Genomic DNA, 60,948 nt, shown 5'->3' on the forward strand with positions numbered 1-60,948 from the left:
GCTTATCGCAATTTACTAAAAGAAAAGGTAAAAACTGAGACATTTGAATAAATGATAGGTTATATTTGCTGATATATTGTCATTGAATCAACAATAGGAATTGACAAAAGATGACTTCAAAGAAGACTGTTGATATCCTTGATGCATCAACTTCTTTGTCGATAGCTTACCTAGTTCGACTGTAGAGAATACTCTTGTGTATCGAATCATGTAGGATACGTTAACGCCATATGTGGGTGGTGAGGAGGGTGTACTGTTTCAGGAATCCTAAGGAAGTTAACGATTGTAAATTTGAAGTCTACACGTTCATCATAGAGGTTTAGTTGTTTGGATATCATCCACGTCTTTTAGCGCACTAGCAATAAATACAAAAGTGAGCTCTTCTGATAATATTTTGTCAGGCGTCTCCGTCTCTCTGTCCGCGTGTTTGTGAACTCAAGATATTTTTGCCTTCTTCTTAAGAACCACTACGCAGTTGCGTTAAGGTTTCCCAGAGAATATTGCCTAAACATTACTGCGTAGGTAATTTTAAATTAGAGCAAATCATTAATTTTCGCGTCGCCTTATTTCCGCGAGAAGGACATTTTCTCTTCATTGGCGAAACAAAATTTTCACGAATTGCAGTTCCGTTCTCTATATTCTTTAAGACAGGTTTGGGGTAAGCGTAAAGGAGTAATCTTAATCGATTGTAATGATTTTTTTTTCAAGTAATCGACAGTAATCTGTATTCAAAGAGAATTTCGATCACTTAAAGCTTGTAATCGTTATTTAATCGATTACATCTAAAATTTTCAATGTTATTAAACACTGTAATTTCCTCTTCGTATACTTTCAATTACTTTATTCATATACATACGCATGTACTTTATATATGAATGTTACTTTGTAGACTCATTTTCAGTCAGTCACAAATGAATATAAGATACAAACCTCCCCCTGATATATGTTGATTTCCTAACTTTTATAGTCTTTACTTGAATAATGATCACAATAAAAATTTGCATTAGAGCCATACCAGTCTAGTCTTTTTCATATTTTAAATATTGATAAACTTTGTCTTCTAACAGAAAATAATATAAAGCAAAAAATGAACATTTGAGTGCTTTTATATAAATATATATTATCTGAAATATAAACCCACATCATATTATACTTGCCAGCACGTACCGGTAATAGTAAAATAAGTGGAAAATACTGAGCATATCTGTTTTCATGTTTTCATTCAAAATTTCCTTGTTTGTCAATGAGTGTCTGTATTTGAAAAAAAACGCCATTAAGTGTCACTGTGTTTATCTTGGCTATTTGGCATGGATCATTGATTGCAGATAATTAGGCGTGAACATATATCTTATAATTAATACATGTAGATCTACTGTAGATAAACTTTATAGAACAATTGATTTACGTTCAAAACAGTTATTTCAACACGTTTTGTACTTAAAGATACATTGAGTTTACATGTTTATGGCTAAGAGCTCTAATTCATTGATTTTTTCGAAATAAATTAAACACAGGGATTGTGTATATGTATACTGCCAACATGCAGAATGTCCAAATACTTGTAAATCACAGTAAAATATTAAATAAGTTCTGCAACAATCAAAATTCATTAAATATAGATGTTCAAATCCAAACTGTGTGAATTCAATCAAATTTCATGGGATAGCATAAACATTAAGTACTACATAATATTCATAGGCGTTGGAACTGGGGTGCTGGGGGAGGGGGTAGCCCCCTTTATTAGCCCCAAGATAGACATTATATAGGAATTGAAATTGGGGTTTACCTTTTTTGGTTGCTTAGCCCCCCCTAAAAACACTTAATTACCCCCCCCCCCCACACACACACACATACACTCTTTCAATTTGCTTCCGAAGCTTAAATTATATTTGAATATTTTCTTCTTTTTTTTATTTTCGGGTGGAAGAAAATTGAAAGTAATCAATTGATCGATTATATTGTCTAAAGTAATCGATTACGGTACAAACCTGACTGTAATCATGAGCACTCTATCTTGCATAATTACTCGAAAATAAAGTTATCGCTAATAAAAAGTGATTATGACAAAACTATTATTGGTCATGTTCAGTTAAATCAAGTTTATTCAATTCATGACCTCTGGGAGTCTGGTGGTGCCACAATATATAGGTGATCAAAGTTTTACATTGGAATATATAATAAAAATCTTAAAGCATTCTTCGCAAGAATAGCAGATTTATGATCAATTATATTTATATGGATGCATTCTATGGTAGTGTAAAATGAAGTTTATTCGATTCCTGACCCCTGGGTAAAGGGTCGGGTCAGTATGGGCGATCAAAATATTACAAAGGAATTATAAAAGGGTTAAACATTTTTCAACATTCTTCACAAGAACAGCAAAGCCATAATTGGGCATATTATACTGAATCATCTTATGGTAGGGTGGAATAAGTTTGTTTGAATAAAGAATGTTGGTAAGGTGGGACCGCAAAGTGGGACCAAAGTTTTACATAAGTTATAAAAGGAAATTTTATCTTTTGAGAATATTCTTCTCTAGAACATCTACGTAATATGTATCCTCAAGTAATGTAGAATCAAGTTTGTTCAAATCATGATCCCCAGGGGTAGAGAGGGTCCATATTGGGGATCGAAGTTTTATTAAAACAATAGGAACTAGTGCTAATTGTAACGGGGATCGTTACAGATGTTCCCCAAACGCTCCCTAACTCCCTTTTGGTGCCATATTCCCTGTAAGCTTGATCAAATAGGACAAAATCTATGCATTTGAGACTTTAACAACGCCAAGCTCATTCAATTTTTAGCATCGCACGCGTGCGCATGTGAATGCATGTGCGTAAAGACCATATCATCTTGTCTACACAATCTATATATTTTAATATACTAAATATTGAAGTATTTAATCCAAAAGTATTTAGAAAATACGCTCATTCAAGTTATTTTTTATTAACTCATTTCACGTGCACGCACGTGCATACATGAGCATGGTGACCATATCTTCTTGTAGAAGTCCATTACATATATTTATGTTCTAAATCACACCCCGTTTGGTTGAAAACCAAGGGATTTATAGCTGTTTAAAGTTTCAGCCAATCAGATTACAGCTTACGTACATGCATGTGTATGCATGTGCATGTTGACCATACCTTCTTGTAGAAGTTCATTACATCTATCTATATATATGTTCCAAATCCCATCCTGTTTTGTTGAAGCAAGAGAGTTATAGCTATTTAAAGTTTAAGACAATCAGATTGCAACGCACGTGCATGCACGTCTTTTCATGATAATTACTAGATATCATGTTGTAGGATGTATTAATGCATGTCTATGTTCAAAATTTCATAGGATTTCGTCGAAAAACAAGAAAGATACTGAGACTTTAGTTTCAGCCAATCAGAGCGAAGCGCATGTGCATGCGCGTGAGATCTTGCTATTTTGACAATGTCATATTGTCTATGCCTCTAATATATCCTTATATTATGAGTTTCAAAGCAATCCATAAAAAAAGTAAAAATGTATCAATTAAATCGGTCATTCCACGTGTTGCACGTGCGCGCAAAATGACGTTTGTTCGGCAAATCTACATAACATGTCTACTGACGCTAAAATCATTTTACCTTAGTCGGATGTGTAGTTTACAAGATCACTCGAGTACAAACTTTTTCCAGGAAGAAGAAAAAATGATAATAATAATTATAAAAATAAGAAACAGAGTAAAATCAATATGTTCCCCAACTTCGTTTGGGGAACATAAGAATCTGTTCAATATATTCTTATCAAGAAAAGCAAAGATATTACTGGTCATTTTTATTTCAACTTTGTTCAAATCACCCATCACCACTTTCGTATTTGAGTAAAGTTGTTCATGGACCTCTTGTTCCAGTAATACATCTCTATTTGGAGATGTGTCCGACAAAAGTAGATGGCAAATATTCCTTCGAAAAGCATGCATGCACTCGGCACTTGAAGTGAGTTGTAGATCCTTCACATAAAACCTTAAAAATAAAAACCCGCATGTAACGCCAGACTTTCACACTACAGTATATAAAGATCCCTCACTGCTCGATGGTCCTAAGTGTCGAATAAAGGTCGTCTTAGTTTGAAGATATTCTAGATCTCCCGCTACACTTAAAAATTAAAAAATAGATTTATATCGAAATTGAAACAAACACTATTGAAAAAAGTATGATTTTGCGATAAAAAGTAAACCATGCAGTTTGAAGTTTTTCACCCACAACATTTCATTTGATATTACAGACCCCTTTTCCGGAATTCCAAAAACAAAATGAAGATATATTCAAGGCAAAGGTTTGTATGATAGAAAACTTTTTTGTCTCGCGTTTCTTCTCGTCTTAATGCATATAAAGTCAACGTTTATTTTAAATATCCTATAAATCAAACAAACAATATGGATGTTATTTTGTTTGTCTTATAAAGCGCTTACCACACCCCTACTAATGTTATTGTGATTTAAATTCAAGACACGTGGTTTAGGCTGATCTATTCAAAGGTTATAGGGTAGAACCGGTTTTATAGATAAAATTGGCAGTAAACGTGATATTGCTATAGGCTGTTTCCTTTGAAAACATGTCCTATAATAAATGTTTCCAGACCTTTCTGAAAAACGTTCATAATTTTCAACAGAAAAAGGGTGGCTAAAGGAGGGGTGTTGAAATAGCAATATATCTTATACTTTTCGGCGAAAATTAGAGCTCACTAGTGACCGATTCGCTGGTAAAAAAAAATGTGCATTATCATCTACACTGACAAACATTTGTTTGCCTTATATGGCTATTGTTATAAATGCGCACAGAGGATCTTGCCACGAGCAACTGACCAATCGTTGAATGAATAGCAACGTTTACGCCAAATACATGTTTACATTTTACTTCGAACGCGTAGTTCAGTTCAATCTACGATCATGTTAAAGGACTGCAAAATAAAAAAAAGTGTTCTTGCGAACAAAATACAAAGATAAGAAACTTTGAAAGATGTTACGGGTGTTTTTAATTTGTTGTTAAATGGAAAAAATGTTTAATAAAATGTAGTTTGCGTCTAGTTCAGAACACCAGCGCTTCAAAGGTAAGGAAAACGAGCAGCATCTCTTATGCATTTAAATTGACAAAACTTTGTTTACGTTTGTGATCACGTGTTCGGCCAGGGAATTCACGTGGCAATTGTATTCACCGATAGTACAACAAAGCAATAGATACAGACGAAATCACTTTTGCAGTACGAATTTCAGAAACCTAGACTTCCCCCGTTTATTTAATAAATGAATTGTTTGTCATTATGAGCAAGAAAATAATACTTTTAAAATGCTTTTCATTTATCATAAGATTTTCCTTTTTTCAAGCGTAAAATTCCAGTAGTATTCGTAGTAACCCATAATGCAATACTCATTCAGCCGATTGGTCAGTTAAAATCATGCTGGTGCCTCATTTGCTAATCTGACGCCCCAAAATATAGTCCCGGTTCCCATGCAAAAATATTTGTCCAAAAAGAAATTTTAATTCATTACAGCAGAAAATTGTATCATATAGAGAATACTTATTTAAGTTTGAATGAATGTAATAGAGATCGACTGATTGAAGTACATTTCTACAGACATTATCAGCTTATTCTAGGGTGATGAAAACTGAAACGCACTATAACTTTTCTGTTTTCCATGCCTCCACGTGCTAGTCACTTCCTAGCCACATTTCCGTGAATAATTTACCCTATCTCGCTGAAGTCTCGCTAACTCTCGCCAAACCACTGCTAGAGCTACTCTGAACTCATCGGGTTTTATAATTTGCAGAACACCGAAAAATAAAAGGTTCCGAACACATTAGTAGGGGTGACCACAGCACAATCAACAATCAATACAACAAACGTGACGACCCAAATCGAGCCGATCATGCACTGGGTAGGTCACAAGTGCACGAACGCCACCGATTCAATAAATCGAATTCAATCAATCAATCAATTATTAATCAATCAGTCAATCAATCCATTCAAATATCAGTCAGTCAAGTTAATTACTTGTAAATCAATCAATCAATTACTAATCAATCAATTCAAATATCAATCAAGTCAATAAACAATGGAATGAGCGTAAGAATATGTGTTGCACTCCTCAAATTGCGTTGAGGTGCGACGGAATACGCTAACCCTAAAAATTCAAACCATGATAAGGCTGAAGTGGACGCTCTTCCAAACACTTACAGGCAGTCATCACGGGATAGGTAAAATAGAGACTTCATCACCGCGACATTGGTTGATGTCGACGCTGTACCCAACAGGCAGTCTTTGCAAAATACGCAGTTATACAGAATTCACTAATGCAACTCATGTTGATGAAGACGCTAGACCAAGCAGGACACTATTAAGGAATATCAAAGCACACAATCACTGCGACAAAGGCTGTTATGATTGCAGGACCAAGGTGGCAGTCTTAAGCTACAATGACATGACAAGAATAGCAGTATTTGTTCTAAAAACAAGAGGAGGGTTGGTGGGAAAAATTAAAACATTGTTACAATTCAATTTCATAAAATTTTCCCGATCGCATCATCTCGGGTCTTTCCGTCAGAGGTCGGAAAAACCTCGAATGTTTTAACATCACCGGATGTTAAAAATTTATACATTTCCTGTTTAGTCAAATATAGAATAGACGGAGTTAGAAGTCCCTTCTATAGAATATTTTAGGTAATATCATTACTTTGAATTAAGTTTAACTCCATATACTAGTACCACATATAAAAGGTCGCCATGCATTTATTTCAAAGATCGTGAAAAGGGAGGGTTGTCATGGCGGCTACCATATACATTCGAGGTCGTTTTTCCGCTATAGTCGGAAAGTCCCTGAGAAGATGTGATTGAAAATTTTCCATGACCTTGCCGTTTTATCGATTCAAGACTACATGAAAATGGACGTAAATTATTCGGAATGATAGGTTGTGACTAAGGGTGAGTATAATTAATACATGAAAGGACTTAAGATATGAGGGGGCATAGAGTTACTGAAATAAACTCCCTTATCCAAGACCATGCTCGTATACAGGATGTCCCAAAACATATGTTACACTTTTAATCACCTATAACTTTATCAAATTAATAGCATTCACAAAGATATTTTGTCTAATTCTAATGTATCAGCATACATTTTATCTGACAAGCTTTCTATATCTTTCAATTCATGTGTTAGGTAATTATCATGTCCTAATGACGTCATCATATTTTGATATGGAACCTTCATGTGAAGAGCTGGTAGAAATTGTAAAATTTTACTATTGGTCTTAAATTGCTACTTTCGTCATTAGTACCATAAGAAAACAACATCTTGTTTGGAAAGTCCTAAACAGAATACTAATTTACATGTTTGTGAAGGTATTTGAAGTTAAACTGTTAGAATATATGATATATTTACAGCTTGCTAAATAAAAGCTTCAGGAATTGGGTTCACACAATTTCAATTCAATGGACGTCATTTGGAACATGTTGTAAAATGACATATGTTATTTTAAAGAAAAAATATTGTTAATTAATAAGGAAATTGTGGCAACTGTATGCTTCACAAAAAAATTTATCACAATGTTAATTATTATATATTTTAAATTTCATTATTGTAACTAGAGGCATGAAATTTTTATGACGGTTTAAAAGTGTAACATATGTTTTGGGACACCCTGTACATGTAAGTGGTGATGTTTGTTGGTTGTTCTGAGGAAAACTATAGTTGTATATTAAAGAAATAATGCCACAATGAAAGAAGAAGAGCAGACAAACGTTTGCTCACACTGAATTTAACAAAAACACGTTCAAAACAAACGCCCTGATTCCATTGTTATGACTGCGTTAACCTTGATTTTCCTTCGATTTACCTGTAAAATTAATATTACGATTCATCCCATGATGCCCACCTGCAACAATTGTATTCATGAAAACAGTAAAACTGTTTTCTTCAATCTGACTTTGATCAAAATCATGTCTTTGATAAAAATTCATTACCGCTTGGAAACTTAATAACTGCATTTTATATGTAACTGAAAATAACTTATGTAATCAACCATGGAAATAAATGATCAGTAATTTATATAAGCTCAAAAGTGTAATAAACAATACAAAATAGGAGCAGAAAAAACACAGACCTCCGAAATATTAAAGCTGGGATCTGCTGCTATGGAGGAGTGAACATCCCTTGCCGATCGGTCACATCCGCCTGGTGCTCTTTCTTATGTTCGGGAAATAACAGAAAATTCAGTGTGTAAGCAATGGACTAACAAAAAGTATGAAAAACGCCAGTCAGAAATTGTACATACGTAGAGCATGCTCTTGCGAATCGAATCAACCGAGAGATCTATATAAACTCCGTAAGCAGGCGATGAAGGTAAATTGCTGCTTAAAGCAAGTTGACGATTTAAAAGTAAAGTCATCACATTTATCATAGAGTATGGTTGTTAAATAACGATTTACGTCTTTTTCCTGTAAAATATTCGAATATGACAAAAAGGTAAAAGATAAATATTTCCCGATTATGATAAGTAGCACACGCCAGTTGTGACCAGTTGAAAGGGAAAGCTCTCTTCTCCATGACACCTGATCCCATCTCTGATCTTTTGGAGGTCCAAGTTTGCACTGCTCCTATTTTAATTTGTTTTGTGGACTTTTCGTCTTAAATGATGCGTGTTCCTCATCTCAATTTGTTTCAGTCATATCAATTATATTATATTAATCTTTATTTGTATGAAGAAAAGTTTGGTTATCACATTTTTTTTTCACAGAGAGGATGTTCTTTTAAGAACATTTGTATATACTTTACGATGATAATGACTTGCCTTGGAACGGCCTTACTTATTTCACTAGCAGTGTTATATAATAAGGAAACAAAGGAATTATCATCTCTTTCTGAAAAAGTTCCAGAGGTGTCCTACTTAAAGAAACAGAAAGATGGTGTGCAAAATGAATTTCTCAGTTTTTCTAATTTTTGTTTTCTAATTGATTGAAAGTAAACAAAAAATAAAAATAATGCCACAAGTTTAGACATTCATTGAAAAAAAGCAAGTTTTAAAATCAATAATATATTTTCCATCCACATTTCAGATATTAATGGTATCAAAAGCTCAATTGACGTTATAAAAGGGGAGTTACTGAATAATAAAACTTCTAGAGGAGGTACGTATACCTTCCAAGATACATTATACGAGGGCTGTTCGAAAATTATTGAGACATTGTGTATATTTTCCTTTCTAATGAACGTCTTTCGGTGAAAATTTGCATATACTTTTAACTTACACTTATAATTAATAAAAGCAAGTAATATTTTACAAATATAAAATACGTTTTCTACAATGGTATATAAATGCGTCGATAGTGGGGGTACCCGGAGCAGTCACGAAATGAGATATTGAAAATATGTAACACCAACGTTCAATCTCTTCTAGGACCTATAATAAGACCGAAAATATTTCAGTTTATGTCTATCATTTTTCAGTTTTATTTCAAATCCATCCTCTGCAATTTTGTTAGAATTTTGATCAGAAATACGAAGATCATCAAAAAAATTAAGCGCGGAAGAGAAATCAGCTATCAAGGACAAATTGAATTTTGACGTCAAGCGCAATGTAGATATCTTTTCCAGACTGATGAACGAATTGCTAAAACATCAAGCTAATTCAGAGAATTCGTGTCCCCCGCTTAGGGAAAAAGTCGGATCCCCCTGATTGAATTTGTAGAATTATTAAATGTATACATGTATACTGATGCAAATAGAATACATTAATGTCAATATGCGTATAAAGATTTGATTGCTTATTCTTTATTATGTGTATAGAAGATTCTTTTTATATGGAATATTTATCACACTGTAATAATGATTTTATAACCTCATAAATTTTTCTTTTCACGTGCTGAATACTATCATTTAAAAAAAAAGAAAATAAAAAAAAAGGATCGTCCGAGATTTGATCCCGGAACCTCTCACTTTTGAAGCGGGAGACATACCACTAGACCACGGAGGCGCTTTAAATGTCGTTGCGTATATGCAGAAGTGAAGTCACATACATGTATATATTCATGCTCGATATTGTCAAAATTTTACACAATCTATAGTGTTTGATTTATTTAGCCTTTATTAAACAGTTCTAATAGATGTAATAAGAACATAAAGTCCGCCGAGAACCTGTTTTATACGCAATAACTCTCCGCATGCCCCTGTGCTAAAAATAGCGACATGTAATACTATAAATACTAATAAAACAAACGGGGCGGGGCACTTTAAGAGGGGTGAGAGAGGTCCTAGGGAGTTTTTGTATAAAATTACATTGCATAAGCTCAAAATTTTCTTGAAATATCGACCGGAAATGATAGTGTTACACACAGACACAATGTATAAATTTACGACCTTGAACTTTGACCTTTTGACCTCAAAATCAATAGGAAACTTCCCTAGGCCACAGGGAGTTGTTATGTAAAATTTCATTGCAATAGCTCAAATGGTTCTAGAGATATCGTGTGGAAACGAAAGTGTTATAACAGACAGAATTTGCTTATTAATGACCTTGACCTTTGACCTTTTGACCTCAAAATCAATAGGGTTCTACTTTAGTCCATAGGGAGTTGCTATGCTAAATTTCATTGCAAAAGCTCAAAGGGTTCTCGAGATATCGTGTGGAAACGAAAGCGTTACAGACAGACAGACAGAAAGACGGACGGACGGACGGACAAACCCAAATTAATATCCCCCACTTTTCAAGCGGGGGACAATAACAAAGAAGGAAGAGTATTTAACACTTCCCGATCGTTTCACATGCTAAAACATCTCCAGCTGACGTGACGTTAAAAGACGTAGCGGTGCAGCTGTTCTGGGTCAATAGACATATGCATGTTTATTATTACATCGAAACTTATCTAATTATCGTAGTGATTAGAAAATTTGCATATGTGTTTTATTCGTTCTTTATAAAATGTTGATGAATTTTTATGAAATTATCTCCGTCCTTTATGCAGTAACTGTAATTGTTCCAATAATTTTCGAACAGCCCTCGTACATGTAGATTAAACGTTGGTGAAAGAAAATAATTTTTGTTATTTTCTATAAACTTTTTAACAATACATGTGCATGTATCAATTACAGTACCTCACATTGACTTGTTATATTTTGTAGATGCCTCAAATTTTTGTGTTGATGATTGTCCAGTGAGACTTAACGGCAACTTTCAAAGTTGCCAGACATGCTTTGAATACATAACTTGTTCAAATGGAATATTATATAACAGAACCTGTCCTCAAGGATTGAATAGTCAGCTTGTTTGGGATGACAGACTGAAAATATGCACGTACAAAAGTGGTACCTGTAACATTCAAAGTGTTACAAATTTCATCTGACAAGTCAATACATTAATAGATTTATCAAGATCCTTACAGACCGATATAATAAGCACCGCCCTCAGATTTATCAGGTCTTTATTCCTCCATCAGTCAAGTGAATTAAGGTCTATCATTGCGTTGTTGAAATTGAATGACATTAAGCTACTCGTCAATGTGTATTACTCTTTCATCTTGTTTGACACTCGTGGCCAACATCTTAAGATCTTTCGTTCTTCTGATGTTTAACCGCATATATTACACATGTATTACCAGCGTAATAAGAAAGCCATTTCGATGCACTAAATTTGATTATAAACTTGATTATAATTGATTATATTTATCTGTCTTACAAACATGTCATTAAAAAAAATAATTATCTCAAAATGATTCAGTAAAATGAATCAAGTTTGTGATTTATTCTCTTTAATGAAAAAAGAATTTGTGACTTGTTTTCACTCGTAAAAGATTCTTGCTTCCTAGACGCAGCAAAAATATGTTGGTAACACTTTTTGCATGTAATGGATAGTAAGAGTTAAAGCAATTTGTTAATTCTGATTAGTAACAACTCCGCCCTGACATGTATGAAAGATTTCTTTCTTTCTTTTTAACATTTTGTACTCAGCATGTCTTACTACGTTGGTTGTTACATGCACCTCTTTTCCAGGTGTTAGAATAGTTTTGAAAGAAATACATGTGTTAGCAATAAACTTATACATGTATGTCGTATAAAGTTGTTTTATTTATAATCTAATGTACTTCACATACATAACTTTACAACTGGTGTCACAATAGGAGACATCTGCAAAAAATACGAGCAGGTCACTTTTCATATAAACGGGAAGTATAACTGTTACTATTGGTCGTGATGGAAGTTCTAATTGCTCCTATACTTACGATAAATATACTTTTAAAAAATTGAAATAGATATACAAGGATTAATTTTATACTTTTCAATATATGCTTGATAATTTGTTTTACATTGAACTCGAGTCATCGCTAATGTGACGTACAATATAATGTAAATAACGTAGATATTTCTCTCTTCTTTTTTTTTAATCAAAAACTTTTTACCATGGGACAAATGTAAACAACATCCTATTTATCATGATCTATATTTTTTGAGTTTGGTTTGCTGTTTACGAAATACAATATACTGTAAACGTATCAAATTTAGCTGTGTATTCTTTTTAGCGTTTTTGGCGGAAAACAATATCTACTGAATCAAGTATTATACGCTAAATGTCTGGCAAATATACCTATAAAGAAGAATATCAAGATATGCGCTAAATCAAATCCAAGCTAACTTGTTCAAAATCCTCTTTCCGCCATATATCGTACACGCTTAATATAATACATTTACACTAAGACATTTTTTTAGCTTTTGAGCAAATGATTTTATAAATACTTTTGGCTTTATTTTAAAGATTAAGAACTTGGTCAGCAGAAACCATTTTTGCATATTTCGAACTTAAAAATTTTGGACAATTTAATCTATAGATTGACGTTTTTGAATTAAATACAACTTTGGAATGGCAAAAGAAGGGTGAAGAGAGAACAGCATCTAAAACAAGTTTAATTTACTTTTTTAATGATGACATTCTATAGTAATTTATTGTCTGTTATTTAATTTAACATGCGATAGATCCACCTTCAATGTTATAATATAACATAAATTTATTAAATACCCACGCACAAGGTCCGTCCAACTATCGTGTATGAGACCAATGTTGGAAATTGTGATTATACATTCAATACAACATATCTATATTATACATTTACTTAATACGAATAAAAAGATAATTATATATGATTATTGGAGTTTTACGAGGAGCGCTGACTTTTACCGTTTACGGCTTACTTTTACACTAGGAAAGTGTACGGAAGCTCATTTACGATATGAATATTAGCTCAACATGTAATTAAACGAAAATAACGGGTAATTTTAATGCATTTATAAGTTGTCCTTGAAGAAAACGACAACCAACTTACCTTTAACTCTCGACCTAAACTTGCAAATCCCCCCCCCCCCAAAAAAAAAAATTATGAGCATTAGAAAAGTTTTCTTATGTATTATCAATTCTGTACCTCCGTACATGATACAAGTTTAAATGTCCAACTAAACGTCAACCGTAGAAGTCAGAGCTTCTCGTAAAAGACCATTATTATATACGTTGTAACACTACATTGTGCTTTGCAATAATCTTTAAGTTTTTTCCCTAATCCTGCATGATTTATTGTGGTGTGTCTTCTTTGGTAAATGCTTTTTTTGCCCGCTTGAAAAGTGGGGGATACTGTAGATCACTTAATTTTCGCGATACCTTATTTTCGCGAGATAGCCATTGACTCTTTATAAGCGAGACAAAATTTTCACGAATTGTGGTCATTGCTCTATATAATCTTAAGGAATTCTTTTATACGCGAGAATAAAATTTTCGCGAGCATACCGTCTCGCGTAATTACGCGAAAAATAAAGTTCTCGCGAATAAAATGTGATTTACAGCATTACTGTCCCTCGCTTGAAAAGTGGGGGATATTAATTTGGGTTTGTCCGTCCGTCCGTCCGTCTTTCTGTCTGTCTGTAACGGTTTCGTTTCCACACTATATTTCGAGAACCCTTTGAGCTTTTGCAAAGAAATCTAGCATAGCAACTCCTTATGGACTAAAGTAGAACCCTATTGATTTTGAGGTCAAAAGGTCACAGGTCAAGGTCAGAAATAAGCAAATTCTGTCTGTTATAACACTTTCGTTTCCTAACGATATCTCGAGAACCATTTGAGCTTTTACAATGATATTTTACACAACAACTCCTTGTGGTCTAAGGAAGACCCCTATTGATTTTGAGGTCAAAAGGTCAAAGTTCAATGTCGTAAATTTATATATTGTGTCTGTGTGTATCACTATCATTTCCGGTCGATATTTCAAACATTTTTGAGCTTATGCAATGTAATTTTATACCAAACCTCCCTAGGACCTCTCTCACCCCTCTCAAAGTGCCCCACCCCGTTTGTTTTATCAGTATTTGTAGTATTACATGTCGCTACTTTTAGCACAGGGGCATGCGGAGAGTTATTGCGTATAAAACAGGTTCTCGGCGGACTTTATGTTCTTATTACATCTATTAGAACTGTTTGATAAAGGCTAAATAAATTAAACACCATGGATTGTGTAAAATTTTGACAATACCGAACATGAATATAAACATGTATGTGAATTCACTTCTGCATATACTTAAAGTCATTTAGAGCGACTCCGTGGTCTAGTGGTATGTCTCCCGCTTCATGTGTGAGAGGTCCCGGGATCGAATCTCGAACGATCCTTTTTTTTCTTTTTTTTTTCTTTTTTTTAAATTTTTATTTCTTCTTTTAAATGATAATATTCAGTATATGAAAAGAAAAATTTATGAGGTTATAAAATCATCATTACAGTGTGATAAATATTCCATATAAAAAGAATCTTCTATACACATAATAACGAATAAGCAATCAAATCTTTATACGCATATTGACAATCATGCATTTTATTTGCTTGAGTATAATGTATTCATTTAAGGTAGGTCGCGGGTTTACAGCATAAAAATTCTTACGAGAAGACCTACCCTCAAAATTTGATATAATGTTCCTTAGAATTTGAAGCATATTATCTGTAATTTTTATCAAATTTGCCTAAATGGTTTTAATGGTATATAACGGTAGGCACACTATTGTTTTTTGGTAATATTTTTACGCTTTACCATTGAAATATATAGCAAAATGACGTTTTTGCACCAAATTTATGGAGGGAGCTTATTTTAAAAATGTCGTATAACTTCTAAAATACGTAGACGAATTAGTCAAGAATTTTACAATATCAAGAAGAGCTGATACTAAAACTATTGAGATGAAAAAATTGATATGTGTTCTCGATAGTTTTTTTGCTATTTAATTTCAAAGTTTGGTTTTATATTGCCAAAATGTACTTGCGTTAATGGCGTTATTTATGACTACAACGTCATGTTGAACGTAATCACGTTAGAATAGAAATCTTTATATTTGGATGACATAGATGTACACTTTAATTTTATAAATCATTTCTATTATTCGTGAAACTTGTTAGAAAGACCACATCTTATTTTAACTTGTCTAGTATTATGAAATTATTCATAATACTGCCTACGAAGTCCGAATGAACGGTATTTAAGATATAAAACATCCTTCGTGCATTAGAATTAAGATGCAGTGACAACACCGCGACTGATTATATATTAATTCATTTATTTTTTAGGATGTCCACGTTCATTATGATTTCAGCTACTACACATGAATTTTAACACTTCATTCGAAGATGGTGAAAAAATCTCGGCTACTAAGAGGAGGGGTGGGGATGGGGGGTTACCGGCAATGTTCTAGACTTTCAATATTAGTCGCAAGCCAGCAAATCGTCCTATACTAGTAACTCCCAAACATCTTTTTATTTTTCGTCATCAAATTTTCAATGGTAAAATGTTAATAAATAATTCAGGTATGAAATTTAAAAAAAAAAGAAGAAATAAAAACAACAACAATAGGTAAATTAACCATGTTTTTACTGTCGAGGACTGAATAGGTATGGTTTTATCCTGAAAATATACAAATATGTTTTTTCGGACTTTGATTGGAAATAAGATGTAAATTGAACGCTTACATTGTACCACAAATTACGTGCACATGCAACCTAAGCTTTTTGGCTAGAAATACGGTTACTTATACTTTTTACATATATTGATACTTTTTACACTGATTTATTTTGACAAAACTTTATTAAATAATAAACGATCTTTGTTCATACATGCGAGAGATAATATAGTATAAATTCACTTTTTAAGTTTCCCTAGTTCGCACGGGATTTTCAGATAATTAAACGGGAAACATTGTAACGTCGCCTTTGTGACGTAACTGACGTCTAAATCAAATGTGCACAAAACAACCGCTCAAATCGTCGACTTTGTGTACCAAAATTGATGACAAAAGCAAACCCGCGACCTACCTTAATAATTCTACAAATTCAATCAGGGGGATCCGACTTTTTCCCTAAGCGGGGGACACGAATTCTCTGAATTAGCTTGTATTATATTAATTTGGGTTTGTCCGTCCGTCCGTCTTTCTGTCTGTCTGTAACGCTTTCGTTTCCACACGATATCTCGAGAACCCTTTGAGCTTTTGCAATGAAATTTAGCATACCAACTCCCTATGGACTAAAGAAGACCCTATTGATTGTTTGAGGTCAAAAGGTCAAAGGTCAAGGTCATAAATAAGCGAATTCTGTCTGTTATAATACTTTCGTTTCCACACGATATCTCAAGATCCATTTGAGCTATTGCAATGAAATTTAGCATAACAACTCCCTGTAGCCTAATGAAGATCCCTATTGATTTTGAGGTCAAAAGGTCAAAGTTCAAGGTCGTAAATTTATACATTCTGTCTGTGTGTAACACTATCATTTCCGGACGATATTTCAAGAAGATTTTGAGCTTATGCAATGTAATTTTATACCAAAGCTCCCTAGAACCTCTCTCACCCCTCTCAAAGAGTCCCGCCCCGTTTGTTTTATCAGTATTTATAGTATTACAAATTTACATGTCGCTATTTTAGCACAGGGGCATGAGGAGAGTTATTGCATATAAAACAGGTTCTCGGCGGACGTTACGTTCTTATTACATCTATTAGAACTGTTCAATAAAGGCTAAATAAAACAAACACCGTGGATTGTGTAAAATTTTGACAATACCGAACATGAATATAATCAATACATTGTATATACATGTATGTGACTTCATGATTGCATATAATTTGCCTCTTTGTAGAGCGACCCCGTGGTCTAGTGGTACATGTATGTCTCTCGCTTCACATGAGAGAGGTTTCATTATCTTTTTTTTCCCGAAATACTTTTGTTATTAATTAAATAATAGTATTCAGCATGTGAAATGAAAAATTTATGAGGTGTGGCTTGTACTAACTCATAAGATAATCATTACAGTATGTTAAATATTCCATATAAAAAGAATCTTCTATACACATAATAAAGAATAAGCAATCAAATCTTTATATCCATATTGCCATATTTTATTTGCTTCAGTATACATGTATACATTTAATAATTCTACAAATTCATTCCCCCTTTCCACGAACTCTGTATTGTTTACTTTTTCCCTAAGCGGGGGACACAAATTCTCTGAATTAGCTTGTTTTTTTTTTTTTTTTTTTTTTTTTTTTTTGCTTTATATTAATTTTTTCATAGTTGAGTTAATTAGGAGAAAACAATTTTGTGTAAATTCCAATAGATAACACAATTATTTATGAATATCAATTGTGATACATGTAGGAATAAAGTTAATGAATAAGGTATGCTAATTCTACAATTCTTTTCGTATACACTAAAAGCAGACAGTGTTTTTACTTGCCAATCAGCCTTTCCTCTGTCGTTCGTAATAAAAAAGATACAAAAGTTTAACACTAATACAAAAGTTCAACACTACGCTGCATACTTTGAAACTTAATTTTTGTTTCTATCTATAAAGTTCTTTTTCTGTTGTTACTGGAAAGTGCTTCAAGAATCGTAAGATTAACGGGGATTGATGCAATGTTTTGATCTAATGCAAAAAATGTGAAAATTTTGGGAAGTCTTAGTCCGAGATTGTTGAATAATTATTTCTGTGATAGGACAGTAGGATTCTAACAGCACTTTTCATGGTACAGAGTTATTTTTCCATTACTATTATTACAAATTATAATTAACTATCCCCGGGGTAGTGATGAACATTTTATTTTTTCATTATGGTATATTTCCTACTTATAGACGTCACGTGGTGACGTCATGGTGTAGTACTTCCTGTAGTATAAATCCCATTGAAGTCTATAGAATGCATAATGATAGCAAAGGTTTTATCCAAAACTTCTCCGATTTATAAGTGTTACATATTATAAAAAAGTGTTAATTCGCCAAATTCTGATCAGTGTTCTGCCTTAACAAACTTGCATACACTGTAAAAACAGTGTTTAGAATCTAAACACAACACAAAACTAAACACATTTTTTGTATCACTTTTTTTTACACGTTTAGCTCTAAATATGTCTCATATCTAAACACGTTAGACTTCATGTGTTTAGTTGCTAAACATGTTAACCCCTAAACACTTATTTCTAAACATATTTTTTGTTCCCTCCCCCTTTTTTTTTTACACAATTAGCCCTAAACACGTCTCATTTCTAAATACATAAAGTGTTAAGTTGCTAAACATGTTTAGTTCCACAACATAAGATCCAACACAATACATGTAGTTTAAATTCTAAACTATCGCAGGAAAACATATTTTTGGAAGAAAAAAAATTATTAAATAAGTTTCCTAGAAATACCATAACATTATTGATGATCTCAGATGTTATTATATAAAATAATGCTTAATTATTTGATAGGATTTATTTGAAGTTTGGTGTATCTGGTCGCGGTGACATATGACAAATTTGGGAGCGGCAGCCGGGTCGTCTCCCCAACAATCAACAACAAATGTGGCGACCCCAAATGGGCTAAATATTGTGCACTGGGTAAATGTCGCGAATGCACAACGCCACGCAAAATGGATACAATGGGTCAATATCCCATTTAAATAGTATCCATGTCAAATGAATGGGCCAATGTCCCATCAAAAATGTAAAATCAATACAATATGATACAATGGGCCAATATCCCATTAACAATGTAAGCAATGTGAAATACAATATTGTGCAATGGGCCAATATCCCATTAACAATGCCATCAATGTTAAATCAATACAATATTGTTCAATGGGCCAATATCCCATTAACATATCCAGGTAATAAGAATGTTGAAATTGGATTTACCAATGTTTAAAATCAAATTGGATTTATCGATGTTTGAAATCAAAGTAAATGCGCAAATAGCGCCACTAGAGGTCATATATACGAGTTAACAACAGCACTTCTTCATGTGAGGTGGGGTTGACGATAACGCCACATGTTCGCAAGAGCTTCCGCCACCAATGACTGTCACAAATTGGTGTTCGGTCGTCAATTCCCCACCTCTGTCACCACTAACCAGCGCCATTTAAAGTAAAGCTTATTTTTGCCCTAATCATTTAAGTAGCTATGGTCATGATAAAGGTACCCCTTTTTACTTACCTTATTAATACTTTCCTTATTTATGGAAAAGCATAGCAATTATTCTAACTTAAAGACAGCCAAATGATTTTGACCAAAAACATTGTGTGTTGCCTGCTTTTAAATCGAGGCATGATTTCGGGATTAGATGGTTGAATTTACTTACGCGGCAGACTTGGTAGTGTGACAGCATATTATATATTTTCAAGGATAGACAGTTGGACGTGAAATCTACAATTTTTTCTACCTAATATATTTTTGTAAGATCTGTGAATTATTCTATTGCGGTACTTGTGCACGCTATTAATTCTTGTTCAAGAATGCTGAAAAGGACATAGAGGGGGGGGGGAGGTTAAAGATGTACAAATGATACGTATCACACCTTTTCAAATATAAAAAATGTGGAATTATTTCTAAATGTACGACTTGCACAGCCCTTAACAACCAAGTACAATGAGTTAAAACACTTATGATTACAGGACATACATAACAATGGACAGTAAAGGGAATATATATAGTATGATTGTTTTGATCGTTTTCTCGACTTTTACAGGGCAACAGATGGAAGGTTATACTGCAGTGGTAATAAATTCAATCCAGGCATGTTATTACATTAATTGTCATACTCATTTAACAGGTCTTGTTTGTACCTTCAAATAAATTTGTCGCAGTCTAACATCTAGGTTTGTATGCATGCTTGAATACAACCGAGAAAAGTGGGGTAGGGAGAGAACTTGTATTAAGAAATTACAATTTAAGTAGATAAACAGTTCTCAGCTTGTGAGCTCCACAGGCCATGGGCTTGTGTGGTATATCTTCTCCCGGGAACATTTGATATGTATGGAAAACTAAATTAATGCCTTATTTTCAACGACGAAAAAAATCATGCTTATTGATTAAACATGAGAAATCAAATGATTCGTATGCTAAAGGGGGATTGATATTTAGTATTTGACCGATTATTACAGGCTTATTAAGCCTGAGTGATGATATTATATACCTATTTAAGATCATGGAAATAGGTGTTTCCCTTCCTGTTAGATTTTCCATTCCTTTCAAGACACTTAGACTTAAGGAAGGGTACCGGGTATTAAAATGAATCTATATTAGAATGTGCTTAACTTGACCGATGTTTAAGTTACCCTTAAAGCTGACATGAATTCTTAAAAACGCAACATTTTCATCTATATACGACTTGTTTCATACCAACTATACCGTATTCCGCCATATTTCTTTCAGATACATTGTCTCATTGTAACGATATATACCCCAATGCGCTCGTTACACTTGAATGATTTTTCAGTCTGGGCACATCTCCGATGGTAAAGCATATGAGAACACATGAGGTGATCAAGACATTTCAAAACTACAATAAACAACATAAAAATAATATTTCTGAATAATTATTGATTTGAATCAAAAGAAAAAAATGCAAATTTGGAAGAGAAATTTAGATGCATGAGTACGTTTTTTACAGAACTCCAATTTATGCAGAATAAAGTTGAAATATAAAATTCAAAATGGTGGATATTCATTATTTTTTCAAATTATTTCTTTATGTCGTTTACATAGGAGAAAGAATTTGTGAATATCGAAATGAGTGTAGTACAACTATGTAATATGACAATAGAACAATAAACATGATCAATTGGGGGATTTTTGTCACATTTTTTGAATAATGTCTCTAATCCTTTTATTAAATAAAAAGTGCATAAAAAATACTATGTGATGTGTTTAATCTTTATCAAACAAATCTCGCTGGTTGAAAAATTCGGACTTCCATTGCTGCAGACAAGAGTAAGATGAGATTTAATAATTTTCCATGTTGATAAATGGTAGCAAAAGTATGGAATCTAATAAGGTCATTCATTTCAGGACCATTTTAAAAGAATGTCATTTAAAAGTTAATATTTAAAATAATTATTTTCATCTGTAAAACAAGCAATGATATTTAAAATTATTATTGCGATTTCATTTTGAGAAATAGTATAAAATTAGACTAGAATGAATAATCTCATGAACGAGTTAGCAAGTGCTGAACGTATCCATTATCACAATTTTAACACAGGTAAGCTACCGTAAGAAATCTATACCTTAGAAATATTTCATCACACTTTTTCAGCTTTTTGCAGCAATAGATATTCCAGTTTTGAGCACATATTTACTTAATAGACAATAAATATTTAGAGAATGTGAAAATATTCTTGCACTTTATCTTTTATTCAAAACAAACACAAGAATGGAGGGTAAATGAGTGAAAATGCAAGTTTGGAAGAGAAATTTAGATGCATGAGTACGTTTTTTACAGAACTCCAATTTATGCAGAATAAACTTGAAATAAATAGCAGTAAAATCTGCAAACACATTTTGAAATTATATCATTTAAATGGTACAAAACAACCAACGCAAATTTAACTTACAGCTGCACTATCATTCAATTGTAGAATAGTGAGATGCAGAGGAAAAAATACAAATCTGCAGTGTATGGATATTAATAATATTTTGCAAATGTAAAATCCTTACCAAAGCAGTGTATAGAAACAATGGACAAATAAATCAGAGAAAATTCGAATAAAGTGTAGAAATGACTAAATTTTCTGAGTTAAACTAATAATGTTAGAATTCTTTTATCATTTTAAAAATTATTACACTCAATGAGATATCCACACATTATTTCTTCATTTTGAAAAATATAAAGAGAAAAATTGGATGTCCGCCATTTTGAATCGCCATTTTGACCTCTTTAACGCCATTTTCATGAAGGCTAGCATATTTTAAGGATTCAGCATACTCGAAATAGGTTAAAAAACTATGGTGGACCAAATAATACATGTAATTATTTGCCGTAAGAAGTTATTTCTAGTCTTCTTTTGAAATATCAGGACCAGACTATGAAGGTGTATTGCTTCATAAGGAAGCCTAGGGAAGTTAACGATTGAAAATTTGAAGTCAACGCGTTCATCATAAAGCTTTGTTGTTTGGATATCATCGTCTTTTAGCGCACTTGCAGTAAATACCCAAGTGAGCTCTTCTGATAACATTTTGTGCGGCGTCCGTCTGTCTGTCCGCGTGTTTGTAAACTCGTCATATTTTTGCCTTCTTTTTAAGAACCACTACAAAGTTGCGTTAAGGTTTCCCAAAGAATACTGCATAAACATTACTGCGTAGGCAATTTTCAATTACAGCAAATCATTAATTTTCGCGTCACCTTATTTGTGCGAGAAAGACATTTACTCTTCATTGGCGAAACAAGATTTTCACGAATTGCAGTTCTGTTCTCTATAAATAGACAGGTTTGGGTAAGCGTAATGGAGTAAATCGTAATCAATCGTAATGATTTTTTTTTCAATTTATCGACAGTAATCTGTATTTGAAGAGAATTTCGATTACTTGTTATCTTTATTTGATCGATAACAGCTAAAATTTCCATTTTAATGTGATTATACACTGTAAGTCCCTTTTTGATTGCTTTCAATTAATTTATTCATATACATGTACATACACACCTACTATATATGAATGTTATTTTGTAGATTCATACACATCTACTTTATATATGAATGTTATTTTGTAGACTCATTTTCAGTCAGTTTCACATGAATATTAGATACAAAACCTCCCAGTGATATGTGTTGATTTTCTAACTGTTATAATCTTTACTTGAATAATGAATTAATGATCATAATAAAATGTGCATTAGAGCCATACTAGTCTAGTCTTTTCATATTTTAAATGTTGATAAACTTTGTCTTCTAACAGAAAATAATATAAAGCAAAGATGAACATTTGATTGCTTTTATATAAATATATATTATCTGAATTATATATAAACCCACATTATACTATAGGAATTGAAATTGGGATTTACCTTTTTTGTGGCTTAGCCCCCCCCCCCCAAAAAAAAAAAACTTTCAATTAGCCACCCCATCCCCCCGCTCACACACTTTCAATTTGCTTCCGACGCTTTTATGATATTCAATAATATTTTCTTCTGCTTTGATATTTGCGGGTAGAATAAAATTGAAAGTAATCGATTATTGATCGATTACATTGTTTAAAGTAATCGATTACAGTACAAAACTGACTGTAATCATGAGCACTCTATCTTGCACAATTACTAGAAAATAAAGTTATCGCTAATAAAAAGTGATAATGACAAAGCCTTCATTGCATAAGTTAAATCAAATTTATTCAGTTCATGACCCCTGGTGGCCTTGTGTTGCCACAATAAGTGATCAAAGTTTTACATTGGAATATATAATGAAAAGCTTAAAGCGTTCTTCTCAAGAATAACAGATTTATGATCAATTATATTTATATGGAGGCATCCTATGGTAGTGTAAAATGAAGTTTATTCGATTCATGACCCCTGGGTGTAGGACCGGCTCAGTATGGGCGATCAAAGTATTACGGCGGAATAAAGGGAAAACATTTTTAAAATGTTCTTCTCTTCTTCTCAAGAACAGCAAAGCCATAATTGGGCATATTATTCTGAATCATCTTATGGTAGGGTGGAATAAGTTTGTTTGAATAAAGAATGTTGATAAGGTGGGACCGCAAAGTGGGACCAAAGTTTTTCATAGGTAATCAAAGGCAATATCTTTTGAAAATATTCTTTTCTAGAACAGCTACGCAATGATTGATAATGTTTGTACGGAAGCATCCTCAAGTACTGTAGAATAACATTTGTCCAAATCATGATCCCCGGTGGTAGGGAGGGTCCACAATGGGGATCAAAGTTTTTCTAAAACAAAAGGAAAAATCTTTTCAAATATATTCTCATCAAGAAAAGCGAAGATATAATTCGGCATTTTTATTTCAACTTTGTTCAAATCACCCATCACTACCCAAACTTTCTCAGTTGATTAAATGATTCATGGACCACTTGTTCTTGTAATATATCTCTATTTGAAACAGTTGTTCTCGATAAAAGTAGGTGGCAAATATTCATTCGCAAAGCATGCATGCACTCGGCACTTGAATTGAAACATGTAGATCCTTCAAATAAGACCTAAAAACAGAAACCCCTATGTAACACCAGACTTTCACACTACAGTGTATAAAGATCCCTTATTGCTCAATGGTCCTGAGTGTCGAGTAAAGGTCGTCTGAGTTTGAAGCTATTCTCCCGATATACGTGTTAAAAATTCTCAAATTGCACGTAAAGAAACAACCAACAATCAAGCAATGTATTCGATACTACAATTTAAATATCATTGCTTATACATGTAAATAACTATAATTTAAGTTTCATTAAATGTTAATTTTTTCCATCATATAAACCGTGTATTTATGGTTCAGATGTGAATTTTAAACGTTATTTTTTAGAGGTAAACTAAATGAATATCGAAGGCATGGTGCCTGAAGATTTCTTGAATATCAATTATAGATAATCAGGGTCACGCGTTTTTCATAGTCTCAATACATATAAAGTCAACGCTTATTTCAGATTTCCTATAAATCAAACAAACAATATGGATGTTATTTTGCTTGTTTAATTTGGCGCTTACCACAGCACAATCAAAAATCAATACAACAAAAACGTGACGATCCAAATCGGGCGGATCATGCACTGGGTAGGTCACAAGTGATGAACGTCACCAATTCAATTATCAATCAAATTCAATCAATCAATCAATTATTAATCAATCAGTCAATCAATCCATTCAAATATCAATCAAGCCAATAAACGATGGAATGATCGTAAGAATTTGTGTTGCAATCGTTAAATTGCCTAGAGGTGCGACGGAATAAGCAAACGCTTAAGAATTCCAACCACAATAAGGCTGAATTGGACGCTCTCCCCAATTGGTTGATGTCGACGCTGTACCCAACAGGCAGTCTTTGCAGAATACGCAATCATACAGAATTCACTAATGCAACACCAGTTAATGAAGAAGCTAGACCAAGCAGGACACCATTAAGGAATTTTAGAAATGGCGATTGCCATCTACCCAGATAACCCTGGAGGCTTTGTTGAGAGGAAATCCAAATAAAACTTGAAGCATGATAATAAATTATAAGTCAGTATAAATTTGTAAGTTTTCACACCATGACACAAGCAATATTTGAGGCTTATTGTTTTGAAATGATTTAATGCAATAACAAATAAATGAAACATGTAACATATTAGATCTATATGTAGTATTCATGAATAAGGTGTTGTTAAAGTACCTCATCATCAAAATTTGCAGGGTCTATGGGTCTGTCATTTTGTCGGATTCGATTCCCTGTCCTGATAAGATTGGTTCTAGTGCTGCTGGATCAGCATGATTCCAAAGAGCTGTCTTTACTATGGCTGATGTTGGTCTGCCATACTCAACATCTTGTGTTTCCTTTTTTAATCAGAAATAGCAACTTATTTCTTTATGATTGATTTCTATATACATATAACTGCACTTACTCTTTTCTATTTCCATTCACGCATTCTATATGAGTTTACCAACACTAATGTGATAAATCAAATTTAAAATTAATTAGTGTTCACGCTCATGAAAAGATTGAATTTCTTCACACAAAAATCTAGTTATTCTGTCTGTTTAAAGGGGAAGTTAACTCCTCTGATAAGTATGTGTACACGTTTGAAAAGATTCTATAATCGGGAAAAGATGTGGTAACCTTAGAAACTATTTAATTTTTCGTAAAATAATAAAGTAGGTGGAAATTAGCATGAGATATAATTTCAAAGTTTCTACCTGGAAAACATGGGGGAAACTACAGATTAATGACTCCCATGTCGGAAATCTACACGGAAACCACTGAGGCATGTTTCGACGGTTTCCTATCTTGGGAAACTAACGGGAAACCACAGGTAAATTGTTTTCGTGTCGGGAATCTATGTTGAAACCACTATGTGGTTTCCATAAAATTGAAACTATATGGAAACTACTGATGTCACGATTCCCATATGTTTCCATCGGGTTTCCAAATTTGGGAAACCTGCTGGCTTTTCATCCTGTGAAAGAAAAGGCCGAGGCACATTCTTTCAAGTTGGATTGTCGAGTGCATGTAATTGGTGACGATGAGCAATTGATTATGAGCAGGCTCCATTGAAAATTGTCGCGAACATTTCTTTTGAAAACATCTAGTTGGTTCAACCATATTGTACACGAAGAACATTCTGATTTAATTTGTTTTATTTAATTCTCACATCAACCTCCCATACCAAAAATGGATATGAACGAGCTATAATATCTATGTAAACTGACACCGGGGTTAAATATTGAGAATTTGGTAAACTCCTTATGAGGACCCTGATTTTATCTAATATATATATAATTTATTTCCTGTGATACCATTTTATATAAAACATAGACACTCATTTATGTGTTTTCCTTGCAGAATTTTTTATAACAATTATTCAGTTCGCATTAGGTTCATTAGTTATATGTTCTTTCATATAAAATTTGGCATTTTTGTATTTATTTTATAAAATAATAAGTATATAGGAGAGATGAACAATTTCAGATTAACTCGGGTTGAAAAATTTGAGAGATGCCGTCCTTTAATTAACCTTTTATTAAGGAAACTGTATAGTTCTTTATCCAAATAAACAACATTACCCTTATTAGAGCGTTGGTCAATTGTTAATGCGGTATTCAAGTCTCACCAGTGACTTTCTGGAATAAAAATCCATGGTATTGGAAGAATACAAAGGAGTAAAAATATATACTGGTATAAGTACATTTCATGTGGGCTAACTAATAATACGGGTAAAATATTAATAAATATCATAGATGTAGTGTTGTTTGTTGGATGTTTTCAGCGCGGGAGAAAACATCTGAAATAGAAATTAAGTATCCTTGATATAGTAAATTAATATTTTCATGGGCAATGCAAACAAATCAACATTTCCTTTCAACCAAAATTAGCAAGCTTAAGTATAATTTTTTTTGATGCGCCCGAATTCATTCGAAGCGGATATTGTTTTTGTCATGTCTGTCTGTTTGTTTGTTTAGCTGTCTGGTTGTCTGTTTATCTGCTTGTCTGTCTGTTGCCAACTTTAACCTTCACCATAACTTTTGAACTGTGACCTTGTCTGTGACCTTTATGCTAAAAATGGCTTTTTCAAACTTTCGCCATAACTTTTGAACCGTGAGAGATAGAGACTTCATATTTGGTATGCGTACTCCACTAATTAAGCACTTTTAATTGACACAATTGTCAATGACCTTGTGACGTTGACTGTGACATATATGCTAAAAGTAGCTTTTTTCGAATTTTCGCCATAACTTTTGAACCATAGGAGATAGAGACTTGATATTCGGTATGCATACTCCACTAAATAAGTGCTTTCAAATGACACCAAGGACAGTGATCGTGTGAAATTGACTGAGACCCATTTGCTAAAATTGCTTTTAGAACTTTGTTGCCGCCGGGTGCATAGTGTTTCACAAATACATCTTGTTTTTTTTTTTTAATTTTAAGATAAAGAAGAACAATGGATGTTGGGAGAAATTAAAATGTTTATAAATTTTGCGATACCATTTAGCTTTCTTGTAGCAATAACCAGTATCATAGCAACACTTTTATACACGAATACGGATTTATCAAACACTATAACACCAAGGATCGAAGCTTTAAAAGATAGTCAAAACAAAGGTTTGTCAAAAAATATTTGAACTGTGGACTTACACATTGTTCTGTCTATAATGCTGCTACAATTTTAAAGAAAGAAATATGCACCCTTTCCTAAAGCAAAAATGACAATTAATAACTGAGTGGAATGGAAACAGCTATAGTTAAAGTCAACATTTCGTCAATTCTGTTATTGATGAAATGACATTGTCAACAAATACAGTTCAATACCGATTATCAGTTTTCATACGATTTATTTGACAAATATTTACCCATTGAATTATCTATGAATGTTTTATTTTTACCGATCTTGAGAAGGTCTAGGAAATAAATGTAACAATGGGCATGACGAATCAACAGGAGATGGTTACTGCACCATGACTTATGATCCAGTCCTTTATATTTCTATGACAGAGGAAGTTCAGGTCACTCCAAATCCCCTGTGGTGCCAAAAAATGAACTCCTTCTGGGTCTGAACATCCTGCCTTAAGAAGATTGTTTGAAACAACGATTTTCACATTTAAAGTCACTGGAGGACGCCCAAGGCTGACCACGCAAAAATTGTCCAAAAATCACAACCGGGATATCCATCCCTTCGTGTAATTACCTTGCTATTGAAAGGATAACCGTTGATAATTTTTCCATATCATAGCGCAAAATGTCGTTTTCGCCAATATGAATAAAACACATATGTGGTCTTTTTTTAAGTTTGATAAAGTCCATTAACTGAGACACGCGTAATCCTCCTCGGGAACATTCCTACACATTAAAATTGTCTGAATCCAAATCTAAATTCATAAGACTTGGGTTTGAGCCAAGACAGAGTTGAATGTCCTACTGTAGAAGTACTTTTTTCCGCGTGGTATTAATTTACGCTATGTACGCGGTCACCAATTTTCCGCGGAAATTTGTCCAATCGTACTTAATATATTTACATTTCCAATGTCTTTGTCCGAGATAAAATTACCTTTTTGTAACCGGTTATAACCGGATCTCACACTGCGCAGGCGGTCAAAGCAAAAATAACAATTAGGCTGGTGCAAAAGCATACATTTACACTCACCGTTCTCTGCCAAACAAAGATACATGATCGATATAATGTCACTAAATGTTCCTTGCAGACGAAGGACATAGGTACATCAATAAACTTCGCAATATCTTACAAATTTAACTGCACCAAAATTGTGTGGCTTCTATCAAAATTCAATGAATGCAGCATGGCAAATTGCTAAATTATGATTGTCTAAAAAGCAAGAGTTACGGGTTAGGTTAAAACTAGGCCACAATATGTTTAAAAACGTCAGACCGATTAGGGCAAAGTAAGTGAAAACTAAATAATCACTGCACATGTCACATAAAAGTTATCATTTACAATAATCACTAACTTTTTTTTCTTTATATTGTAGAAAAAACGACTCACTTGCAATTGGAATACTTCTTGAGAATCAACAACAAGAAGTATAAAAAAAAAAAAAAAAAAAAAACAAGTGAAGTTATAAATATCACCGAGTTGAGTCTAGTGTCAAATTCAAATTTGACAGCCAGTTTACTTTTATTATCAAACAAAACAAAAAGATCTTTCAAAGAAATGATACAATCAATGTCGATTAGAACAAATACCCCAGTCTGTGAAATGGGAAACACGGTTGAAGCATCATTTAAACAATTACAATCATCTTTGGAGGATATAGCAAATACAATGCAAGTAAAGTCGAATTCAGATGTGAAGGGCTTAATAAAAGAAGAATCCAATAAAACCAAAACATACCTAGAAGACATGATGGAATACTTATTTAAAAATCTCGAAGATAAATTGATAGCAGTCATCGAAAGGAGAAATGGGGGTATGTTTCTTTCTTTGATTCAAGGTTTCTTTAAATGTCTAATATATAAACAATTTAAAGTACATACTAAGTATACGCATTATATTTTTAGTATTGATTCAAGAACCTATTTCATTTTATAACACACTATCCTCCCCTACACAAAAGATATCATACTTTGAAAACATTCAAAAGGTTTAAAAATTAAGATACACTGTATAGGTATTATTGTTTTTTTTATTTCCATTTCAGGTGGCTGTGTAAATAACAGTTTGAACGTCACTACCGGGGAATGCGTAGACAGCTGTTTGAGAGTCACTGACGAAGATTACCAGTCATGTGACACTTGTCATGGTTACGTGACGTGTTCACATAATTATATATACCATAGAAATTGTTCCCAGCCTCATCATGTTTGGGGTGATAGTAAAAAACAGTGTTTAGAGCATAGTACAACGTGCAACCCATCTGACTTTTTGTAATAAATACAAATAAATTCTTATTTTACCAAATTGTATGAAATAGCCATTTCATACGTAAATCAACAGGCAGTGTTAAGAGGTTTATGTCTATTCATGATGTACATGTATACTGATATTTGTCTGAACTATATGGTCAAAGTTTATTGGAAACAAAGATTAACATAATAATTATTGTATTTAATAAAAAAATCTAAAATAATGAATTGTATGAGATTGAATGTATAATTTCACATTTATTAAAATTCCATTCATTGAAGTGAATCTGCAGACTATACAAACATATTTACTTTATTTACAGAAAAAATGCAGTATATGTATATAGTTCTAAGGCAAGGTTACCCATCAAGCTATACTTTCATTATCTTCTAACCCTGTATTGAATTTGAACATTTTCGTTTCATCATACACACACGTAATTTGTGGGGAACAAGGTGAGCTTCCCTAAAAATAATGTAAGGGGTTTTGTTCAGGTGCGTTTTAATCAAAGGTTGATTGATTGTATACTGTTTAACGTCCCTCTTCAGAATAATTCACTGATATGGAGAGGTCACCATTGCCGGTGAAAGGGCTGCATATTTAGGCCTGTGCTCGGCACTTAATGCCTTTGAGCAGGGAGTTATCGTGCCATACCTGCTGTAACACGGGGCCTCGGTTTATACGGTCTCATCCGAAGGACCGCCCAATTTAGTCGCCTTCTACGACAAGCAAGGGGGTACTGAGGACCTATTCTAACCCGGATCCCCACGGGGCTTTTTAATAAAAGAGTTCTGAAACAGAGTTTGAAACAATGTGACCAATAATACAAAAAACCCTTTTACGTTAGCTTAAAAGGAAAAGCAAAAATTTATGTTGCAAATTTCGTGAATCTATTTACGTAAGGAACAATCCATTGAAATCTTTTTGTTAATTTGTCTGTTTGTTATTTGTTAAAATATGAAGTTCATTATAAAACAAATTACTTTTATTTGGTATAATTTAATTAATTCACTGTTTAAGTTATAAGTAAATATCTATGGTCGAGTAAATCCATAAACAATATTACAAAATCTTAGAAACTCAAGGAATTCAAAAAATGGTCTGAAAATCCCAAGGAAAATTAATAGTAGCCATTCATTATTTTAAGAGAGAGAGAGAGAGAGAGAGAGAGAGAGAGAGAGAGAGAGAGAGAGAGTATGTAGGCAAAATCGTGAATAGTGTAAAGCACGAATGCAAAGCGTTTTGCATTACACCCACTTGTCCCAAACGTTAACCATTTTAACCATAAATTTCTCATCAAAGATTACAAAAACTTACCTTATATATTGCATACTGTGAAATCACAAATTTTCGTGGGGGGTTAATTTTCGTTGTTTTCGTGGTGTGAAGAGACCCACGAATTCATGTTCACCACGAAATGTAAAATGTGCCATAAATAACTACTCAATAATTCTACATCCTCGAAATTAAATCCCCACGAACCAAGAGTTTTTCCTCAAACCACTAAAATTTGACCCCACGAAAATATGTGATTTAATAGTATTCTTTGACCATATTTTTCAAAACCAGGTACGATCTTATGACAGTAGGTTTTCATAACATTATACAAAAAATTCATCAATAATTATACTTATACATGTCACAATGGTATGGCGACCGGTATAAATTTCTTTAATCAAATAAGTGAACAATGAAACCTGCATTTAATTGTACTTTTCATTAATTAGAATAGTCCATCTGTACCATTTTAGAGATGAAGTCCTAAAATGTTACATCTTATATTGTATAATAATACAAATACATTACATCAGTCACTTAATGTCACATCGTGAAATGACGAAAAAAATCTGTTGTCAATTCACTGTTTGAATATTGCACTTACAATAAGTATGAAAAACGCCAGTCAGCATTTGACTCAATGATAAATTGTATTTGCTGCATGTATCAATCATATAGAACTTATATGCGAAATGACTTTAAACAATACTGCTGATATTCTTGTTTTATCATATAAAATCTGTGAAGGATAAGTATGCATGTATTGCCTCAGATTTTTAGGTGTTTCCCCTGCTGTTTTATCCCTTTTTCCATTTACCTATGCACATTTTTTAAATAATAACGAATGATAATCTTTAAAATGCAAAATTGATTCAATGTTATCTTTTCTGCACTTAAAAATACGTTCAAGGCCTTACACGTCAGAAAAATAAATAGCGAGAAGAAGGAAGAAAAGCATTAATTTTTGCCTTTCACACTGATTATTATTGATGGCTTTCGATAGTAGATTCTGTAGTACCAATAATAATAATACTATTATCTAATTATAGTAACAACAATTAAAGAGTTTTTATGACAGTGTAAATAATATCTTTAATGGCTATTGTTAAAAATAATTATAACTACTTAAAGAAAACCGATTTTCTGAAAGGTTTTCAAAATGGGTAAAAATTACTAACAAGTGTTTTAATTTATAAAATGGCAAAAATGATGAAATCCCCCACTTTCCCCCCAATATTTCTTTTACTATTGGGAATGTTCAATGAAAGGCTGGTTGCCCCCCCCCCCCCCCCTAAAAGAATTTGACATAAGGGAAATGAAGTGTTGAATACAAAATCAAACTGGTACTGAAAAAAGTTGGCAATAAAAAAAAGTCGGTTTCTGCTTGCATTGGATAAGAAGTAAATATCTTCTGATTAAATATTGTACTTTGTACCTGCTGCACAATTCGATGTACACATTGCTGTTATCTCCTTCTTATTTATTTTAAGGTGTTTTTTTCGGTTAATTTAAGGTAGTCTGTTCCTTTGGTTCTAGAAACTGAAAAATGAATTTTAAAACCCACAAAAATCTTATTTCAAAATTCAATGTGTATTTAACAATGTTATATTTCGTTTAAGCGCACGTACTACTGAGTTTATACATAAAATTATATGTATCAAGACATTTCGTTGAATTGCTAGTTTTAAAACTTTATGGTATCTTAAAATTTTTATGGGGTACAAATGTCAGCCGTTTACTATATATTTTTTTTTAACTAAAAAAATTCATTGTAAGGGAAATAAAGAAAAAGCTCACGAACAACTCTACTGATTTTCAAGCTTAATTTTAATATTTTTAATTTTATAAATATTTGTCGAATTATCCTTCCTTGCTGAGGAGCAATTATTCCGTCAATCATTGTCAGCCTAAGAAATTGAACTCACGTGAAGATTCCAAAAATTCAATGACAATGGTATTCTTCTTTATCTCAAAGAAAAGCATACATTTATAAACATAGATTTTAGTTAACGATATGTTAAAGTCCTGCCTGTTGGGGTCTACATGTATATGCTAGCACTAAGAAAACACATCTCTAAATATAAACTGAGATAAGAAATTGACTGCGTTAGTTTTGCTCTCTCATGTTTCTATACCCAAATTTTCTTTACGCATGTGTTAATTGTTATATAAATAATAAATAATTAAACACACCAAAGCTTTTTTAGCAATTAAATCTAGCAAGTAAAATAGAAATGATGGACATGTCAATCGAACATGAAGAAAATTGATAACTTAAAGTTTAAAAATAGTTTGTTAAATTCTGTTATGAAATATATCGCTATTAAGCCATCTCAAAGGTCACGATTTCTTATATTTTAATTTATATATGCTTAAAAAGTGTGTTTCTGTATTTTTAGATCGATTACATGTATTTTCCAGTAAAAAAAATAATAAATTTCATAGAATACATATTTATTTTTAAAATTGATCATATGCCCAAAAAAAAATCTAGTAAGGAAAAATTCTAAAAATATGTGTACATAGTTTACACTGTATGTGCAGGTACTTTTTACCTTTACCCTAATTCCTTTGCAGAAAGATAAGATAATTTTTTTCATGTCGTGCATTTATTTTTGTCGAGAAATCAATCAATAGATATCTATATAAGCGATCGAAGATCAGATAAAACTTTTAAATTTCTAAGAAGCATGGCAACCCAAGAGGTGGTAAGTTACAAATTTCTCTGTTTATACTAGGACAGCAGTTTTTTTTATCCATAAACTAAATTTTACGAGTATTCCTAAACTCAAAATATTACATATGCAATTGAGAATTTCGTAGCGATGATTTTGAACTATTAAAATCTTATTTTAAACCCCCAGCTGCTCTTGTATAATTTTCAAAAATACACGAAACTATTTTTATGCTTTACATCAATTTTTGTAGAATTTGTTCTAAAGGGTTAAAATTTTAGGACGTTAATAAATAGTATCAATAAAACATAGCATATCAACTGCTAAACGATGTTTATCTATGTTTTGTACATTTGGCGTGCCAGAGTTGGTACTTTAAATCCATCCATTTAGTTTTAATACAGAGAGAGAGAGAGAGAGAGAGAGAGAGAGAGAGAGAGAGAGAAAGAGTGAGAGAGAGAGAGTAATAGATTCTTTTAAATTCAGAATAAAAAAATGTTAACTAATTTTTGTTGTAGTATTTTGATGCTTTCAGTATATTACCAGCATTTTTAATATGTATTTATTTGCACAATTTTAGGCATATTCGATATCAAGGATGTCCTCAATTAGACAGACAGGCTCTTTTGAAGGTAGGTTCAGCGTCGATTACGAGTATGTTGTTCTCAGTCATTATTTTTAGGTCACCTGAATAAACTCAGGTGCCCTGTTCTATCCGTTTTTGTTCGTCGTTGTGTGTCGTTCGTTAACATTTGAACATTTTCAGCTTCTTTTCTAAAATTCAACCAAATTTGGCACAAAGAATCTATGGGTAGGGGAAACAAAATTTGTGTATTCCACGGTCTCTGCCTCCCTGGAGCCTGGGAGAGGGGCCAAAACTAATACAATAAGTACAATCTTTAAAAGTCTTTTTACTCCTGGACATCAAGCAGTCAAACTATTTTTTGTTTAAAAAAGATGATCCTTCAGTACTACTAATTATAGACTGGTATCATTGTTGAGCTGTGTTAGCAAAATTATGGAACGAATTGTTTTTAAACATGAGTACAATTACTTTCATCAGAATAATTTATTCTATAATTTTCATTTACAATTTCAATTGTACAAATGTCACTAAACCGTTTACCAACTACTTGAAACCTATCACACTATAATTAAGAATATAGACGAAGGAAAATGTTGTTGCATGGTATTTTGTGATCTGTCTAAAGCTTTCGACAGAGTTTGGCATAATGGTTTACTTTTCAAATTAAAAACTTATGGATTATGTGGAAATATTCTTACCTGGATAGAGAGTTACCTATGTAATAGAAGACAGAAAGTTATGTACAAAGATATTTTTTCGTCTAACAGAAACATTAACTCTGGTGTACCACAAGGATCTGTTCTTGGTCCTTTACTTTTTTTTTGATTTATGTGAATGATGTATCAGAAAACATGATTTCATTGTGTAGATTGTTTGCAGATGACAACTCATTGCAAAGTTCCTCTTATAATGTTGCAACTATTGAATATACTTTAAATCATGATTTAGATATTCTGGACAAGTGGTCTTCCAAATGGCTTATGAAATTTAACCCATCTAAAACGAAAGCGTTATTTTTTACATTAAAATCCAATTATTATCTCCCAAAATTACAATTTCAACTATGTAATCTAGAATACATAACCTCTCATAAGCATTTTGGTTTACTTTTGAGCAAAAATCTTAATTGGTCTGATCATATAGACAATTAATATAGTTAAACAGGCTTACCAAAGATTAGGTCTTTTAAAAAAGCTGAATATCGGTAGAAAAACTTTATCTAAAATGTACATTGCATTTTTAGACCGCTACTTGAATATTGTTCTATAGTTTGGGACGGGTGTTCTTTACAAGATGTTGAACGATTAGAAATGGTGCAGCTTTATGCTGCAAGAATTATTACAGGGTTACCGATTATCGCTTCAAGAGATGCATTATATTTAGAAACAGGATGGGAACCTCTTGCAGATAGGCGAAAAGTAGCAAAGCTAGATACTATGTACAAAGTACATCACAACTTAGTACCCGATTATTTAAAAAGTATTTTTCCAGCAACAAGACGTAATGAATCAAAGTACGATACACGCAATAGAGAGGACTACACTATTCCTAGATGTAGACTTAAAATATTCAAGAAATCTTTTGTTCCTGATACAATAAACCAATGGAACAGTCTGAGTATCACCACTAGAAACAGCATATCTTTTAGCAGTTTTAAAAATAACATACATAAAAAAACCAGCAGACCCCCTTCTTATTTCTCCCATGGTAATAGACGACTAAATATCATACATACTAAACTACGACACAATTGCATTTTAAATTATGATCTTTATAGAAGAAACATTATCGAGAGTCCTAACTGTTCATGTGGTACCCTAGAAGACCCATATCATTTTTTCTTTGTCTGCAATAAGTACCAATATGCTAGAGAAAGCTACTCAGAGATTTACTGTGTCTTACGAAACCAAATATCAAATTGAACATTATTGATTGTCATTTACTTCTGCGGGGAGATGAGTCACAAAATGTAGAAATCAATAAATATATTTTTCAGTCAGTTCATAAATTTATAAGAGATTCTGGTAGATTTAATTAATTATTACTGCCTAACACTTACACTCTACATAGTTATATATTTATCAAATGTAACAAATGTATGTTTCAATTTAACAAACATGTTTGTACATCGATATTCCTTTTCACTTATTTTCCCTATGTATATATATTGACAGTTGTATGGTGAGAACCTAGTAAGTTGTTAGAACTTGTGTTCAAACCATTTGTATAGTATTTATGCAATAAAATATGTTCAAACCAGTCAAACTATTGATATGATTATAATAAGCATTGAAACCTCTACAAAATTTGCGAATTTCAAGGCTCCAGGCTCAGGAGTTCTATTGCTAAGGAAGGCAAAATAAATTATATAGTGAAAATGTATTATTTCATTGAAAATATTTTCCTATACTTCTGGGTATCATATAAACTAATCAGATAAATAGTTAAGTTGAATAAGGCCTTTTCCAAAATTGTGAATTTCATGGCCCAAGGGTCAGGGATTTTGCTCTATAGCTTATATAGTGAAAATGTATAAATTCTTTGAAATTCTTCTTCTTCGCTAATGTTATTAAATAAAGTAACTAAGTGCATAGTTATATTGAAAAAGGCTGCTTCTTCAAAAATTGTGAATTTCATGGCCCCAGGGTCAAGGGTTCTTATGCTAGGACGGGGCTATGTAGATTATAAAGTGAAAATGAATTATTTCTTTGAAATTCTTCTTCTCTGCTCCTGGGTATTATATAAACAAGCCAAGTACATAGTTTAGTTAGATAAGGCTGCCTCTTCCAAAATTGACAATTTCGCAGTCCCGGGGATAGGGGTTCTCAGACTGGTGTTTTGGTGGGGCTCCATTGATTATAGACTGAAAATGCATGAATTCTTTTAAAATCTTCTTTTCAGCGGCTGAGTATTAACCCAATGAACTTTATGTATGTACATAGTCATGATGAAGAAGGATGCCTCTTCGAGATTTGTGAATTTCAGGTTCCCTTGGTCGGGGCTTATTGTGTTTAAGTGGGATTCTAATGTTTTTTAATAGTGAAAATGCATTAATTCTTTGAAAATCTCTTCTACTCCTTGGTATTATGCCAATGATCTGAATACATATGTATGATGAAGAAAGCTGCCTTTTCCAAAATGGTTAATTTCTGGGCCCTTGGGTCAGGAGTACTTGGAGGGAGGATACATAGTCTGAAAATAAATTGATGCTTTGAAATCTGCACTTTGGTATTAATCAAGAATTTATGATGAAATAAGATTTATGATAAAATTTCCAAAAATTTTATATTGCACCAGGGTCAGTGGTTCCTGTGGGAATTGGTGCACAACTAGTAATAGGAAATGCATTTTCTCCTATTTACTCTGATCTACGTTTGGGTATTAAGTAACCAAAGTAAGCATGTATCTGTATAGTTATTATGAACAATGAAATCTCTTTCAAAATTGTGTATTTCATGGCTTCTGATTTAAAACATGAATCATAATTATCCAATTTTCGGAAAGTTGTTACGTGATACTCAGGTGACCTATAAGGCTCATGGGCTTCGTTATATAAGCAAGAGAAAACACTGTTCCTCTGTACAGTTTGTAGGTAATTGAAATCATCTCGAAAAATATAATATATTAAATCAATACAAAATGTGCATTCTAAAAAGGGAGAAATATTTAGAATAAAGATTAGTTTTAATCTTCTAGTGTCTAAAGGCCATAGAACGGGGGGTCATCCTGCATGGCTCCTCTAAGTTTGCGCGATAGAAATTTTTATTGAATTTAGAATTTTTATCTTTCTTATGTTTTGTAATCATGTGAAGCCTTTTTCTTACAGGCATGCACATGCCTATTAAACGGAACCTACTCGAGTAATGATTTAAATGATTGAAAATTCAGAAAAAAATGTATTCTTGAAATATAAATAGCTTAATTTTCTTTGATTTTGTGAGAGTTTGAAAAGCCAATTTAATCTTAAAATGATTTTATAATATATCTTTTAAAAAGTATATATAGCTATTTTGGAAGTAAATGAAGCTTATTTACCACGCAAAATAATTGATACAATTTATTGTTTTTATTAATAGGGACAGATCCACTTCCAGACTACCCAGAAAGCGAGGTATGTATCGTTTACACTTAGCTTTTAAGTGAATCTTTAATTCAAAAAAGTTTTTTCTTCTTTCCTTTACAGAAGATGAATTTATACCAAGAACCATTGTTAAATCACAATGTTAATAAATACAAATACTTAATCTATATACGTTATACTTACATGTACATGTAAAACAAAGGAAGGATGTTAATCTCCATCGTATAATCTCACCATCGACCCTTTCGTCGACACTCGTTGGTTTGATATTGAACTTCGTGGTATAAAATTTACTATTGCATCATCGAACATCTCCTTAAGGGTCGGTGGCGCGATAATGCAATGGCACGATGATTATGAAGCGATGGTGCGTTAGCACGATCACAATGACGCAATTGGGAACATAAAATGAGCTATGAAATTTTGAAAGTGAACATTTCTTCATCATACTATCGCTTCATCCTCATTGCACTATAGCAGGATCACTAAAGAACCATCGCTTCATCGCGCTAATGCTTCAATGTGCTATCGCTTCAAAGTTATCGCTTCATCGTGCCATCGATTCATTGTTACATGTTATCGCAGTATCACTTCATCGTTATTGCAATATAGCTTCATTGTTACAATTTATCGCATCATTGCACTATCCATCCAAACCTCGAGGGTGCGATGTATACCATATTCCATAATATTCGGATATTTGACTATTGAATTCAATTTGGTTGTACCATTTGTATGAATAAGATTTAATTTTTTTTTAATATGACATTTTTTATGCAGATTTCGAGTTCAAATGGATATATAGAATTGGAGAGGTAAGTTACTTAAAAAAATAATAAACGGTTTCTAAAATTGATGGTTGTTCTAAATTAAAAAAAGTTATATAATTATAGTTAATAGTATATATAAGAAGGTCATTTACTTATCTCCTTAAGGTAGGATTCTTCTCATATTTCTAATATTTAAAAATTTATGAAATTTTCACAATATCAAGAAGATAATATCAGTGAGTGATAGTATCAGTGAAATTAAATTTGACCGTTTTATATTAGAGGCAAGCTCAGATCAAGGTCATTATCTTTTTCCTTAGCATTAAGAATAAAAAAAAAATTGTTGCCAATCATGTTATACCTACTTATTTCAAAAGTTTAATGATTGTTATTTTTGCATAAAAACATATAACTATATCGGGTCTATAGCATGATATTACCAAATTTACATAAATAGTTTAACTTAACTGGATATTGGCTAATTCGAATTTTCTCTGTTTTTCTTAATTTTTTAGGATATATTAGTTATTTTCATATGCTTCCTATATTTAACTTTTTCTTATTTTCCCAAATAATAAAGTAGTCTTATAATTGTACAAAATGATAAAAAAAACAAAAAGTTTTGATCGTTTACTAAGAGAGAAAAAATACTTTTTTTGTCACCCAAATTTTTCCAATAACTTGAAAACTTTAAATTTCATTCCATATCATGTTTCCATAAAATACCATTTATTTGTCAAAATGAAACAACCAGTTATGTTCTCCAGTGAGTCTGAGTTCATATGCAATGAAAGACAGAACAACTTCTGTTTGTGAGAAAGGTCATTTATTCAATTTATCATAAAATATATTTGATCAAATGATGAAATTAATGTCAACAATTGATTAACCAAAAATAATTGAATAAATGACAATAAATTTGCAAAGGTGGGGTTAAAAAACCGCCCAACAACAGAAAAACATGTACTAACATATAACATAAGTGAAAAATAATGTGATACAATTGTAATTTGAAACACGGGTTGAATGATGAAATTACAATTTTAGACACAGGTTAAAAATAGAACATTATATTTAAGTTGTGTCGAGGAAAAATAAAGTAATAATATACAGTAATAATAAATGTACAAGACAGAAACAAAATGTACAGTTTGTTTGTAATTTATGACAACCGATTTTATATAAATAAATTTTTAGGGTGATGGTGGGTGGGTAAATTGAATTCTTGTTAAGATTTAGGTGCGTCCAGCAGCTCTTAAAACAAAAAAGTGAATAATTGAGATACCTCTTACCAAGATAAGATTTCAGTATAGGTTCCTTCAATCTGGTTGGCTAATTAGCCATTTGGATTAATCAAGATGGCTATTGCATACACAGTGTCCCTGCCATGCCAGGTTGCAAATTCCATCTGTTGACATGTAATTATTCACCAGATGCCAACAATAAATGATGCCCCCCACCTACATGTCAGGTGGCTAATCTAAAGATCTTAATCATTTATGTTATCAATGATGAGTATATAATTATAACAACAGTATCTTATTACAAAATTTGCTGCCAAAAATGTTTTTATTTACAATAAAATAGGTTTTTTGTCACCCAAATTTTTCCAATAACTTGAAAACTTTAAATTTCATTCCATATCATGTTTCCATAAAATACCATGTATTTGTCAACATGAAACAACCAGTTATGTTCTCCAGTGAGTCTGAGTTCATTTGCAATGAAAGACAGAACAACTTCTGTTTGTGAGAAAGGTCATTTATTCAATTTATCATAAAATATATTTGATCAAATGATGAAATTAATGTCAACAATTGATTTACCAAAAATAATTGAATAAATGACAATAAATTTGCAAAGGTGGGGTTAAAAAACCGCCAAGACCGAAAGTGAATAAGCTTGAGGGACCCCACCCGAAGACTCAATGGAGATCAGGAACAAAAACAAAAAAGAAAAAAAGAAAACAAAATAACAATTCACATGTGTAAATGACCAAAATATACAATACACTACCTATTATAGAAGATATTTTCATACGCCACCATTCCGCCAAAAATATAGTCCCAACTAGTTTTCAAATGCAGTTTACCATTTCTATTTAAAGTTTTACAATTGTGGTGAGGAAAGAAAAATATGGTCTTTAAAATTCCTTACACCTCAATATATAAGACATATAAGCAAATATACTTTGAATGTTTCATCTAGTCAGAAACCTGAGAAGAATCCTACCTTAAAAGCACTTTTAAAATTTTAATGCATACTATTTGCATGTCTAAAAACAATTATAGATTTTATTTATTTATATTTTTGGTGATAAAACAGTTGGTGAGCACATGAACTGATAATTTCTCATTTTTAAGCGAATCTACTTTGCCATTGAAGGAAACGCCATACGTTAAGGGCTCCGATTTTAATTCCCCGCACTAAAGCTATTAATTTTGGTTATCAAATCTATAGAAATGAATTAACACGATGTTTAATATTACAGCTAGTGCTAGCTATAGTATATAATTATCGATCATAGTGTCATTGTGCATACAAAACATTGAATGTACATTATTTATGAAAGCTACATTAAATATAGGTATATTTAATCATTTGCAAGATTTCACGAGGTTCGCAGCACAGTTCTAAATTGTTGTTTCAGGATTCTTACATTGTGCTATATCTTTTTTGTATGCTAAAAGTTTGACATTATTCCTTAGGTCAGAGACCAACAATCGTGGACATTTTCAAACAGGTTCACAAGTAAGCTTTACTCTTTTTTTATTTCTTTAAGGATTTGTATTCCATTCTTGCACACAAAAAATAGAAATCCTTTAATTCCACCAACAAAAAAAATCTTCATCTCGTCATCATCCGCATTGTTTAGAAAAGGGTAATATTTTATTTATCAATTACTCAAATAGTACATTGACGATATCTGCTTCGTCGTAAGCAACAGGTTTTTGTTCTAAAGCTGTTTTCCATTACGGAAACATTTCTTATTCATGTTATTCTTGTAAGCTAAAGAAAATGATTAAATTGATTTTCAAGGTAAATAGTTAATATTCAATCATAAACACAGTGCAACTTTCTAAAGTAAACTGAACAAGCGTCTGAATAATAATATTTTGGCAGCAATTATTTCACCTGCCATGAAATTGAACAATTTTCAAATACCCAGTATACATGTATATAGGAATATTGTCTTTGTCTAATTACATGTATAAAAGGCATAAGATTTTGTCATTCCAATTTTCATACTTAAAATACATATTTTAGAACATAGTATATGTTTGTGTTATTAATAAAATTAACGTTATGAAATTCGTTTGTTTATCATTTATAAATCTTTTTACGTGGTGGACTTTTAAAAAAAAATCACAGCCAAGCGAAGAAGTCAAAGAGTCAATTAAAAGAACAAGATGTGTATATGAAACACTGATGCCCTCATATGCGAGCTTTTGGCAAGGATTGATTCTCAAACACAATTTAAAAACCACTCCAAGGCCAAGATCAAGAAATCATTATTGTTGTCATCCAAGGAAACATCTTGTCATGCACAAGGAATGAAATTTTGAAATATAAAAATCTTAATATTTTCTGTTCAAAATTACTGGCTCAAGATACAGTATCTTAAAGGTGGGTAAAACCTTTAAAGTCAAGACCAAAAGATCGAAAATATAACACCAAGGTCAATGTCAATTTTCTGGTACCGAAAGAAAGGATTTTGTCACATTAAATATACATGTGAAACATGAAAGCCAGAGTCCAAACCACACAAAAGTTTTTGGCAAGGCTAAAGATGCTGCGGACTAGAAATAGATAGACACACAGAAAGAAAGACTATATAAACCCCGAATTTTCTATTACAGGGGTACGAAAAATAAAATTTACAACTTACATAAATATGCTTCAGCTTATCAATGCGTGTACATGTATGCGATGCTGGCCATATAACATTACAAACAAATTCATCTGGAAATGTATTTTCAATATGAAGGAAAAGAAAAAAGTAGATAAATAAAGAATTTATTTATAAAGAAATGTTAGTGTGTGTTAAATATCATCAAAATCTAATGCAGATAGTTAGTATATTCAATTTTTTAAAACGCCATCTCCCTTTTCGTAAAAAATGTATAATGAATAATTCAAAGTAATAAATTTTGTTCCTGAAGACCTTCAGATTAAAAAGGACGTCATTTATTTGCACAGAGAACGAATTTATCACAAGGTTCAAGTGGATATTCCCATGCAGGGTAAGTTACAAATTCTGTATTAATGTTTATGCGTTATTAAACACTGAAGACCAAAACACAAAGGGCAAGATCAAAGAAATATTTGGTATATAAAGGAAGGTCCTGTCATAAAGGATAAACCTTGAAAATAGGTGAAAAAAACTAGTAATAATTGTTCAAAGGTCACATGCATGGCTGAGGTAGTGTTTTTTAAACTGGGTAAAACTCTTTGGTCAAGATCAAAAATATTTGATATTCCAATTGAGAAGTCTTATCACATTGTAAAAATGAGTCAAACTCCAACGTCAAGAGGTCAAATTTGGTGTACCCATAGAAAGGTTTTATCACAAGAATACACCTGTGAAATATGAGAGCTATAAAACCCCCTCAAAAGCTCAGGGGCAAAATTGACGGTTTTGTGGACAAACAGATAAACAGACGGACGGACTAACAGGACAAAAACTATACGAATCTTAAAAGATAAACTCTATTATACATCTACGTTTCCACTGAAAAAAAACTTTGATTGTTTAGAAAAATTTTAATTTTTTAATAGAGATTTGACTATTATTGAAAATACAGATAAGTAAATCTTTTGAACAGGCATATACATGTAATACACATTTACATGTAATACATGTAGATCATTAAACATTTTTTTTTATGCAATTACCATCCTATTATTTAAAAAGCTTTTTTTTTCACGTTCAGTAGAATGAAAATTTCATTCCATCTGCCGTTATCAGTAACTTATATCACACAAACAAAAACAATTAATTTACTTTCTAGCATAGATTTATAATCGGGTATTTCTCTTTAGGCCAATTCATATTGAAAGAATTCAAGAAAATCCACAAGTGAGTATAGCACATGTTTTATATAAATATTAATCGATAAACTTTTATCTAAGAAGGCATGTTCTTATGTGGTGAGTCTGATTTCACTGTATCTTTATAAGGGTCTGAGAGGCCATATTTCAAATCTTGTAAGCAAAAAATGTCCGGTTGAATTTCTTTGATATTAATTATACAGAGATGCATCCTATTCTAGAACAAAATATCAAAGTTTCAAAAAAAGAAAGAAATAAAAACTGAGGAAAATTAAGGCCTATATTTAATACTAACTAAAGCTCCCTCACCTTTTACTTAAGAAATTAACAGTTCAAACGCTAAAAATTTTAGTCCTGACGACCTTCTGATTTACTATTATATAGAACATGTAATACATTTGCACAGAGAACAAATTCATCACATAGGTCAAATACAAAATATACACTGTTTTACTTTTTTAAGTGCACACTTTAATCTCAAACTAATGTACATATGACACAAAAGATCCAATCACAAAATTAATGTGTTTTACAAACTGGGAATGCTCTTTGTAACTAGCCGTAGTTTGATTGAACATTACATTCATTTGAAACAATGGGCTTTCATCTCTTAAAAACGATAATCAATTGCTAACATCTACCAGTCAATTTATATCTTCTGATCAACTTTTAAGCTGCACATCAGTATTTTAATTAAAACCCGAACATAAAAATAATGTTTAACTCAATAAATAATAATTATTTATCGACGAAAAATATTAGGCTCCTGAAACCTGTAAGCGTATTGCAATTAAGAAAAACATTATGTGATTGCATGATATAATAACAAATGAGGAGAACTCAGGTTTGCATTTACTGGAACCCATCTATTTTCATGTAAGTAGATATTTTTAAGTTTAGAATTTCGTCTTAACAAAATTTGCGACGAGCTATAAGTTAATTGAAGTTCAAGTTGGTTTGCTAAAATCTTATTTATATTTTAAAAATACTGCATTTATTGTACACTTACATCCATGTGACATTTTACACTTTTAGGGCATTGGTGAATCAATCTATGACAACAGTAAGTGTGTAAAGAAAATCCCATTGATAAGAACTAAATTATTTAAATTTTTTTGAAAATCTTTTAGTATTAATCAAAATATTAATCAAGATATCAACATCTTGTATTAAAGTTGTTTTCTTTTTTATCAGATGTTAATGATGGTCGTAATCGAACACCGTTACGGCCAAATATGTTCCCTGTAAGTAATCAAATACAGTTTACTTACTTTCATATTTACATTGATAAGATGTGTAGGTGTACATTTTTTTGTTTTATTGTTATTTGAACCCAATTGAAAATGTCAAATACCAGTTTAATCATATCTTATAATGACCTAAAATGGAATTTGTTAAATTTCCAATATATAAGTTTGGGTTAAAAAGGTTTCAAAATCTTATTAATTGATAATTTTGCTATGACAGTCTGAAAATCTTTATAAATCGATTTTCATTTTGTGGAGAGAAAACAGAATTTCAATTGTGTGGTTCTAAAATGTTCTAATAACACTAAAATTCAATTTCACTTTTTAAAAATATATAACAATAGAAATATCTAAGTGAGCTTGAAATAAACGATATCACGGAAATTGAAGCATCTGTTTCATGCTTGGATATTTCACTTGAAAAGACCTCAATAATTATCGAACAACAACGATTAATTAAAACCGCCATGACTTTTACGTTTCAATAGTCTATTTCCCTTACTTATCCAGATATATTATTTTGTCACCTGCACACGGCGTTTGTATCTTTCAGTTGATTCGATACAGAAAAGCATGTTATACGTATGAAAGTTTTTAAAAGGAGTAAAGTTATAGACAAATAAGTTAATAAAGCAGTAAGACGATAAACATGTATCTTATTATTTGTTTTCCTTCAAAAAATTACCATGATTACGATGAATGCGTTAAGTTTACAAATAAATTTCATATGAAAATAATTATTTTACGTAGTTTCACTCAAAACCAGACACAAAACACGTAATGATGACCCCGATTACCAAACACAGACTTCCTTTGTAATGCTACGTATACACAGATTTTTGACATCTTGGGTATTGGGGGTCTCCCGGTAAATAACACCATTGTTACTTCGAGCACTCCCCCTCCTCAGGTAACCGTACGGTAAAAAAACTTGGTCTTTAAGGTCATAATGTCGTAGGTTCTCTGTCGATACGATGACCTTGTCAACAAATTAATTTATTATCAAGTAAAATGCTGACTAACCCTAACAAAAAAATACTATAGCTAACTATAGTTAACTATAGTTTACTAATAGTTAACTATAGTTATAACTTTGACACTTTGAAAACTTTGATTTACTATAGTGATAACTTTGACACTTTGAAAAACTTTGACGAAAACTTTGACACTTTGAAAAACTTTGACGAAAACTTTGACACTTTGAAAAACTTTGGCGAAAACTTTGACACTTTGAAAAACTTTGGCGAAAACTTTGACACTTTGAAAAACTTTGGCGAAAACTTTGACACTTTGAAAAACTTTGGCGAAAACTTTGACACTTTGAAAAACTTTGGCGAAAACTTTGACACTTTGAAAAACTTTGGCGAAAACTTTGACACTTTGAAAAACTTTGACGAAAACTTTGACACTTTGAAAAACTTTGACAAAAACTTTGACACTTTGATTTACTATAGTTAACTATAGTAAACTATAGTTAACTATAGTTAACTATAGTATTTTTTTGTTAGGGAAGGTTTTCCGTACTGATCTGTACAAAGTAGGCCATTATTAACACACAGACTTGTCAAGACACTTAATTTGATCATGCCTCTTTTTAGGGTGCTTCTAGAAGAGGACATTCATTTGTAAGTTTCTAATGACACAAAATGCTTAAAGAACAAAAGTCAGAAAGTACCATATATGACCTTTGGATTTCTTTAAAAATAAATCATCGTTTTCATTAAAAACTATACGTGGTTTCCCTATCTACTCATTTTCGTCAATGCAGGGATGGGTAGTTTTAGTCAAAAAATTCATAGGCCATATATGGTACTTTCTGACTTTTGTTCTTGAATTTTTTAACTATAAAATTTCTCTTGTTAAATTATTTGCTATATATTTTTTATTTTGATCTATATGGTTACATGTATAAGACTGCTTATATAATTTCAGCATTCAAATTCCACACATAATTACTCAGAAATAGACAGCTCTACACATCCTAACATAGTACGTCATTTAGAACTTTTTTCGTATTTTTTTCTTATTTCGTCAATTTTTTTCATGACACTCACCTCTATCCTCTTTTTATGGATGCCTCAAGACTTGGCAATTCAATTCTAAGTGTCTAATATCACACAAAATTTAAATTTTGATTTTCTGAAATTAAAACATATGTTCTCAATAAATCATTTGCTATATGTTTTAATTAATATGCTTATAATACTTTCTATACAATTTCAGCATTCAACTTCCACCCATAACTCAAGAGAAGCTGACAGCTCTTTTCTAACTAACACAGTGCGTTTTTTAGAACGTCGTTTTTATTTTTTCTGATTTTGCAAAACACGTGATGATTTTATGCATCTTTATTTTATTTATTACATGTATATGAAGGATACTTACAAAAGCCAGGGATTTGGGGACAAGATATGCAGAATATTCAAGATATTCATCACAGTAGTCGTGATTGCAGGACTAGCACTTATGCTAACATTCTTAGCCAATGATCAGAGTAGAATGGACGACTTAAATAAAAATGTTCAGACCCAAACCAGTTCTTTAAAGGGTTAGCAAGTTATACATAAAGATAATTTTAAGAAAATATATTTCAATAGTTTTTTTTTCATTACAGTCAGTTATCTTGAGGTACAGTTAGAATTTTAGAATAGTCCAAAAAATGTTATCTTGTTAGGGCTTTTTTTTTTTTTTTTTTTTTACAGGATTTTGATATTTGACATGATAGGAAAAAATAGAAGAAGCGCCATTATCAAAACAGGAAAATTCTCTGTCATTTTCTGTTTGATTTTTGTGTTTGTGAACCAAATCAAATGTCAGTTCAAGTATTTAAGAACACAGATTGATTCTAATAATCGCCAATATAAAAACACATTCCTACTAATGTCGATTTTTAATCAATCGACATATGTGGTTTAGGTTGACCCGTTCTATGATTAAAAGTCAAAACCGGAACTTTTTTTTTAAAATAAAACTGATATAAATCGAGAAATTGCAATGTCTAGTGTAACATACAAGTTTCATAAAAATGTGCTCTTAGACTTCTCTGAAAGATTTTCATGATTTAAAAAACGGTTGAAAGAGATAAAAATGTACTTAATATTCTTATTTGTGATCATTTATGGTGAAGATGAGAGTTCAATAGCAACTACTTTTCTAAATTGTCCATTAAGCTGATAGATAAAAATGTAACATCTTCGACCTGAGAAAACTTTGTTTGCAGACATGTAAAATGGCTATTGTTAATGCTCACAAAAGATCTTACCACAAATGTTGTCCAATATTTGAATGAACAGCAAAGTATACTAGACAACTACATGTTTTTTTCCTATTTTCCAAGGAACAGAAGACGGGTTTGAAGGTCGGTTGGGGATGCTTACTCCTCAATAGTACTTGAATCCACGTATGGTGTTTTAGAGGTCTGTGATTTCTCCGCTCCTGATTTGTTTTTTTTTATATATATATAATGGAACTTTGTGCTTGAATTTATTTCCAAACCTACATAATTCATCTAACAAATTCTATTCTGATTAATATTTTTCTAAACACCGTGTCGGCAATTTTTCAACATATTTCGGCGAAAAATATTCTCTGAGAAACCTTTTCAAAAAATATTTAAGAAATTTTAAGTCATGTATACTTGTGCAAGAGACTTTTCTGAGAATGTTTTGTGGATCTTTTCGAAATTGCGTCGATCTAACTCTCACAAGACTTCATTTTATGCATTAAAAAATCTAATTTTGAGATTGAAGTTTAAATTTTCCATGCGTTGAATAGGGATTCCGAAAATCAAATTTTCTTTGCAGGAGCAAGTTTCTGACTTTTTAAATTATATGAAAATATAAACAATTAAAGCTCATTAGGAATGTGTAAAATGCTATTTCTTATTAATACATCACTGCAACTTTTCTTTATCGTAGGCAAAGACGATTCACTGGAAACACTCACTGAATATCAACGACAAGAACTTGAAAAAACAAGCGTAATTATAAATATTACCGATATGTTTCTAGTGGCGAATTCAAATTTGTCAGCAACCGTCCTTTCATTATCAAATAAAACAAAAAATTCTTTGAAAGAAATTGGAGAAGTGATAGGAACAATGTTACATCGAACAAATTCTTCAATCAATGAAATAGAAAACATGGTGGAAACATCATTTAGCCAATTACAGACTTCTTCGGAGGACATTGCAAAAACTGTGAAAGCTTTATCTAACCATACTGAAACGTCGAATTCACATGTGAAGGACTTAATAAAAGAACAATCCAATCAAACCAAAACACATCTAGAAAACATGATGAAAGAATTATTCAGAGATTTTGAAAACAATTTGATAGCAGTCATTGAATCAAGAATCGGAGGTATAGTTCATATTTACTGCATTTAATTGTACAAAATAAACATATCCTTATCAATTACATGTATATTATTATTAATTTCAACAGACAGTTTTATTTAAAATGAACACAAATCTTTCTATTTGATTTTTTAATCTTTCTCTCCAAACAAAATCTGAAAAAAATCTCAAGAAAATAAGGTATCGATACGTGTTTTTTCGTATTATAGGTTTAAATAACAGTTTAAACGTCACTACCGGGGAATGTGTAGACAGCTGCTGGGGAGTCGCTGATGGGGATTACCAGTCATGCGTCACTTGTCATGGTTACGTTACGTGCTCAAACAATTTTATCTATCATAGAACGTGTCCCGCTAATCTTATTTGGGATGATAGCAGAGAACAATGTGACAGCCAAAGTAAAACATGCAAACCATCTGACTTCAAATAATACAATTGATTATCATATTCTATCAAAGCACTTAAATTAAAAAGTTGCTGCTTTCTATCGGAAGAATTCAGTAATCAATTAAGAAAAAGACATCAATGATACTGTTATGTTTCCCATTTTTTTAAATTCAGTTTTTAACTTTTCAAACAACCACTGCGACTATTTAGGGATGTTTGTGCCTAGCTGTAGAAGGTATAATTATGTATTTCGATTCAAATGCATTTTCCTTATGTCTTTATAAAACATTTTTATTAATATAAGCTCAACTGTAGTGGAATTGTTTTGTTTGTTCCATGATTAAGTGTACTTTTTGTTAAACATATGTTGTGAAAATTAACTTAACTTATCATGCATAACTTACACTTATCATGTACGTCAATGAAAAATCTTTACACTATTAACCAAAGAATTTTAATATTGGTTGATAAGACATGTTACATTTTATTGTACATATATTAAATGACATATTTGTCTTTAACTGCATTTCCTTGTCTGTTTTTACTTTTGTTAACATTTTTGCTGATGAATATGGCATTGTAAGCTACGTTCTTTTACTTTCGGTAGATGGATATTTATTTTACTTTAATTTTCTGTGGATCTGCATTTGTATCTTTGTACTTTCTTCAATTTTATCATCAGAAAAGATAAGCTGTGCGAGAATTGATTTATTATTATAGAATAAATGAAAGCTATGAAATTTTATGTTCTCATATTTATTGTTAAGTAGTAAAGTTAAAGGGGAATTGTTCACTTCTGCATTTTCTGGTTTTTTTTTATTTCATATATTTTGTGTATCTACATGTACATGTAAACAATTTCTTTTGTGACACCATGCGACGATATATGGTATAGTTAACAATCTTCTTTATCTTTCTTTCCTCCTCTTTTGGTTTTTTAATGTATTTTAAATTATTCTTAAATTTTGGTAAATTTTCATTTCTTTCTGTAAGATTTGGAGGTTATTTGAGATCACATATCTTAATTATTTCAGGATTCGAGCTTATTTGAATTTCAATTTATTATTTATCTCAAGTTTATCTCAATTAATATTCAAAATATTATAGGTTTTTAGCCATATATATATGAATGGTTCAAAAGTCTAGCACCTGAAAATGAATTAAAATTAATAATTGCAAATTTTGGGACTCTGATGCTGATTCTGATGAATTTCATTGAATCTTTGAAGATAAATCTTAAGCTTGAGTAAATTTATTTGAATTTTATGAAGATCAAAAGAATTAATATCACTTTAATTTTTTTCTCTGAATAAGATAGTCCCAGCAGGCACACAACGTTGTTTAAACGTTGAATATTGATTGTAGTTGGGTTTAGACGTTAATGAATCTAGATACAAAATTGATGCAACGTTGAAAATGTAACGTTGATTCAACATTTAATTCAATTTGAGCCAACAGGGATTTAATGTCAGATCTTCGCCGAGCGGTCCAACCCTATTTTTCGCTGATAGATAATTCGGACTATAATAGTGTCGACAAGTCGACTGTAAAACTGTCGGACCATAACGAGGTCGGACTTGACAAAGTCGCACTACCGTATATCAAATTCAATGCATAATAAATATGAATTCAGCACGAATTTTCCAAAGTGCGAATTAAGAGCATGCGCAGTAGGACATCCGGATAATATTCAAAAAGACAGCATAACAGTCACTGTTACGAGGGTTGTCCCAAAAAGTCGTAGACAATGTTTATTACTATTTAAACATCCAACCAATACTAACCAAGTTTTGCATAATCCGTTACAGAATACTAATAAGGAGATCAACACCACCCTCAGGACTCTTACACCAAGATTTAATTAAAATGTACTCTTTAAAGGAAACGTTTCGGCATGTCAGAGTATCGCTGAAGAGACATAATTTGTCGATATGCGTATCTGGTACATCAAAAGTGGTACCGTATAAGATTTACATCATATCTTGGAATGATTTCATGTTCTAGACTATTTTTTTTACCACATGTTAAAATACAAAACGTTTGTAAATGCCCAGGTGTTGTAACATGATTAATTTAGAAAAGGTATTTTGGTGAAATTTATTGTAACACATCTATTGAAAGGAAGTTAAATGAATGTTTACAATATATAGATTTTTTTCTTATACTGTATGCTTTCCTTTGTACTAGTATGAAGGCATCTTATTAACCTGTAATAAAACGGTTAAAATTTTAAGTAAGTAATCCACCCTCCCGGAAAAAAAAACGAAAAAAAAACAACAAATTTGAATAAGCTTTTATTCAATGTCTCATCAACATTGATTTTCAACATTGAATCAACGTTAAGATTTCAACGCTGAACTTATTTTTTTTAATCTAAGATGAATAAAACATTGAAAAAACATATAACCAACGTTGATTCAAAGTATTTTTCAATGTCGTGTGCTTGGTTGGGTATTACTAAAACAAATAATTTGAACCATCTTGACAGAAGTTTTCTATAACTAAATCTAATTTGTAATTCAAAGCTCAATTATTTTGATATAGGATGGTCATTAACTGCTGTTCCTACACAGTAAATTTTGTAGTGGGACAGCTACCCTGTTACAATATCAAAAAGCTAAAAACAAAATATTGCAACTTCATGTAATTCACGATTGTAAAAGTAGCCAAAGTATCTTGAAAAAAAATTCTTAAAAATATAGAGACCCATTAACTAGCATAAAAAATTAAAGACAACGGACAGTGTTCGATTTGAAAAGATACATAAACAAAACAAGTGAAGATGGTATACAACACAGAAACCTGGAAAGAACAGAGGCGGGATCAGGTGCTCAGGATGTGCAAGCATTCCCTATTGACCGGATACATTTGCATTGACGTCTGTGCATTGCTAATGTAGACTGAACATTCCACAGTCAATTGGCATTAAACGAGTCAGTAAAATTTTGACAAAATGAGAGATTATATTTATCAACAAGGCCAATATACAAAAGAATAAACAAAATGAAGAAATAACATGAGGTTGTTGAAATTCCTGTTTTACCAGGCTTTAAAAATTAATTGTACCTGGAGCAATATCTTGAATATCTAATATGCTTGGAGACATGAACACTAGTACAAGCAGGTGATAGTCAAATATTGGACGTTTGCGAAAAGCTCTGACTTTTTCAGTGGACAGGATTCTTCAAAAGGAATTTTACCGTGGCGGCCCGGCATGTTAAATATATGTGCGAAATGGTTAAACGATCTGAGCCATGGTTAAAATCGGCGGGCGCCATGATTAAATTTTTATTGCATTTCAGTATTAAGGTCATACGCAACGTAGTTTGAACTTTTTTGGGTTCTCCCCTGGAGTTGAAGAGTTCCACTAAATGAAGGATCTGTGTGCAGTATTTTTAATGTCTACAAGCTTATCTTTTAAAAAAAGATAGGTGAGCTAGCGCCGTAGCAATTTTTAAACACAGAAAGGAGGATACGTGATCAAGTGATTTATTTTGCTGAATTCTTTAATTTTTATCGAGTCTGGAAAATCGTACTGATAAAGTTATGATTGTTTTATGAAGTGTATTTTCGAGACACAAAGGTTTTTAGAATCGAGGGGGGGGGGGGAGTAGGGGTTGTGTTAAACAATCGGTGTTTTGGCGCAACGGAACATTTATGATCTTTACTAGAGAGGGTGGGGCTCTATATAATATGGAGAAGATCCCGATTAAGGCATTGTATGAGCTGGTTTAAGAATAGAATTTCTTGACAATGTAACAATTAAGAAAATACAGGGGAGTTAAAATTAATATACAAAATAACTTAAAGTGTATGTTGTATAAAGAAATCCAGAGAGTTCCGAATGTGAAGATGTGAAGTAGCTTGGTCCCTTAGGTCATCTTTGTCAAGTAATGTTAGGTTAAATGCCATACGCATCAGATTTTTTTTAAATAATTGGATTTATTCGTTATTTTTAGTGTAAATTCTTTCTGGAATTTGTTAGATTGGCTTTATTGACCAATCAGAAATTAGAGTCTATATTTGGTTGTACTTAGACGTAAAAAACCTCCCTTGTCTTTGTTTAGAACAATCAGATAATGACTCGGGCTTTTCCGTCAGAAAAAAAACCCGGAAAATTTTAAGTATGTAGTTATCTTTAAAGTATAAGCTACACAATAAATAAACATAGTTATTTAATGCTACAACATGATACAACGAAATTGATATGGTACGGTCTATCTATAGTAGTTCTCACAGTTTTCCCAGAATGAAGCCGAGCATGCGTATTCAAGGAATTTGGACTAACGTAGTTGCTAGCGCTCGAGAGCGCTAGCAATAAATGGATTTGTACACATTTTATAAAACAATTTTTGAAGAAAAAAATCTGAAATTTATGTTTTCTAATTTTTGTACATTTTTATTTGAATAATGCAAAAATTTTCAAAATTTTATATCTTTTCAAAACCTCTGGTGAGGCATGCTGATTTTTTGTCTATGAACATGTAATTAAATTATAAGTTTAAATTTGGAATATCTTGGAAATCTATCAGTAGGTAAGGTACGTTGTGTATCTCCTTAAAACCTTTTTAATGACCTGAATAGTTAATTGAGTGTGTTTATACTACAACTGCCATGCACCTCGCATGCATATGCATCGAGATAATTCAGACTCTTCTAGACAAACACGGTCGCTTATCGGCGACTATGCTGTGAAGAGTAACAGTGGAGAGTCAATCAGCTAGTGATCAGTATATTTTGAGAATTAGTTATCCCATACACATGTATTTTCACGCAATTTCAACGTGTTCACGATACGGGACTTACATGGATGATATAAAGAACAGTCATGTTCAACATGATACTGATAGTCGACAAGCATCTGATTTCTGTACCCAGGGGGGGGGGGATATGTTTATACACAAAAAAACGACAAAATGCTTTTTTCAGCAATTTCCAAGTGCTTTAAAGGTCAACTGAAAAGGTTCTTAAAGCCTGTTTTAACTTATTATTTGGGGAGTTGATACCTAAACAAAAATTGTACCATGATTATTTTTTTTACCCCGGTGATACACAGGAAAAATTTCTCAAATACGAAACTGAGGTAGAACGGTCCGATATGAGTTATCTGCCCTTTAGTGGAACATGGCGTCGCCCATGCTGTACGCAGAAGGATAAAACGTACGCTGAACTAGGACCTTAGGTCCCCCGCGCAGTTCACGTCTATCGGGTCTGTTTACTCCGCTACAAAATGTAGTGCGTTGCATACGTAAAGTGAAAATAGAATAAATCGTATTACTGTGAAGCCTTTTCAGTGTAAAAAAAACAGAAAATTTATTTTTGTCACGGGAATAACCATCTGTGATGGGTATTAGAAAACAAAGAGGGGGAGGGGGGTTGCTGAGCAACATTAACTGCAATATTATAAGACATATGATATATTAGAGTTTAACATTTATGGATTATGTTGGGTGACCTGTGGTCTCCCCTATGATTTTGTTATTCCATGTAAGGTTATAGTATCTATATAACACAGTACCTAACCTCTGATCTCCTTACTAATAGTAAGCGACGTACGTCACGTCTCTGCATTCGCAGATCTCTAACAAGCAGGGGGGGGTGTGTGAAGATTTTGCCCCCTACCAATTTTCACCAATCCTTTAACATAATGGAATAATTATTCGTTAATAAATTATTTAATGTATCTTTTGTCTTCCTTATGAGGTCATGCTTAATTAAATAGGCGACCTCATCACTTTAACACTCTTTGCCGGAAATCCGTGATTTTTATTCATCTTACAAAGATGTACACCCTGTATTACAAAGTTTGGGGCTGCATGGAGTTCTCCTCCCCTTTCCTTGGAATTAACACATCAAATTCATAAACCCATCAAAACTACATTAAAAAAAAGGAAATAAAATTTAAAAAGTGCACCAATTGTTATTTAACTTTTGGATACATATACTGTATTTGAAGACAAGCAAGTTGACTTATCTTCCAAATTCCAATTACATACATGAACATTTAGAGAATTCGGAGAAATTGTGCACTTTTTCCTCGGTCAAAAAATTAGGGTCGCAATTCTTTTTTTAAGAGGATTTAAAAAATGATTCTACACATACCATGATTTTAAATTATCGCCTACTTACTACTTTCAGTCACATCGTTATAAAGTACAACATAAGAATTATTTTTGTCTCATTCATATACTACAGTTTGTGAAGTATGAAATCCTTATTGATGTACAATATAAGACTTCTGCTTGTTCCCATAATCTTTATGCGAATATCAGAGGTAATAAAAAGTTAATAAGACCAGAGGTCACTTTATATCATACATCTTTAGGGCGACCATAGGTCACCTTATAATATACATCAAAAGGGAGACCAGATGTCATTTTCTGTTCTACATCATATGGGGGACCAGAGGCCACCTTATTTTGTACATCAGTAGGGGGACCAGAGGTAACCTTTTATTGTATATCAGTAGGGGGACCATAGGATACCTTATATTGTACATCAGTGGGGGACCAGGGATCACCTTATACTGTACATAAGTAGGGGGACCAGAAGTCATTTTAAATTGAATAACAGTAGGGGGACCAGAGGAAACCTTATAATGCACTTTACATAAGGAGGGGGAACAAAAGTTATCTTATACTCTAAATCAGTAGGGAGACCAGTAATCATCTTATTTGTACATCAGTAGGGGGCCCAGAGGACACCTTATATTGTACATCAGTAGGGGGACCTGTGGTCACCTTATATTGAACATCAGTAGGAGACCAGAGGACACCTAATATTACACTTTAGATCAATAGGGGGACCAGAGGGCACCTTATATTGTACATCAGTAGGGGGCATCAGTAGGGGACCCAGAGGACACCTTATATTTCACATCAGTAGGGGGACCAGAGGTCACCTTATATTGTACATTAGTAGGGGACCTGTGGTCACCTTATATTGAACATCAGTAGGGGACCAGAGGACACTTAATATTACACTTTACATCAATAGGTGGACCAGAGGTACCCCTGTATTGTACATCAGTAGGGGGCATAAGTAGGGGACCCAGAGGACACCTTATATTTAACATCAGTAGGGGACATCAGTAGGGGGACCAGAGGTAACCTTTTATTGTATATCAGTAGGGGGACCATAGGATACCTTATATTGTACATCAGTGGGGGACCAGGGATCACCTTATACTGTACATAAGTAGGGGGACCAGAAGTCATTTTAAATTGAATAACAGTAGGGGGACCAGAGGAAACCTTATAATGCACTTTACATAAGGAGGGGGAACAAAAGTTATCTTATACTCTAAATCAGTAGGGAGACCAGTAATCATCTTATTTGTACATCAGTAGGGGGCCCAGAGGACATCTTATATTGTACATCAGTAGGGGGACCTGTGGTCACCTTATATTGAACATCAGTAGGGGACCAGAGGACACCTAATATTACACTTTAGATCAATAGGGGGACCAGAGGGCACCTTATATTGTACATCAGTAGGGGGCATCAGTAGGGGACCCAGAGGACACCTTATATTTCACATCAGTAGGGGACATCAGTAGGGGGACCAGAGGTCACCTTATATTGTACATTAGTAGGGGACGTGTGGTCACCTTATATTGAACATCAGTAGGGGACCAGAGGACACTTAATATTACACTTTACATCAATAGGTGGACCAGAGGTACCCCTGTATTGTACATCAGTAGGGGGCATAAGTAGGGGGCCCAGAGGACACCTTATATTTAACATCAGTAGGGGACATCAGTAGGGGGACCAGAGGTAACCTTATATTGTATATCAGTAGGGGGACCATAGGATACCTTATATTGTACATCAGTGGGGGACCAGGGATCACCTTATACTGTACATAAGTAGGGGGACCAGAAGTCATTTTAAATTGAATAACAGTAGGGGGACCAGAGGAAACCTTATAATGCACTTTACATAAGGAGGGGAACAAAAGTTATCTTATACTCTAAATCAGTAGGGAGACCAGTAATCATCTTATTTGTACATCAGTAGGGGGCCCAGAGGACATCTTATATTGAACATCAGTAGGGGACCAGAGGACACCTAATATTACACTTTAGATCAATAGGGGGACCAGAGGGCACCTTATATTGTACATCAGTAGGGAGCATCAGTAGGGGACCCAGAGGACACCTTATATTTCACATCAGTAGGGGACATCAGTAAGGGGACCAGAGGTCACCTTATATTGTACATTAGTAGGGGACGTGTGGTCACCTTATATTGAACATCAGTAGGGGACCAGAGGACACCTTATATTTCACATCAGTAGGGGACATCAGTAAGGGGACCAGAGGTCACCTTATATTGTACATTAGTAGGGGACGTGTGGTCACCTTATATTGAACATCAGTAGGGGACCAGAGGACACTTAATATTACACTTTACATCAATAGGTGGACCAGAGGTACCCCTGTATTGTACATCAGTAGGGTGCATCAGTAGGGGACCCAGAGGACACCTTATATTTCACATCAGTAGGGGACATCAGTAAGGGGACCAGAGGTCACCTTATATTGTACATTAGTAGGGGACGTGTGGTCACCTTATATTGAACATCAGTAGGGGACCAGAGGACACTTAATATTACACTTTACATCAATAGGTGGACCAGAGGTACCCCTGTACTGTACATCAGTAGGGGGCATAAGTAGGGGACCCAGAGGACACCTTATATTTAACATCAGTAGGGGACATCAGTAGGGGGACCAGAGGTCACCTTATATTGTACATAAGTAGGGGGACCAGTGGACACCATATTTCGTACACTGGTAGGGGGACTAGGGCTCACCTTATATTTTACATCAGTAGGGGGACATCAGTACGGGACCATGAGGACACCTCATATTTAACATCAGTACGGGACTTCAGTAGGGGGGCCAGAGGTCACCTTATATTGTACATCAGTAGGGGACCTGTGGTCTCCTTATATTGAACATCAGTAGGGGACCTGAGGACATCTTATATTGTACATCAGTTGTGGAACCAGGGGAAATCTTATATTGTACACCAATAGGGAGACCAGGGGTCATCTTATATTGTACATCAGTAGGGGGACCAGGGGTCACCTTATATTGACATCAGTAGGGGACCAGAGGACACTTAATATTACACTATACATCAATAGAGGGACCAGAGGTAACCCTGTATTGTACATCAGTAGGGGGACCAGAGGTCACCTTATATTGTACATCAGTAGGGGACATCAGTAGGGGGACTAGAGGTCACCTTATATTGTACATCAGTATATTGTATTTATTTATATTGTAAATTAGTAGGGGACATCAGTAGGGAGACCGACCAGGGGTCACCTTATATTATACATCAGTAAGGGGACTAGGGGTCACTTTATATTGTACATCAGTAAGGGTCCAAATGACACCTTATATCGTACATCATTTGTGGAACCAGGGGACATCTTACATTGTACACCAGTAGGGAGACCAGGGGTCATCTTATATTGTACATCAGTAGGGGGACCAGGGGGTCACCTTATATTTTACATCAGTAGGGAGACTTGAGGACACCTTATATCATACATCAGCAGGGGGACCAGGGGTCATATTATATTGTACATTAGTAGGGGGACCATAGGACACCTTATATTGTACAACAGCAGGGTGAAAAGGGGACATCTTATATTGTTCATAAATTGGGGACTTATACATCAGTAGGGGGACCAGGGGTCATCTTATTTTGTACACCAGTAGGGTGACCAGAGGTAACCTTATATTGTACATCAGTAGTGGGACCATAGGACACCTTTTATGTACATCGGAAGGGGGAACAGAGGTCAACTCATATTGTACATAAGTAGGGAACATCAGTAGGGGGACAACAGATCACCTTATATTGTATATCAGTAGGGGGACCAGGGGTCACCTTATATTGTACAACAGTAGGGGACCAGGGGTAACCTTATATTGTACAACAGTAGGGGGGGCCAGGGGTTACCTTATATTGTACAACATAAGGGGGACGAAAGGACACCTTATATTGTACATCAGTAGGAGATAACAGTAGGGAGACCAGAAGTATATATTTTATACATCAGTAGGGGGACAGAGCCTTCAGTTCAGTTTTAACGTTCGTTACACCAGAGGTAAACTAATATTGTACATCAATAAGTTGACCAAAGGTCACCTTATA

General features: G+C 32.8%; 1 protein-coding gene and 1 long non-coding RNA gene across 2 annotated transcripts; both read left to right on the forward strand.

The window, feature by feature from the left end:
• The first annotated feature begins 39,734 nt into the window (after positions 1-39,734).
• LOC134271388 (uncharacterized) lies at positions 39,735-44,807 on the forward strand. The gene is made up of 4 exons (XR_009993012.1): positions 39,735-39,771; positions 42,435-42,477; positions 43,927-43,970; positions 44,770-44,807. It is a non-coding gene; the product is annotated as an uncharacterized LOC134271388 (long non-coding RNA).
• A 3,468-nt stretch (positions 44,808-48,275) lies between these two features.
• LOC134271389 (uncharacterized) lies at positions 48,276-50,966 on the forward strand. The gene is made up of 4 exons (XM_062753600.1): positions 48,276-48,305; positions 48,402-48,573; positions 49,943-50,386; positions 50,592-50,966. The coding sequence occupies exons 2-4, from the start codon at positions 48,492-48,494 to the stop codon at positions 50,810-50,812; spliced, it is 747 nt and encodes a 248-aa protein (XP_062609584.1). The 5' UTR covers positions 48,276-48,305; positions 48,402-48,491; the 3' UTR covers positions 50,813-50,966.
• Positions 50,967-60,948: the final 9,982 nt, after the last annotated feature.

The sequence above is a fragment of the Saccostrea cucullata genome, unplaced genomic scaffold (assembly GCF_032062105.1).
Source record: "Saccostrea cucullata isolate Sc308-1 unplaced genomic scaffold, CSIRO_AGI_Scuc_v1 ctg2606, whole genome shotgun sequence".
Taxonomy (NCBI): domain Eukaryota; kingdom Metazoa; phylum Mollusca; class Bivalvia; order Ostreida; family Ostreidae; genus Saccostrea; species Saccostrea cuccullata.

What these genes read in the sequence shown, in the direction of transcription:
- LOC134271389 (XM_062753600.1), top strand. Translation starts at nt 48,492, where the DNA reads ATGCTAACATTCTTAGCCAATGATCAGAGTAGAATGGACGACTTAAAT. An exon ending in CCAAACCAGTTCTTTAAAGG is followed by an intron (nt 48,574 to 49,942) that starts GTTAGCAAGTTA and finishes TCTTTATCGTAG; the next exon opens with GCAAAGACGATTCACTGGAA. An exon ending in CATTGAATCAAGAATCGGAG is followed by an intron (nt 50,387 to 50,591) that starts GTATAGTTCATA and finishes TTCGTATTATAG; the next exon opens with GTTTAAATAACAGTTTAAAC.